This window comes from Canis lupus, chromosome 5 (genome assembly GCF_048164855.1).
Source record: "Canis lupus baileyi chromosome 5, mCanLup2.hap1, whole genome shotgun sequence".
In the NCBI taxonomy this organism is placed as follows: domain Eukaryota; kingdom Metazoa; phylum Chordata; class Mammalia; order Carnivora; family Canidae; genus Canis; species Canis lupus.
This window is the reverse complement of record NC_132842.1, coordinates 31,580,393-31,652,481: the sequence shown is the minus strand read 5'-3', so window position 1 is coordinate 31,652,481 and position 72,089 is coordinate 31,580,393. Positions and strand designations below refer to the sequence as shown.

General features: G+C 39.2%; 1 long non-coding RNA gene across 3 annotated transcripts; it reads right to left on the bottom strand.

Moving 5' to 3' along the window:
* Positions 1-15,588: 15,588 nt before the first annotated feature.
* Positions 15,589-70,271, bottom strand: LOC140633441 (uncharacterized). Of its 3 annotated transcripts, XR_012031053.1 has the most exons (4): positions 70,095-70,271; positions 34,079-34,176; positions 32,019-32,116; positions 15,589-16,278 (listed from the first exon to the last, which is right to left on the bottom strand). It is a non-coding gene; the product is annotated as an uncharacterized lncRNA (long non-coding RNA). The 3 variants fall into 3 exon arrangements; XR_012031051.1 differs by lacking the exons at positions 15,589-16,278; positions 32,019-32,116; positions 34,079-34,176 and adding an exon at positions 42,352-46,330; XR_012031052.1 differs by lacking the exons at positions 15,589-16,278; positions 32,019-32,116; positions 34,079-34,176; positions 70,095-70,271 and adding exons at positions 42,352-46,330; positions 47,624-47,697.
* Between the last annotated feature and the right edge of the window lie 1,818 nt (positions 70,272-72,089).

Sequence of the window (72,089 nt, the reverse complement as noted above, 5' to 3'; positions counted from 1 at the left end):
CTCCATTTTTCTGCCATCAGCCTTTTTCTCGGGCCTCCCCTTAGGTTTCTTCACATTTCTAGCATCGTCCAAAACCAGGTATCTTCCCTTTGAGGACTGCACCCAACCACGCTGATGAACCCCTTCACATCATGTTACCTGGAGTCCTTGGAAATCAGAGACAAGCTTCATGCCTCCTCCTAATTTTGTTTATGGTTTGAATGGTACAGTACTGGGGAGAATTAGATGTAAAGAATTTGTTTTTCACACAGCTGTGCTGGCACCTACTCACCATAGATATAGAGTGAAAATCCACATAGATTGGTTCATGAGTTTTACTCGATGAGGAGTTCACATACATGCCAGTAAAGACTCTGGTGTTAATAGTAGTTGTTATTTATATATGACAGGAATTTGTCAATGCCCTTTTACAAAGAAAGCACAATTAGAGTATGCCCTTATATCCAGCTCAAAACTGTTTACTTTGAATTAATTATTGAACACAAAGTATTTCTTGCTCTTGAATAAAATAAGAGTGCCCTCTTGGAAGGATACTTCATGGGCACTCTACAAATGGCCGGGAATGAGGACCAATGCAGGGCTTGAAACAAACCGTGAATGTTTGCACCCATGGAAAACAACACCAATTTGACTGGCTATGGAATTTTATTTATGTTTGCTTTATTTGAGTATTTTGATTCTTAGTTTTTAGGCAATCCTGGATATACTTCCACTAAACTGAGACCAGTATGAAAGAATGAACGACCCCCTGTTATCCTGTCACCCCTAAATAGCTAGCCCAGCACCTGACAGCCACTGGATAATCAATATCTGGTAATAGCATGAGTCAAACAGAATTTAAATACAACTTAAATGGTTATTTTCCCAAAAATATGATTAAGGACTCCACATTTTTTAAAAACCTCATCTTTTATTTTTTGTAGAACATGTCACATAAAATGTGTGCATGATGTGTGAATTCCATCTATTTATTTATAAGCATCAGAGTCTTGAAAAAGCTTGCTCTAGATTTCCATAAAGTCTTCAGTCAGACTTCTTTTGGCACACAACTTTAGTGTCTGCATTCAGAGGTGGTCATAAAATTTCTGTGCACACGCTCAAACAGCAGGGCTATCAGCTAATTGCTGCTTCAATCAGCCACCTGTGCCCCCAGAAGCTGAGCCGGCACAAATGGACGCTGGCAAATAAAATACGAAATTGCCAAAAGGGCCACCACAGGCAGAAGACATCTCTCCAGATCCATATCACATGGATCTTATCAAAGCATAGCGTGGAAAAAAAAAAAAAAAACATAGCGTGGAAACATGGAACAGTAATAATAATGCAACATCTAGCTCTGCAATCTAAATACACTCCACGGTAAACAGTCACATGATGTAAAACAGTACTATTGTTAACCAAATATGAAGTCACAACGAGGCAAAATTGTCAAATTGAAAATCAAATAACAATTTTAAAACAAAATTTCCTTGGATATATTACATTTATATTCAAGAAATGGGTGAATGCATTGCAAACGTGTGAAATATGAGGGAAAAGATTGACTCCTTTCACAGAAGCACCTATGCCCAGAATGTGGGACATCATGCCTTCTATTTCAAGGTATTTCTAGGTAGCTCTTTGAATGCTTTTTGTAACCAACAAGTTTCTTATCTTATATGAATTTTACAGACAATTTTAGAATAAACTTTAACCTTCTAGCAAGAGGAAACGCTTGAGATTTAAAACTCCTTCTCATCCTGACTCAAAGTATTACCATTACCCTAAAGGCACCGTGGTTTAATTTAAGCGGTCAGTTACCCACTGGCAAAATTTTTCTTTCTCCTACTCCCTAGCTCAAACTTTAGTGTCCTGAAAGAATACTTCACAGAATGGAACACCCTAAATGAGATTTTTTGACAGTTTCAGGAGTCACTTATGGCTTTGTAAAGAGTAATTTAGACCCTGAACTATTTTTGCCATATGTGCAGACCTTACAGGTTTTAACCCTTTTTAAATGAAAAAATAACTGAGTTTAAAAAAAAGGTCCAGTTGAATTTTTAGCTGTGAAAGTCATAAGAATATAAAGTCAATTATTTTATTGTTTAATTTTTTAAATTTTAATTTATTTTGTTTAAAAAGCCCAAATAGTACATATATGTGGCTGTTAAATGAATGATTGGTAATGTTCTCTTAATTTAATTTTGAAAAGCATGTTTTAGAATGTCAAGCTCTTTTTCCTCTGCAATCACAGAATTACAGCTCCCTTTGTATAGTATTTGTATTGTATTGAACCTTCTATTGTATATGGCATGTAGATCACCCCTCATGAGTTGCATATACTTCAGTCACTTTATGTAGAAATAGGACTAAAAATATTTCCATCATAGGATGTTGAGAGACTTAAACAAGGAAAAATAAATAAATAAAACAGCCAACTACTCCACATTCAAAAATTTCAATTTCTCACTCCCTTACATCTTTTAGTTATGGTTGCATATTGAGAGTCTGTGTAGATTAACTACACAGAATGGTATAATGTGGGGAAAAAAAATCAGCTTCCCTAATATCAGTAAATATCCATAGAGGGCTTCTTTTTTAACTAGCGATTGTTCCAAATATTTTACACTAAATAATCTTTTTAGCCCTCCAAGTCTCCCTTGGAGACAGATGTTAATCGTGTCCCCATTTTGCAGAAGAGACAGCGAGGTACAAGGACAGAAGAGGTCCTAAACCTACAGAGCTGGTAAGGGATAGGGCCTGGGTCTGACCCACGTGGCATACATGCAGGGACTGAACTCCTATCTGTGATACCCTACTTCCACACTATAGATAGGGAAAATAAACTCTTGTCTCTAAACATTGAAGAAAAAAAAAAGAAATCATGAGAACCGAAATCAGTGGTTTCTTCTCGGCAGTTTACCATTCCAGTACAATTTCTTCCCTACTAACCCGTGCCGCATGGCCTTACCCTTAGCATCATGCCATAGATTCTGAACGATCAAAGCATTTCAGAAATTCTGAAGCCCTACAGCAATGTAATCCCTTCTGAGAGGGATGGCCATCACTGGCCCATAAATTCTAAGCAATCCTACTGGGAAAAAATAAGAAATGATTACATTGGACATGGGGGAAATGCCTTTAGCTCAAAATCTGGGCTTTCTGTATATATACAAAGTACAGATTAAACCTCCTTTTGCTCTGTCCAAAAGAAGCACTTGCTTAGACACTCAGCTTTTCCACTTAGACAAGATGAAGAGCTAAGTGAATACAGCTGGAAGCTAAACCGTTTGCTCCAGATGGCATAGATATTTCAGACCTGTCGTTCTGAGGCAATGGCAGTGCACAGAATTTTACTCTAGGAGAAAGCAGTAGCGTGTTTGGGAGGGCGACACTCACTTCTTTGGTATATGAACAAAAGGCACGCCAAGTTAAGGAAGTATCTGTGCTCACAAAGTGGAGTACAGAAATGGGGCAGTCATCGGCCCAATCACACTGAAAAAAGTGTGCCTTTGAATCAAAGATAGGATTCTTTTGAGCCTCCCTCTTTTTTCTTTTTTGCTTTAATAATCTGTTCGATTGCTTTTTGATTGCTTATTTAAATTATCTTATGTAGAACAAGCATTATGAAAATATTTGCAAAATTGTGTGCGTGTGTTTCATTTTAGCTGCGTCCCTATACTGTTTTTTGGGTGCCGTGTGAGAGTGGAAGGATGAAATCCTCATCCTCTGGCTTCCAGGGCTCTATGTCGTTGAAGACCTGTCCCCATGCTGGCAGTGACATGGTCGCATTGCCCCCCATGTGGTTTTGATCCCATAGCTGATGTGCACATCCTGTCCAGGATACAGGAGAGCTTCCATGCAGGTGGAGAATAGATATCACGTAGGAGGTGCGTACCTCCTTCCTCCCCATCTTAACCACAGCACCCCAGTGTCCCTCCAAACTGCAACGAGAGCAGCAAAAATGCCATGGCCCCACATCACTGCTATTTCACTGACTCACATATTTGGAAACATATGATATCCTGAACACGATAACATGTTATTCCAGCTTCTTGAATCATCCTCAGCCTTAGCCGGCCACTGTCCCATCTCTGTGAACTTTTCTTTCCAAACCTGTAAATGAAGGAAGAGTAACAATTGACCGAACTTACTGTTTTAGCTGTGATGTCCTCTAACTTTCCTTCACAGAGGGTGGAGTGGCCCCTGGACTTCTGGAATTACCGGATTTGGGTTCATGCAACCCGTCCTTCCTCTGGCCCACACCCACGGCATGTCTAGGATGAAACTTCCATTCTGGTCCTTTTGCTGTCGCAGGTCTCCTGCAATTGCCCTGAATATCCCAAAGACAAAAGTGATATTTTATTACCAGGATTATTATTATTAATTCCACCAGAGTTAATATACAGTGCTATGTTAGTCTCCAGTGAACAACATAGTGATTCGACGCTCTATACATTACTCGGTGCTCATCAGAAGTGTACTCTTTATTTCTCATCACCTATTTTATCCATCCCCCAAACCACCAGTTTGTTCCCTGAAGTTAAGAGTCTGTGTTTTGGCTTCTCTCGTTTTGTTTTCTTGGTTCGTTTGTTCCATTCCTTAAATTCCACATAAGAGTGAAATCATACAGTATTTGTCTTTCTTTGACTGATTTATTTCACTTAGCGTAATAGTTCCAACCATGTTGTTGCAAAATGGCACCATTTCATTCTTTTTATGGCTGAGTAACTTTCTCTTGTATATATACCACTTCTTCTTTATCCATTCATCAGTCAATGGACCCTTGGGCTCTTTCCATAGTGTGGCTATTGTTGATAATGCTACCATAAACATAGAGATGCACATATCTTTTTTAATTAGTGCTTTTATATTCTTTGGGTAAATATTCAGTAGTGGGGTCTGGGTCATACGGTAGCTCTATCTTTAATTTCTTGAGGAAGCTCCATACTGTTTCCCAGAGTGGCTGCACCAGCCTTTGGAGCCTTTTGGCTCCACCAAAAGTGCAGGAGGGCTCCCCTTTCTCCACATCCTTGCCACCTGTTGTTTCTTGTGTTGTTGATGTTAGTCATTCTAACAGGCATAAGGTGATATCTCATCGTGGTTTGATTTGCATTTCCCTGATGATGAGTGACACTGAGCATCTTTTCATGTGTCTGATGGCCATCTCTATGTCCTCTTTGAAAAATGTCTGTTCATGTCTTATGCCCATTTTTAAAATTGGATTATTTCGGGGTATTTTTGGTGTTGAATTGTATAAGTTCTTTATATATTTTGGATACAGGCCTCTCTGTTTTAAAAGATAGATATTTATTAGGAAATAGAAGAAATGCTTCATCTGTGATGGAGGTGTGTTTCTTGCTACTGTGGATGTTAAGCAGCATCTGGGAGAGCCTCAGCAAGGAGAAGCCAACATCCACTCACTAGTCCATTCTGGCCCTTGGCTTCCCGTTTGTTTCCTTTCTGTCAGTAATAGGCATATGAGTGTTACAGTTTTCAGATGCTGGAGCCATGATTTGGCAGTGGATAATGATGAAGTTTTGGAATATAGGTGAGGTCCAGAGCCTACAACCAAGAAAGAATTCTTGAGATGGTTTTGGTGAAAAATGGTGGTTTTATTAAAGCACAGGGACAGGACCCAAGAGCAGGAAGAGCTGCTGCCCCTGGCCTGTGAGAGGTGGCTGATTATACACCCAGGATTTGGGGGAGGTAAGCAAAAGGGAGATTCCAAAAGGATTGTCATCTGCTCTTGAGGGCCTACAAGATATTGGAGGCTTTGCCATCGTCAAGATTGCTTTTCCCTCTAGCAAGGCATTAACATTAAGACAATTGGAAGCTTCCTGATGAATGTCACATATATCCCATCCTGGGGGTGGGGGGGTGGGATATCAGCTGGGCTTTGTCCTCAATTAGCCAAGCTCCCCCATCAGATCCTATGAATACACATAAGACAAAGGCCACATGTAGCTATAACTGGATTGGAAAATTCATTGAAACTAATTGCAGAACTTTGTAGATAAGCAAATTTTTTTAGGAAAATAATGCAGTATTTCTGATTGTGAATGAATGCTGTCTGCATAAATACACAAGCTAACCCTTATTAATGGCTGTGGGGTTGTTTGAGCAGCTCCCAAGGTTTGTCACATTGTAATTCAATGTGTATTTAGTGTTTATTTTTACAAATTTCCTGGCTTCCCGAATTTGGGCAAGTTACTATTCATGACCTTGAAGGTCATGACCTCGAATATTCATGACCTTGAAGATTCCAAGTTTTGTCTGTGTCCACATTTCCAAGCACATCTCTATGTGCATCTCTCAGGTGCATATAGTGCATCCTCATTAGATGTGAGCTATCTGGATCTTTCTGAGTCAGTCAATAACATGGTACCTATGTGGGAGTGTCTTCAAAGTCATCATTATCTACTCCTATCACTGTACAAATGAGGGAATGTCTTAAATGTTCCACTTTGAATTATAACTCAGTATATTTTAATATGCTTGTACTTTTCAATTCAAAATAATATCCTCTGATTTATTTCATTTTATTTTCAAGTACATAAATTCATTTGCTTCTCAAATGTTATATTCATAGGCATTTCTTTGTATTTTCCATTAGTTAACAGAATACTATGTATATTTTGAGAAAAAGCTATTTATGGGCAAAATATTGGGGTTACTACTTTTTTGCCTTATTTTAAGTTTTAAAATATATTCATATCTTTTTGATCGTATAAGACTCTTAAGGACTTAGGTAACATTTCTGCTTATTGAAAATGTTCTTAGTTTGTGTACCCTCTTTGTGATTCATTTTCTTCTTGAGCAAATTCTTTTTTTTTTCCTTGAGCAAATTCTAAATTTGTTACATTATGATCACTTTTTCTATATATAATACTAATTGCTAGCCATTAAGATCCTAGAGATGGTGAGAATTCTGGTTCAATATTTATCCTTTTTTTTTTGTTTTGTTTTAGTTTCTCCTGTGAGATATGATATTTACTATTTTCATTATGCAGGTAGAAGTTTACTTTTCAAAATAGAAGCATTTATTTCCTTTGATCAACTTCTTAATAGGCCATTGAGAACCTCGGGATATTTTTTTCTCATTCTATTCCCCTTAATAGGTATTATATCTATTAGAACCACCTCTCAGTATCTACCAGGATCTCAATTCTACAGATTCCTTTTTATGGAGCAAAAGATCAAAACTTTCTTTCCTGTGTAATGATTCCAATTCAGCAATGAATTTTATACATTATTTTCTTTGCCTACATATATTCACAATGCTAAAAAATAATAATAATAAGAGAAATAAGGACAATTTCTTGCAAAAATGTATTAATCAGTCTTTACAAATCAGTGACAACAGGGGAGGACCTCTTGTTTCTTGAAACTGCAGGGAGCTGAGGTGTTGGGCTCCCAGATAATTGCATGTCTCCTATCAAGTCTTCCCCCTTAATGCTCTATGGATGGCTGCTTGAGCTGCTCCTGGAACACCACAAATCTAAATTAGCCTGAACTACAACAGAGGTTCTGGGAGTTACATCATGAGTGTAGAGAAGAACTCAAAAATATCTCTATTTCAGGAGGCCTTATCTTAATTATTTTTCTTATCAATGTATGCATAACAATTTCAAACACACGACAAGGCTTTCAGGCAGATCAGCTTGCTTCCTCTGTCTGTGTAGCTCCTTCCACAAGATTCTAGACAACACCTGCTCCCCCACCCGTGCCGCAGGGAGATCTATTTCACTTGCATTTTATTTTTCTGTGGATGCCAGTTACCACATCTAGATCCACAAATATGACATAAAATGATCAAAACTATTCCTTTACAGCAGCAAAATACTGCAGCACATAGAATGGCTAACCTCATGGGTTGGAAAAGGGAGATGATCCAATCCACCCTTTGGCTCACTGGCGCAATACAAAACATGCAAATAGTCATGGCTATCAAGCCAAAACAAACAAATAAAAAAGATGCCAACAATAAATGCAGGTTTGTGAACTTCTTTGGGGAAGGTAATGCTATGTTAACTTGAGGAACTGAAGGACTACTGGTGATTTTCCTATCATGGTAGAGAATGAAAAGCTGTAAAGAAAGTAGTTTCCCTGAATTGATTGGTTAGATGAGTATCTATTATTTCTCTATTTAGACAACCCCATGAGTATTGGGAGGAACTCCTAACTCTCCGTGGAGACTGAAGAGAATGAATGTTCTTCTCTTTCTTCTGGTCAGTGCATTGAAAGTAAAGTAAAATATATTAAACTGAAAATTTTGTTTCATCCATGACCTTTTACACGACACAAATGAAATGACCTCTTGGCCAATCTAGTCTCCCAATTTAAAATAAAAGCAATGAGACTCTCATTCGGTCCCTTGTCTTTCAGTGAAATAAAGGGTAACCAGAGGCAGGCGGGCTCAACAGCATAGGCAGAAAGGAGCCTAGGAAGAATGATTGTCAACCAGCATGTTGATGTTAATGATAGCCCGATGAGTCTCTTGTGACCTTTTGCTTACAAGATTAGTCCAATGACACACAAATGTAGATTTAAAAAAAAATCAGAAATGTACTTTTCTCACATTAAGGGAAGGAAAAAAAAAGCACATACTTAAAAGACATCAGCAGTACCATAATATTGGATTGATTGATTGATTGATTTTAGTGCTTTTGACCCTCTTCCTCCCAGTAAGTATTGCTTTTGGATAATATGTTAAATTTGATTACCAAAAAATAACAACAAAAAACTATTAAGAAGACAAGCCATAAACTGAGGAGGTCAGAGGAGGGCGGAAATATTTGCAAAAAACACATTTGATAAAGGACCACCATCTGATATATAAAACGAATTCTTAAAACTCAACAATAAGAAAAAAAAAAAAAAACGGTTAAACACGGACAGAAGACCTGAGTAGACACCTTACCAAAGAAGACACTCAGATGGCAAATAAACACATGGAAAGATGCTCCATATCTTGTGCCATCAGGGGATTGGAAATTAAAACAACAGTGAGGTACGACTACACACCTACCAGAGTGGTGAATTCCAGACCCCTCAGGACACCAAACGCTGGCGAGGATGTAGAATGAACCACAGGAACTCTCTCGCTCATCTCTGGTGGGGAAGGCAAAATGGTGCAGCCACTTCAAAAGACAGTTTGGTGAAATTGCTGGATCATATAGTAAATCCATTTTTAATTTTTTGAGAACCATCACACTGTTTTCCCATCATTTAACACTCCTACCAACAGGACAAAGATTTTAATTCCTCTACATTCTTGGTAACACTTGCCATTTCCTGTTTTGTTTTCCATAATAACCATTCTAATGAGTGTGAGTGACTCAAGTCTACGAAAGCAAACCTCAAGCATCAGATTGTTTTTATAACTATCCTTGACTTTTGGAAGAGATTTTTTTTAATGTAGAAAGTTAATGTTAATCATTAACTTATGATTTCCAGGTATTTAAACTGTAATTCATTTATCCAATTGATATTTTGTAAAACTACCCAACTGCATATAGTAGCCATAATATTTTTATTTTTTTTTATTTTTATTTTTTAATGTTTATTTATTTATGATAGTCACACAGAGAGAGAGAGAGAGAGAGAGAGGCAGAGACACAGGCAGAGGGAGAAGCAGGCTCCATGCACCGGGAGCCCGATGTGGGATTCGATCCCGGGTCTCCAGGATCGCGCCCTGGGCCAAAGGCAGGCGCCAAACCGCTGCGCCACCCAGGGATCCCGCCATAATATTTTTAATACATTTCTATAACTTTTACAAATGGTATGCCCAATAAATTCAGCCAATTATATAGAAATTGAAACCAAGGAAATTAAAAACAGATTTTTCTTCTAAGCCTGGTTTAGGCAGTTCTGAGTCTCGTGACAATTTTGAAAGGAGATATGAGAATAAGATATTTTTTTCATTTATCTTTGGTTATAATTGAAGCAGATCATGTCTCATTACTTTCAGTTTCATGTCAGTTTTGACAATGAAGTTATGCCAAGGTCTGAGATTTTTTGGTCATCAGGGAAATCCAGTGGATATTCCTGTTTTTGTTTTTGTTTGTTTGTTTGTTTCTTGTTTTTAATTCTTTTTTCTTTTTAAGGTTTTATTCATTTATTCAGGAGAGACACAGGGAGAGAGAGACTCAGAGACATAGGTAGAGGGGGAATCAGGCTCCCTGCGGGGAGTCCCATGGGGGACTGGATCCCAGGATCCCAGGATCAGGACCTGAACCAAAGGCAGATGCTCAATCACCGAGTCATCCAGGTGTCCCCAGGGTATTACTGTTTTGAATGCTTTTAGGATTTCCATGATTTCCTTAAAAGTTTTCAATTTCAGATTGCAATTTTACCAATTCACATTTTTATTATGGGTCTGTATGTGATTTTTTTCATAGTTAGTAGACATTATGATAAAATGGAAATATTTTTACCTAAAATTAGTTTTTATGATTTTTCATTTTGGAAGCAGGAAAAAAAAAGAAGGGAAGCAAGAAATCTACCATTTCTTTCATGATTGCATCAGAGACCCTTGTAATTCAAAGGTATTTGTGAAAATAACTGTCCTGTAATCTTCAAAAGCTGCAATGTCAGGTAAGACAAAAAAAGTCTGAGGAACTAAGTCAGATTGGAAGAGACTAAAGAGGCAGGGCAGTTTAGTGCAACATATCATCTGAATTGGGTCTTCTGGCTTCTCAGAGGTTATTATTGGAACAACCAGCAAAACTTGAATGAGTCTCTAGATGAGATGGTGATAATGTATAATGTTAATTTCCTGATTCTGATGTTTGTACTTTGGTTGTGTAAGATAATGTTCTTTTTTGTAAGAATTACAGACTAAAATGTTTACCTATGATGGGACATCATGTTGGCAACTTATTTCCAAATGGCTCAGGGAAAAAAAAAAAAGAGAGAGAGAGATTCTCTGTTCTAGTCTTACAAATACCTTTACATTGAAAATTATTTCTAGGTTACAAATGATCCAGACAAGAAATTGAAGATAAAATAAAGATCTTTTATTGGACAAATAAAAAAGTATATTTTTGAAAACAGTGGAAACTTAACGTTTATCACAAACTTAATTTAAAAAGGAAAGTGATTTATTCTATTCTAAGACAACTAACCCAAAGTAATAATGGAATTTGACACTTTGATTTTCGACTTTGTATTTCATAACAGTCTGAGGATGCCCTGGGCGAGAGCTGTGTGATAAAGGACAGGCAAGATTAGACCTACATTTGGTAGGCATTTATTACATGTTGGATCATAATTGAAAAATTGACTATTCTGTTGGAAGTTCTTTAACAGGAATCTCGATAGAATATCTTGTCATTTCTGTTCCTTAAGAACATCTTGTGTGAACACTTCAACATGCAAAGCTCACATGCACCATGGAAGGGAGATATAAAAAGGAATATTAATGCTAAACCGGTGTGGGCAACAGAGGTGTGCTAGTTTGTCAGATGATAGGGGGGAATGTGGTGGCTTCAGTGGTGTCAGATCACCTAAGTGAACAATTTCCCACAGCTTGGGGACACGCATGATAAGCCCTTCCACCACAAGTGCACAATTTCCCTCTTTCCTACCACCAAATGCTAATTCACAGTCACTCTTAAGGAAAATTATTTGATAAAGATGTTGCTTAGCTCATCAGAAATATGTTACTCGATTTTTTAAAGCTATTAGTGCTTTGAATGAACAGAGGGAAATATTTCCTGCATGAACCCCATGAGCCTCTTCCAGCTTCCCCTGTCCTGTGAGTATACTTACATCACATTTCGAATCGCTTTTAGTTTTGATGTTTTCGTCTCTGATAAATTTACTTCCTGGAACATTTGTCATCGTGCTGTTCATTATGACATACGTGAATTTTTTGGGAGGATAATTTACAATGTGGACTGACTTACTGATCATTCTAATGGTAATCTGCACTCATGAATCTATGATAATTCTTTATGTCACAAAACCCTTTTGTGATACACTTACACATTTTTAAGCACATTTATTTATTCTCAGAATGAAGCACTTGGAGAAGAAACAAGGAAATTTGAATAGCAGATGCTCTGAGTTATTTCGAAGACCCATCTGAAATGAAAGGTCTTGGCAAAAGACATCCTCTGTGGGTCTGTTTCATGAGTACGTCTCTGCCACTGTCTTCTTCTGTTTCACTCATCCACATGATAGAGATCAAGGCTGCCAAAAGCTTCAAACATGGTAATGATCCAGCCTATGGTAAAGAAATTAGATAGGTCTCTTGGTCCCAACTCTGATTCCTTGGAAATGAACTTGTGGGTAGCCTAGTCCATATTAGGTGGATCCTGTTTCAGGTGATTGTAGCCTAAACACAAGACCATTATAGATGCTGGGAGTCACTCATGTGACCTTGTAGATCTGAGGAAGTGTCAGTTCTTAGTAAGAGGCTGGGGGAGGGAAGCAGGCTAATAATCCAACAGTCACTCACTATAATTATAATGGAAAACAACATTAATAGTTATGAAAACATAGCTGATTAATTAAAACATCTTTTTTAATAGCATATTCAAATTTTTATTTGTATTAAACATAGATCCTTATGGGGGCATAACATCCCCAAGTTTACATTTCTTCAGAGCTAAAGTTAATTGCAAATTCAAGTATGATCTCAAAATTCTGCAAGAAAATAAATATTGGATTTGGGGACCCAGAATTTCATACCATAAAACTCAGTCAGCTCCTTCTTTCCATTGCTCTCGGCAGAAAGCAGGATCCCGATCCAACTTTCCCAATAGACGTCTGTGTTGTGGGTAAGAGGAAAGGTAGTCATGTAGGGGGGACACATGGGAAATAACTGATGTCAGTATTGGTCTGGGTTTGACAAGCAGTGCTAGAGCTCTGAGTTTCTTAAAATCGCAGTATGTACGCTCATAACAGCATCTGTAATTCATTCCAGAGTGCAGTCGCCCCCCTCCTGAAGCTAGTCTGGCACTATTTCTTAAAGAGCTTTGTACACGGATGATTTGTTCAGTTGTGGGTGATGTCTTTGATGCTCACACCTTTGCTTTCAACAAGACAATACATCTCAAGAATCTGTAGGAGATACACCATAGGACAGAGTAGATTCTTTCTACATCTCAGGCATAGGGCATTCTGGGTTGAATCCCGTCATACCTACATAGGGTGCAACATCTGTGTGAGTATAGCTATGACATCTCTGCCAATGGTATTTCTGGGCAGAAAAGGGACATGGGATCCTAGGCACTGGCACCACTGCATTGGCTCCTGTGGACTTTGTCCTCTTGGGCTCTGAAATCCTACTGAACCTGCAGCATTTCCTTTTATTTGTTTGTGCTCTGTGAAGTGGGGTGGGGGTAGGGGGACTAGTGAAACCAAGATAACAAAATAAGAAAAGAAAACATTTCCTTAAAATCATGTGAGCTCTAGTTGTTAAAACCAACCCTCTATATTTATTCTCATTTATATAATTTTAATTTGCTTATTTTCACATTGCAGTAGATATTGCATTATATTGGTATTTCAGTTAAAATTGTTTTTGTCTTAATCCAGTGTTAAGAAGCAATATTGGACTTCTGGAAATGTCATATTATTTTCCAGGGCTTGATAAAAAGCTGTTAAATAAGAAGGAAATGGAAAAAAAAACCCCACAACATTGCAGATTATAGTACTTTCAGATATTGAAATAAATGTGAAATACATAAATAAATAAATCTCCAAAATCATAAAATTACAGAATCATCTATCTTGATCCTTTTGACCTTAAGTCTTTCATTTTGAGCTGTATCTTCAAAGCAGGAGCTGCTTCTGGAAGATTCTCCACAGAAGAAACTTCTAAAATCCTGGCAAAACTGGGCTTGCAAAGCCATCAGCAGAACATACCCTACATTATATAGCTTTTGTGATTTCTATTCCAAGATAAATCTATTTTTCCTTTTTACTTCCAAAGTAAAGATAAATTAATAGCGTTTTACAACATCCATAGATAGACTTTCTGAAACTAAGAGGACTCTAGCTAAACTTTAATTTCTATAATTATGTTCTTATACTCCTTTTATGCCATTTTTATGTACTGTTACTATTGTGCATTTCAAGTATATCTTAAAGACTTCAAATGAGAACAATTTTATTTGATTTTGAAAAATTTTCTATTTAAATTCAATTTAGTTAACACACACTGTATTATTAGTTTTAGAGGTAGAATTTAGTGATTCATCAGTTGCATGAAACACCCGCTGCTCATTACATCAGGTGCAGTTGACAACAGTCAAATTACGTTGTGATGTCTTAAATACATTGGGACTTTCAAAATATTTCCAAATAGCTAAGTAGTTTCCAGATTAATAGTAAAATTAAGTAATAAGAAGTGTATAGAAAAATATGGTTTGGAGAATGAACTGCAATTTGCTCCAGAACTCTTTGGCTGTATCCTGCAGGTTTCCTCTTCAGAGGCAGGAGGAGGTGATCATTTAAGGTTTGGAGGATGATCCAGAAGGTCCTCTGAGCTATGGGAGGTGAGGGTACCTTGGCCCGGCTTTCACAGCCCGACAGCCTGACTCAAGTTCCAGCTCCAAAATAAATCCATCTTAAGCAAGTGACTGGGCCTCTCTACCTCTGTCTCCTTTTCTATAAAGTGGAGGCTGTAATAGTCCTGGCTTTGCTGTGTCATTTCAAAGATACAGTGAAGCAGTATTTAGAAACCACAGTGTTAGACACAAATGCCTGTGAAATATTACCTGTTGTAATTGCTGGTGTAGGGAAGACGTTAGGGTTCAAAGCCGATGGCCAAGAAAGAACTCTTGGGACGTCTTTGGTGCAAAAGGGTGATTTTATTAAAGCCTGGGGCCAGGACCTGTGGGCAGGAGCAGGAAGAGCAGCCCTGGGGTCTGGGGGAGAGGCCCATTATATACTCTCAAGTTGGGAGGGTGTGAGGGAGAGGGTCAGCCTCTCAAGTATTTTGGAAACAAGGTTTGGGAAAGGCCAGTTATTATGCATTAGTAAAAACTCAGTCCTGAGACCCTTCAGATTGCTTGGGGGATGATTGCCAGCATATATCTTGGGGGGAGAGATAAAAGAAGTTTCCAAAGGAATTTTTATATGTTAAAGCAGACTCCCAGAATGGGGGGTGGGGGGGGAATCGGGCTAAGATTGCCTCTTGCCCTGAGCAGAGTATTAACATTGAGGCAGCTGAGTCCCTAGAGGAAGGTCACCCTGCCTGTTCCAAGGAAATTTAATAATGTTTCCTGTGTCTTTGCTTCCCACAACAGTTGCTAACACCCCTGATCAAATGGATGCAGCTTCATAAAAAATGACCTGAAATTGTCCAAGCAAGCCCTGAAAAACATAAGGAGTCAGCTTCTGACAAAAGAATTCAAGGAGCTTTCCATAATATTCTCCCAAATTTTTTACTGAGTCAGGAAACAAGTGAGAAGGATAAAGGCGAGATAAATGCGTGGATCACTCTTCCAATCTCAAAGGAAAAACAAAGCAGGACTAATCATACTTTGTCGTTTCTCAAACCCTGGAAGGTCCATTTGGCTAAAATAATTAAGGTCAGTAAGTTAAAGTGTCCTAGACCTTGCAATGACTTTACTTTCATAAATCTGCTCCTTCTTTTTATTTTATTTTTTTTATATTTTATTTATTTATTCATGAGAGACACAGAGAGAGAGGCAGAGACCCAGGCAGAGGGAGAAGCAGGCTCCCTGCGGGGAGCCCCATGTGAGACTCAATCCCAGGACCCTGGGTTCACGCCCTGAGCCAAAGGCAGCCGCTCAACCCCCCCAGGTGCCCCTCTGCTCCTTCTTCATCTGTCTTTCCATAACGTTTCTGAGTTTCCCTTTAACAAAACTATTTTCAATCTTGATGGAGAGGAGATCTTTTCCTGAATTTAGGACAGGATACATAATCCCTTGATACGTCAGATCCCATCCACCTCCATCAAGGCATCTGCAAAACAGGGTTTCTCACCAAGACCTGCTGTGAAGGCCCAGGGGGAAAGGGTGGGCTGGGAAGCCCATGTGAATTTGCTTCTGGTTCATTCCTTGGTGATTTGGCCTTGGCCTTGGCAGGCCTTCCGGGACTAAGTGACCAATTCCTATTCGGTAGGTGCCTGGGGCTCCAGGCCCCCTTGAATTCCTACATCTGAATGAAAGCAATGCTGGTTGCAAGTCCCAGAGGTGAACTGCGTTTCATCCTTTGATCGGGCTATTTCAGTTCCCCGCAGCCCTGCCACCTGCAGAGACAAAACGGTTCAGCCGAATCCTCATTCATTCGAACCCCAGCACAGACACTGGTGTCTCCCTGTTAAAATAAGCAAATTCTTATCAGTCAGCATCTGTTTCCCTTCCCCCCTCCACCCAAGAGCCTGTTTACCAGATTTTTCATTGAGAGACTTCCCCATGGAGTATAATTCACTTCGTTTTTGCTCATTCATAAGATTTTTTTTTTTTTACATCTCCCAGCTGCAACTATTTTAGGCAATTTTCTGAGGACTTATAATTGAATGCGACTCATTTGAATAAGGTGGTGCTGCAGCTCAAAGCAGTCAGAGCTCTTTGGAAATACAGTAAATTTACACAATATATATTTTTCGGTGGAAGAAGTATGTGATTCATTGATGAAGAAGCTTGTCAGTAACGTCTGTGCCACGTCTATTCGAAAATGACGTGGATCGTTTTTTAATATGCAAATGTCTGGAAAGGACTATTTTTTCTTTTTTTTCCTCCCCCCCTTCCCAGAAGTTGCCAGCGTGAGGAACATAATCTAGACAAAGTAAACTCATCAGTTTCATACAACACAAAATCAAATTGCTATTGCCAGGCGTTCCCATGGCAACTGCCTTCCTAAGCAAACTTCACTACAAAATATACAGCTGTTATTTTATCTCGTTGCTAAGTTCCCTTGACAAAACCACACTATAATAACCACTCACATATATGTGGTTAAAGGGGATAAAGCTCCCATGGGCCTCACATGGCTTATTTTTAAATGATAACTTAGGAATTCACCCCTCCATCTTCAGCACCGTATGGGGTTTTTCTCTTCTTTGCTTTGAAATTGTGCCATATTAGGAAAAATCTATGCAAGTCTTTAACATACATTACTGTTAGTGGTGCAGTAGAATTTTGGGGGTTGTTTTTTTTTTTCATTATCTAACAGTGAACAATATGTTAAACTACCCAGATTTCTCTTCTGATATGTCCTATCTCCACAGTAAATATATTTTCTATCATTGTTTTTTTCCAATTTTTTTTTTTTTTTAGCATACCCATGACTGGACCGCTCTTTGGGTCCCAATTACCCCTGTGCGAGTTGTAAAGAGAGTTGGTGCTGCCTGTCTCTAGACAGAAACCAGTAGGAAAATTGAACTCATTTGATCAAACTGCCAAGAGCTGGGAGAGACTGCTTTACCTGACTGTATGTCCAACCCTAACATATTTTATCACCAGTGAAAACTATAAATAAACCAGAAGAAAAATAGGTCCAAGCCCTAAAGGAAAGTCAGATTCCCATGAAATATTCACAGTGAGGATCCATTCTCTCACTAGTGAGGGGACCCAGAACAGAGAGGGAGCAAGTTACATCTTCAGGAGGACAAGGGGGTCAATGCAAATCACTGTCCCAAAACAATAAAGTTGGGCTTAGTTCACAGATACACTGCTGCATTTCTTCATTACCTCCCTGTAAAATAGTGGATTTTTTTTTTAGTTTAATTTCACTGAATTTGACAAGGAAACTGGTTGTCAGTGACCCTTACAGAAAGTTACAGCTTTCAGAAAGATTCATTCTTGGCAGTGTTTAAATGTAATATTTTATTTGCAAATGAAAGTTAAAAACAGCTTATTCTTACAGTGTTTTTCATAGAAGTCAAGCACAAAGAAAATCCTGGTTATCATTCATTGCCCTCATCAAGAGTGGGCATCGTGCCGGCCAACCCACTTCCACCCCAAAGATGGACAGGGCGAGCGTGAGCAGGGTTTTCCCTCAGTAGGCTGCAGCTGGATCCATAAGACATCTTCATTTATAAATTTAAAAAGAACCCTATTGACTTGATTTTTCTTAAAAGAAAAAAAGCCCATAAACATTAGTTTCATCATTGTCTCACATGGATTAAGATGACATCATAGTTTATATGGAGGACAAACCGACCTTCAAATTCACATCCACTTGGGTGTTTTTTCCAGATTCTTCTTGTTAAATCCTTTGATAGTCTTTCCTGCATGTTAGTGACATCAGTGCTTTGGCAGAAAGAACCCCTCATCTCTATGAGGGTCAGAATCCTATCAGGAAGCAAAAGAGGAAGCTAAAGAAGGTCAGAGGGATCAAAGGTTCTCTGAGGCGGCAGTGATTATGGGTGTACATAGTTATAGATATTTTTTGTCATCCTGGGATAGTTTTCATTTCACTGTATATGGATTTTTTTTTCCCCTTGGAACTCTTACTTGTTTTCTCCGAACTTGTGGAAAGAGCCTTACTAATAAAATCAATTTTAAGGACACTTGGGTGGCTCAATGGGTGAAGCACCTGCCTTCAGCTCAGGTCATGATCCCAAAGTCCTGGGATCGAGTCCTACATCGGGCTTCCCGCTCAGCGGGGAGCCTGCTTCTCCCTCAGCCTCTGCTGATCCCCCCCTTGTGCTCTGTCACACTCTCAAGTAAATAAATCAAATCTTTTAAAAAATAGATAAAATAAAATCAATTTTACTCACAAATTGGAAACAATATGTGTCTTGTGGGACACATCAAGCTCCCAACCCCAATGCCTTGGCTGTGCCCCATCGCCAACCTTGCCAGCACCTGCAGAGCCGTGAGCCTGTTGGGCAGCCCTCCGAACCATGCCCTGTCTCACCCAGCACCTGCACCTCAGCCCTCTCTCCCCATGTTTCTTTTCTTCTCTTTTCTTTTCATGTATAGAGTTTTCCATTTTTGGTATTCAGTTAAACAAAATACATCTTCTGTAAATGAACCCAGCACAAGGCCAACAGCAAAGAAGGAATAAAAGCATGAAAAACAGAAAGTCCAGGGTTGTGCCTTATTAGGCATCTTGGTCAGGGATGTGCCCTTCTTTACTAAGGGAAATGGGGCTTTTTGTCCTTAGACATCTGTACAGGTCCCTGTTCCTAAGCCCCAGAGTTGAATATGGAACCAAGAAACCAGCTCTGAAATGTTGAAGCATCTTTGCATATCCTTTTGGCTCATGAACTTGGAGTGCATGGGGACTCCCCTGAAGGAAGCTTTACCTCCTCTTCCCAGGAAATGATTTACTATCCCTGGGCCCCCAGGTCCTGCTTGTGAGAGGTGCCCAGTTGACTGTTCCTTCTGGTTGGTGGTGGTCGCAGTATCTTGTGCAGAGGTTAAGAGCAGGCCTGGGATAGAAAATGGGGCAGGAGACAGGCCAGTTGCTGAGAGGGTGGAATGAAGTAGTGGCTTTGTTGGATTAAAGTGGGCCTTGTTGGATTAAAGATATGCATGAAGAAAAAGTGTCGGTATAAATGTGCACCCAAGTCGTGATGGTGAGAAAAGGAAGCCTCCACTTCATCCCATGAAGTTCACTCAGGCTTAATGTGCAAAGCCAGTGGTGGCTTTGCTGCTGGGCCGAAGTCCGCCTGGTGGCTCTGCTCTCAGACCTGCCCAGGAGGGCTGCACAGCTCATCTCCACCTGCCCACCTGCCTTGAGGCAACCACAGCCTCATAATAACAATATTGTTATGTATATTTATACATATAATATGGAGGGTATATTTATATACCCTCTATAATATGAATATGTGTCTACCTACATCCCATTTACGTACTGATTTGTACCTACCTTTATTTATATATACCTTATATATGACTATGTAACTAGAAACCCAGCTGGCTTTTTTTCTTTTTTGGAAGGGAGGTGTGGTTTATTCACCATAGGAAAGTGCTTTATTGATGAGCTATCTCCGGAAACCAGAAAGACTATATACCCACTTCCCGCTACCCCCTGTCTCTCCGGGGTCTCACATTGCTCCAGCTGGAGAAGGGGTATAATTGCTTCTTGAGGTTCTAGTGCCCAAGTCTTTCCCCTTATTATGTAGGTTTACTTAGAAACTCATTAGCAATATTGTTGTTGTCGATTTTCAGAAATGCTGTAGCTACTTAATAACAGTTATTGGTGAAGAGGTATGGGGGGAGATATCTATATATATCTATATTTATATCTATATTCCCTCTGACCTTTTATATATATATTCATCATGGTTTGTATCAGTTAGAAAAGTCTCTGCCATGCTGCAATAACAAATAGCCCCAAACATTTGGGAAAGGGAAGGTTACTTTTCCCCTTCCTCATCTAAATTCTCCTGCAAGTCCAGATGATGCTAATTTGTTCATGACAAAATGTAAGCCTCATCTTTAACCCACTTTCTTTCCTCTATCCTTAATATGGAAGTCAATAGTCAAATCTGTTCGAATCTGAATCCTTCACTGTCTCTTAGCTCTATTGACTGGTTTCTATCCACCCCACTGCTAGCACTATTTCAGATCAACATCATATGCCAACCATATTGTCCCCCCATAGTGGCACCTGCTTCTAATCTTTCCACAGCTCTTCCTGCCATCCACACCCACAGTACATGTCCAGTGAATTTACATACGCACCACTGGCCTAGGATGGTGTCTTATGGTACTTACTCATGAGGTGTGCAGATTCTGAGCAAGCTGGCTACCCCAGCATTCCTTTTTACTCATTTCCATCCTTCTCCATGGGACTGATGACTTTCTGTTTGTCCACAGTATTTTGCTTTCTCAGGCCTCCATAAAGACTGTATCTTCTCTGTAGTATTATTTGTTGTTCGTTAATATGATTAACTCCTAATCATTTAGCTATCTTGGAGTTCACTTCCTCCAGAAATCCTGTCCTAACTCCCTGAACACTGATCCTTATTACAGCATTTATAAGGCTGGAGTTAAAAGTCTGCTACTGCATCTGTATTCCCCAAGGCCAGGATAGAGCAGGGACTCTGTCTTGTTTGCCACCAGATTGCTCTGCCTGGCACAGTACGTTAGCCTTAGTAGACAGTCAATAAATGTTCATTGATTTTAAAAGAATGGGATATCCTAATCCTAACTCAGTTAAAATGTGATATAGAAGAAACTATTTTGCCTTCATGAAATACCCTATCTTGGTGAGCAAAACCACTTTAATATCTATTGAGTACTGCAAGAAAAATGTAAAAGGTATATTTTAGAATTATATCTATTCATCTCTATTAATCCAAAAATGCAACCACTTTCTAGAAATTAAGAATTTGCATACTTATAAGAGGATATTTCAGAATATTTCATAATTCTGTGTCTACCACAATTTTAGTATTATCAATTTAATCTATAATTCAGGTATTTATTTTCCAAATGACTGTATCATATAATTTTCAAAATGGTAAACTGGCTTAGGGTTTTCTTAGGTTTTTGTATGTCCTTCGTTACTGTCAATAGCAATGCAATCTTTTATTCATTCATTTATTCATATATTCATCCAATATTCAGTAGGAACTGTGGGAAATATGAATGAGAATAATGTATGGTCCTTCCCTAAAATTATAATTTAGTTGTGGAGGTAGTCAGGTATCAGCAAAATATAAACAGAGAGGATAATACTCTTGTAAAGTAATAAACACAGTACTGGAGAATGTCAGAGGAGAGATTTCGAAAATGTTCACAAAAGATGACATCTCAACTGCAGTGTGATGACCAAATCTTTCTTTCCATAAATAGAAAGAGAAGATGGTGTTTTGTGGGTGAGGGTATAGGGTGAGTCAAAGCAAGGTGGTCCCAACATCCGGGAAGAAGAGTGGAGTCCAGTGTGACAGAATGATAAGATGTGATGTTATGGGGGAAATGAGGGGAAACTAAAGAGCTGTTTCCAAATGATGAACTGACATCAACACCAATGAATCATTTGTCTTTATCATCTCTTCAATGGAAATCCACTGAAGGCTTTTGAAGCATGAAAATGTCCTGAAATTTAAAAACATAAATGCAACATGAAGCTGAATGAGAGAGCCTGAATTGGAGGCCTCAGCTGTGAGACTCAGGGACACGAAGGATGATGAAATGACCAAGTGTGGGAGGGGCAATGAAGCTGCCAAGGGGAGTATAGAATATGGCAACAACAACAACGATGAAAACCACTTGGGTCTGAAATCCACAAAGATTTGTGCTCATGGAGCTGGAATAGAGAATGAGGGGATCAGAAATATAAAAAATAACTTTAATTTTGATATTCCTGAACTGTTCTTCCTAGACATAGTACATACTCCTAGCAAAAGCATAGTCACTGAAATAAAATGAGACATTGCCCCATGCTCCACCAAACATATTTTCACAGACCATGGTGGGTATGCATACCACGCCCCCAGAAACAGTTGAGTATTGTTTTCTTGTACTGAAATTTACATTTTATGCCTAATAGTTTTTTTATGTGTGTATATGCTATTTCCCCAAAATAATTTATCTCTTTCCAAAGAAAATAAGTGTTCTAGTTGGTAATGATCACTTGGAAGCTTGATGCCATAAGTTATGTATTTTATTTTTAAAATATTTATTTATTTATTTATTTGTTCGTTTGTTTGTTTGTTTATTTTAGAGAGAGACTGTGTGAGAAAGGAGAGGGACAGAGGGAGAGGGAGAAAGAAAATCTCAAGCAGACTCCCCACTGACTGTGGAGCCCAATGCAGGGCTAAATCTCAAGACCCCAAGATCATGACCTGAGTTGAAATCAAGAGTCAGACGCTCAACTAACTGAGCCACTCAGCACCTCTCAAGTTAAGTTTTAAGCAGTATATTAGTGAGTTCAGAATCAGAAATTGAGCTTTGTCATATAGGCAAAAGAAACATGTGGAGATTTTCATGAGATAGTCAGATATTTGGGTCTAGATTCATAGAATGAATATGGTTCAGAATATAAGTCACCAGTTACTATAAATTTATGTATTGCATAATGTCTCATAGATAGGTCATCATTAAATGCTTTGACTGCCAATAACATTAATAAAAACTTGAGGTAGTAGAGATCGTCTAAAATCTTGTGGTTCTCCAAGTCAGTTTTAAGCATTGATATTTTATTGATTCCAGAAAAAACTTCATGTAAAATCTCTGTTCGATGCTACAGTACTCAAGATGTAGACATTTACAGCCTTAGAATAGTACCCTGGAGAGAAATTTGCCAAGAACTAATAATCAAGATGTTATACACTCAGCCAACTGTGATCTTTATTAGACAGTGGGATCATGAACTATATTTCCTATTTCAGGACCTACAATAAAGATTCTTTTCAAACTTGTAATAAGAAATTATTCTGTTCACTCCATAGAATGATAGGAGAAAATTTATGTTTGAAAAATATTTCATATTCTGTGTATTTAGAAGCACATCTAAATCGTCATTTAAGGCACTGGCAATGTGCAGTGTAATAAAAAATAATAAATTCACGTGAGCCACACTGTTACTTTATCCCAGAGGGAAATACACTAAATATAAAAGAGGTAATAGAGCATACATGCTATTCTTACAATTAGTGAAATCAGTTGAAGAGCAAATTAACAGGACTTTTTTTGACATTATAGACATATTCCTATATGTTTTAAATATATTTTTTAAAGATGATAAGGGCAGGAAATCACTTTGATGCAGTTGGTTATGGATACAAAAAAAGAGATCCTCAAAGCAATGTAGGAAATAAAATGAGATGGACATTTGGAATGAATTGAGAAACGTAGAGACAATCTGGTTTCTAAAAGTGAATTAACTTAGTGATAAATGTAGCCTTATGGGAAATACATATTTATGTCTATTTAGAGAGAGACTTGCACACGGAAAAACTAAACCCTTGGCACACCGCCTCATGACTACACAGCCAAGGACATTAAAGCATTTATCCGCCTCTGTTTCCCAGTCCACAACCTTCACTGTGTAGAAGTAGGAAAGTAAACGCCTGCATCCCTCAGAAGCTACTCCTACCTTCACTACTGTGCAAAGCTAGTTGCGCCCGGTCCTCCTGTGAGGACCCAACTAGGGTTGGTCTAGGACCTGTATCAGGTTAAATTTAGCCTGACTTTCTTGAGAAGCAGGAAGCCTTGAACATGCATTAGGATGACGGAGGTATACTGTTTAAATGTGGTGTCGTCTCTGTTGAGTTTGCCAGTGCCTACCTGAGTGCCATCCAGAGCCCACTGTTCTTTTTCTTTTTTTCCTCTGAACTTAATTCCCAAGGCATATATTTATAGTAGCTTGCCAATATGTTCAGGTTTGGCGATGAGGATGTGTTGAGAGTATTATTATAGTTATAAAATAAAACAGAAACAGAAGCGGTGAATCCTTATTAGCAAGTGGCTCCTCCACGGGTAAGTAAGGTTGGCAGAAGGTCCAAAGCAGTCCTTGTCGTGACAAGTAATCAAACACATACAACACATGTACTTGATGAAATAAATACTTTCGGAATATTAAAATAAACCACAAAAGAAAGTGAAGAAGCAGAGAGAAATGCAGATGCCTGAGGCCCATCCTGTAGTCTTAGCACTCCTCACCCAGTGCATCCATCCAAATGCTTGCAAGCCCTGCAGAGAGCCCTCCCTTCTGCTTGGTCCTCCTGAACCTGAACCCTGCTCCGTTCACAACCTCCCTGCTCCTCCTCAGCTCCCATACTGGTACCAATCTATGAGCTTTCTAATTAGAAAACTAAAGTCTTTCTCCACCACTTTTTAAAAACATGACTCTTTACCATTGAACACACTTTACTGGATCCTCTTCTTCTGTAGAAGACCCATTTTGTGTCTCAGGGGGGTTTTCATAATCTGGTTCCTGGAATTCTTGCCACTCCCAGATGGAGACCCCATCCTCCAGGCTCGTTGGACTAATTTCATTTCATGGAATCTACCACAGTCTCACATCCCTGTTTTCCCCCCACTGAGTGTTTAGTCTCCTTCTTCATCCTGCTAACTCCAAAGTCAGGACGCAATTCATGAGTCACCTCCTTCAGGAAGTCATCCCTGGCCCACCGCCCATGCTTTGCCTGTGTCCCTGTGTCGTGGGCACATTCAAAGAGTATTTTGTGCAGTTAGTCCATTTGGATACCTCTTTTCACTGACTTGATGTACATGTGAATCAAATTTATCCAAATCAGCAATGCTGTCCACGATTGATAAAATTAGATAGGTTTCACATGTAGACCACAAAACGCAGTTCCACTGTATGACGACTACTATTTGAACTTGATTCATGATCTAGTTTTTAAGCCTTTGGATCCATCTCAAAATTGCGTTATGGATTTAGAAATACTTTGTTGTCATGTTTTTACTGTTATAAATGATTTAATTCGGTATGTAGAAATTACTTTTCTTTGAAGGACTATATCTGAGTGAAATATATGAGTACTGTTCCAGTGTAACAAGTCCGAGGGAGTGTGTTTAAACAATATAAAATTAAGTAATGGGGGGGTTAATTTGGAAAAAGATTACATGAAAGATGAAAAAGAAGTAGATCAAAGCAGATTTCAAGGATACATAAACAAAAGAACACAAAGAAAATTGGCCAAATGATCAACAGGATTATACAAGAAATAGGAAAAAGACTAAAGGAACTAGAAAAAAAAAAAACCCAGACATACAAGATATTTGGTATGAGGAAAAAAACTGAAATAAAAGCAAATTGGATGACAAAACAAAAAATAGAAAGCATTGTTAATGCAATAGCGACAAAATCCTGTTCTCTCCTGCAGGATAATATATAAAATATTCAGAAAATAGTTTCTGACAGTAATAGAAATAGAACAAAGTTTTGTTCTGGCTTACTTTTAGTGAAAGTCTAAATGTAACATGACAAGGTTTCTTCTACTAATCATTTTCTAGACTATCTAGCATCCATGGTGAGGGACAGATCACAATTTGCTCAAACTATTGTTGATTTTAAATGTCTTGTAATGTCTATTTTTCCCCAAAATATCTAAATGTCTTTTAATATTCCTATGATAGGAGCCGTGCATGACCCAATTTCATGCCCACAATTGCATATATTTTTGACAGTTTTATTAATTGATAAATCTCTAGGGACAAGAAGAAAATGGGGCACAGATTAGGTGCTTAATTAATACATTTTTATTAAGTGAATTTTATTTTATAGCCATACTCATTTCATCTTTGGCATTAACTGTAGTAAAGGCAACTCCCAGGAAGACAGAAAAGAAAGTAATGAAACCACACTTCTTTATACTTCTTTAGTTAAAAGAAACGAGATGGTTAGATCATTCTATTTCTGTAGCGATAAAACAAAAACACCACTATAAGCTAGCTCCGACTTTCCTATTATGAGTCACTTTAATGACAGGGCCTTCCACCTTGAAGTAGTTGGTTAGTACCAATCGCTTCAAAAAGTCAGTCTGTCCTTCTTTAGGGTGAGTGAAGCTGTGTGGGGGGTCTTACTGCTGCCTCGGGTACTGGTACCGTCTCTCGCAACACCTGTCATCAAGCTATGCTGCTCTTCTTTTTTTTTTTTTTTTCTTTTTATAAATTTATTTTTTATTGGTGTTCGATTTGCCAACATATGGAATAACACCCAGTGCTCATCCCATCAAGTGCCCCCTCAGTGCCCGTCACCCAGTCACCCCCACCCCTTGCCCACCTCCCCTTCTACCACCCCTTGTTTGTTTCCCAGAGTTAGGAGTCTTTCATGTTCTGTCTCCCTTTCTGATATTTCCCACTTATTTTTTCTCCTTTCCCCTTTATGGCCATACCATCCTGAATGCGCCCCATCTCATCTGCTGCTCTTCATTCTTAAACACAGATCCTGTTTTCCCATGAAAGTGCAGGTGGTTTGGTTATTTAGCCTATGTTTGTTTGTTTGTTTATTTATTTATTTATTTATTTATTTATTTATTTATTTATGTGTAGTCTTGCTCAGTCTAACTTAGATGTGTTTTAATTTTTTGCTTTGGATGCATGTAACAGATAGACACTCACACTAGCCCAACTAAAACACGGGTTTAATGCAAGAATGCCTCAAGGCCACAAAATCTAGTCTCATTCAGGCATCTCTCCACAGAGACAAATACAACTCCTGAGCCCCATTTCCAATTTCCAATTCTCAAAAAATTAAATGTGAATGTAAATATAAATATGCTTAATGGGTCCTGTGATCTACTTCATCTTTGTGCCTGTCGTCCTAGAATTCTGGGTGGTCTGCTCACTGACTGCTGTTGAGCTGGATGCCCACTCCTATTCTGATAACTGTACCTGGGCTGAATTTGTTCCTGATACGTAGAATGTGGCAGTAAAACAAGCCAGGCATTGCACGAGCAGGTCTGCCCTAGAAAGCAGGGTGAGGACACTTCACTCTGGTGCATATTGAATACTAGAGATGCTCTTGCTAATACTGAGCACATGATGATGACACATACTCCTTTATTTATCCACTTACTCCGCAAATACTTGTCGAATTCCACTCTCAACAGGCATCAGATTAGGCATTAGGGATGCATAACTGATTAAAAACAGGCAAGTAACCTAATTCCCTAACTCCTCAGCGCTGGGTAGGGACAGATATTTATTAATGAAAATACAAACAGGATAAGTGCAGACGATGATAAGTTGTATAAGGAAATAAACAGAATAACATTATAAAGCAAGGGTCAGCAATTTTTTTTCCATGTGGAAAATATGTTAGGCATTGCAAGATATACTGTCATTGTTAAAATTGCTCAACTTTGCCATTTTAGGATGAAAGCAGCCACAGGCAGTGGGTATAGCTGTATTCAAAAAAAAATATATGTATATATATAATTTTTTTTAAGAAAAAATCAGGTGGTGGGCTTGATTTAGTCTGAGAGCCATAATATGCTGAGCCAGTCACAGAGAATAACAATGGTGGTGGCCGGGTGAGCATATTGCTGGAGATGGTGTAATGAGAAGTCTCTGAAGAAGTGCTGTTTGAACTAGTGTGCAAAGGATGAGAAGGAGCCCGTGACAGCTGGAACATCAGGCATTGCTCCCGGGAAGGAGCAGTAAGTGCAAAGGCCCCAAGGGGAAGGACTAGAAGACCGAGATGGCTGGAGTTTAATGAGAAATGGAGTAGGTATTGTAATTAAGTTTCCAGAGGCAGACAGATGTCAGCTTATGTAGCTCATCAAATTGAAGACAAATGTGAATAACTGGGAGAATCAGAACCAGGTCAGCAAGACCTGATGGGCAGCCTTAGTGGGGCACTGCTGTGAATCAGTCAACTATCTCTCCCTCCCTGTCCTTGCATGGGATTCAGATTCCTGGGGAAAGAATCGGATGGCCATTGACCATACATGTTGATTGAGTCTATAAGACTACACAAAACGGAGGAAAGGACACTTCCCAGAGCAAAAATTCCCAGAGATTCCATGTGTGATCAAAGGAGAGAAGGATGTAACACAGACACGCAAGAACCTTTGTTTCACGTGGCAGCTCCTAGATCCTCAGATCATGCCTTTTAATGAATCCTGCAATCTGGAAACTTTGAAGAGTTGCCCAGGTAGGTTGAGACCAGCATTTAGATTCCAAGAGGGAACAAATGAGTAAAAATGTTATTTATTGATGAGTTTGCAAAAACTCTCACCTCTAGGTTAAGCAACCTTTTGTTTTAATAAAGAAGCAAGAGTCTTAAAAATGTAGATGTCATTAATTATTTGTATAATGCATGCTTGAATAACTTATTTAATATTTCTTTGGGAGCTTTTACACCAGTTTAAATGACATTGTATAAATGACGGTTTTGTCTTAAAAATAGGACCTCTGTTAGCCAATTTGAAATTTTGTGGCATTTTTATTGTATGCATTTTCATCAGATAATCCAAATTGATAATGAAAGCAAATAAAGATTCATGATTTGTCAGTTAACTCAAGTGTCTTAAAACACCCTCCTGTCCATCCCTTCTGACCTGTAGCATGAAGTGAGTGGATGCCTTCTCCACAGAAGATAAAATTCATTTGTCACAATCAATCAAAAAAAGAAAAAAGATATCTGGAATAGTTGAATAGATTTAAGACTGCTGGAACTAGATGGCATACCCGACAATCTAGCTGGGTTATTGATCATGATGTATTTTACCTGGAAAGCTTATGAACCACAATGCAGATTTTAATAATCAAGAATCTGTGCTAGAAGGAAATTATTCAGTATCTCACCAAATGTAAGATTATCACACATCTATATAAATTATTGAATATCTCCAGGAACAGAGGTTTTAACAAATTGTGTTCAAGGATACCATATAGGTATCCTCATGGTAAATAAAAGCATTTAATCTAAATGAAAAAAAATTTAAAATTTTTGTGCTTTTTTTTTTTTTTGTAAACCACATTTTTTTTAAAGTGACAAAATGATCCTGATCAAGGATCTCTTTTCTGATTTATCTTTATTTGTGTTAGACACATTTAATATTTTTATCATTTATGTCTTCTTTTATATGTATATGCTTTTTAGGACATTAAAATAGGATAACCTTGTTATTTTGAAATATTTTACTACTTTTGTATATTGCATCAGATTGTTTTAAATATACCATATATAATGTTTCTTTCTCACATTAATATATATTCATCTAAATTTTTGTATTAAATAAAAACACTGTATTTGTGCATTTATCTCATGCAGTTTAGAAATGAACCCTGAATTTTGATGAATCTCATAGTATTGCATATTTACCTATGAGTCACTTGGGTATTGCCAAAAAATGCCATTGAACAAGCCATCCCTGAATTTCATTGCTTACAACAGCCCCATATTGTCACATATCGCCGCCCCATGAGCTGATGCTCAGAAGACATGCAAGGCTCAGCTGGACGGATCCGCTGATCTTGGCTGGGCTCTGCGGTGCTCCTGTCAGTTCGGAATGAGGCAGCTGGTCAACCCTGGGCTCCTCTGAGTTGTTTCAGCCCCGTGCCAAGTATCTCATCCTCTCCCTGGAATCAGCAAGCTGGCCCCATAATACTCTTCCTCTTCTCATGGTCATGACAGAGATGCGAGAACAAGTCTATGTGTTTCTACCCCAACCCACCATTCTCTGCCCTCTTCCCTTGTTCTTCTTCTCCCTTCCATCTCCTTGATCCCTCTGTCTCTGTATCTCTCTCTTTCACTGTCTCTGCCTCTCTCTTCTCTCAACAAGTAGAATACCAATATTTTATTCTTCTGCTAAGTTGACAAATTTAAATAAAGAGTATACAGTCTTTGGCCTAAGGATTTAAGTAACTTTTTTTTAAACCCTCCTTCAAAGGTTTACAGGGGTAACACTTAGACTTACTGTGTGGTTTACAGTTTGGGCTCTGCTCCTGTTCCTTCAGAAATAATTGCTTGAATGAATCTTAGTTCACACCAGCCAGTGAAGCAGGTGTCTGAAAGGATATGAGTTGCCCACGTGTGCTTCCACACGTGGAAGGGTTATGCCAACCCTGACCCACCAGAGTGAGCTACCTGTTGTCTCCATTTTAATTTTATTTCTGGTGGATGCTAACTATAGCCAATGTATATGAGCCAAATTGCTCATCCTTCAAAAACCTGACTGGCACCCCACAGTCCTGTTCTCTTCCCAAGACCTTCCTCACAGAGCCAAGTGTATACAGTCCTGTTCAGTAGTCTCTATCTTTCACTTACACTTTGTGCATTAAGATTTTAACAAGTGTGGCCTATTATCCATTTTCACTGTTGGATGTTTTACGTAATTTAAGAAAATATATACAGGTGGCCATGTTTTTAAAAAAAGATTCCCCATTTTTAAAGATTTTACTGATAAACTATTACCTGACTAGAAGAATTAATAAGAAATTAGTGTTCATGGGCTGATTTTCTTCCATCAATTATCTTGACAGGTTGAAGTTCATCTGAAGTGAATCCAATGAAGTGTTGCTATCAAACTACTAAACATGAGGACAACTGCTTTCACAGAAACTTCTTTCAGAAGCTGTTATGTTGGGATGCATGAGTGGCTCAGTTGGTTAAGCATCTTCTTTTGGCTCAGGTCATGATCTCAGGGTCCTGGGATCAAACCCCAGGGAGTTCAGCAGGGAGTCTGCTTCTCCCCCTCCCTCTGCCCTTTCCCACCACTCATGTTCTCTCTGTCTCTGTCTCTCTCTCTCTCTCAAATAACTAAATACAATCTTGAAGAAGAAGAAGAAGAAGAAGAAGAAGAAGAAGAAGAAGAAGAAGAAGAAGAAGAAGAAGCTATTGTGTTGGTGATCCTGTGGTGAGGTCACCCATTGTTCAGTATCCCCAGCCACCCCTAAAATCACAAAAGCAGAGTTGAGTGGCTCAATATTTTTAAGAGACTGCGGTCTACTGTGGAACATCAGTGCTTGAATACTGATTAATTCAGTCCAGTAGAAATACAGCAAGGGACCCTTTTGGCATGTAATCACTCCATTACACCTTTTCTAGCACCAGTGCTGATAGATACGTGACATTTTCAACCCAAATGGAAGTTTTTAAATTCATTGTTTAAAAAGTTATTGTTTATGTCTCAGTTCAGACATTAGATTTGCACTGCAAGTGAAAGATGTATAATCCTGCTAAATGGAATAAATTGGAACTGGTGTTGATTGATATCTATTAATCCATGTAATCCTGTTATAATTCCGTGTAGTGCATGTACGCCTGTTTTGTGTGTATGTGCCTAAGATTGGAATTATTTGTATAAAATCACATGCTAATAGGAAGCAGCAATAGGTTTTCAATCAAATCTGCCTGACTCAGGAGTCTGTGTTCTTTCTATTACACACTGGTACTGCAGTGATGTTTGCTTTTCAATTCTTTTTATGATTAATCTGAGAAAACCTCATAGAATATGAATTTTCAATGGCAAGATTTATGAGCTTCAACACTCTTATCTCAGCCTAAATTTTCTGGTTTTGCCCCCTGTTCTCTTCTAGAACCATCTGTCACAGTCAAGCTACTCACCCTTTCTAGACCCCATCCTCTGACCTACAGACCTCTGTGTGGCATTTCTTTTTTGTTGCCACCTTCTGATCTGCTGGGCAGTGGGAATTCCGTCCCCCACATCTCACCTAATCAACATCTTCTCTGATCTTCGTCTTCAGTAAAGATTCACTCCATTTATCCATGTCTTCCTCTTTCTTCGTGCTATTGACAGAACATTGCTCACCTAGCAGACAGTGACCGGTTCTGAAAGATATTTCTGAAATTTCTCTTAGCTCATACTATAGCTCCTTCATGTAAAAAGAAACGTGTGACAGAAGGACTAAAGAGTTACTTGCATTCCCACTTCAGACCTTACAGTTCAATTGAGCAGTGTCATCCTATCCTACATTATAACACTGGAATTATAGTACAGTACAGTTATACTACATTACTGTTGTGAGAAACAAATATACTTAAATGTAGTATAATATATAATACTAGACTAACACACTATAATGGGGTTATATTTTCATTTCAACCACTCTTGTGGGCCCTTTCTACTTACTAAGTACAGTAAGTGCTTTTTGTGCATTACAGATTCAGTCATCATGGCGACACTATGATAAGTGTTATTATCCCATTAACTAGAATTGCCACTGACAGAGCTCCCAAGTGAAGGAGCAGGAATGTCTGATTCTAAAGTTTAAATTCAACTCCACTGAGCTTTCCTGCCTTCTGGAAAAGCCAATAGGTTCAGAGATGTTAAATACCAAACAGCCAATAGCGTTGGTAGCAATTTACTCCCAGATGCTTCCAAGCCATTGTTTGTTTTATTTTATCAAAGTTGCCTTCCCCTTACATATGTAGTTGTAAGTCATTCAGAATTGAAGATGTTGGCTTGAATTATTGTCAAAGGAGTAGAAATTCTTCCCTTTCCAACTTAGCTATTGGTATCTTCAACAATTAAAATGGTTTGGGCTACATTGAAAACCTGCCTGTATAGCTCACTTACATGCTTGTATATACCCTAATGTCATCCATAGCACCAGTCTTAGAGAAGCCAGATCATAGGAAATGCAGAGTCCAGACATTGGAAACCCATATTTGCCTTTAGGCTGAAAAGAACAGAGCTGGGCTATCAACAATTACTATTTTAACAGCTTACTTCCTGTTTGGAACTGCAGTATAAAATAGTGTCTACTTGTTCTGAATTTGATGCCAGTTTTCAATCTTAGTTTTGGGAAGTTGCTTTGATAGAAGACTCAAGCATTCCAGTTATATAAAGTAGAACCTATAATTTTTCTAATAAAACAACTCCAAATGAATCACAGCCCTTGTAGCGATCTTGCAGCCATGACACATTGGCCATAACTCAGAACGTAGCTCAGGGCTCTCACACATCTTTAAGGTTAACTGTTTCTTCAAATACCTGCTCCAAAAAAAGTGAGGGCTGTGAAAGGATCAGGATGGGTATACTCATTTAGGCAAGTAAGTAAAGTTTTTATACAGCATTGATCGCTGCTGGTAATTAATTATTAATATGTGTATTAACCATGTGGGTAAACCTCTGTCTTACTTTGCTAACAAGTGATAAATGTCTTAGATCTAATGTAGGTGTGAAAAGTAGATTGCTGTTGTGTCCATTACAACTTCCCTACTCCCTGTTTTCTCAAAGCAATCTCTTCAGAGTATTTTTGAAATTATTTTTTATGTATTTCTTTATAATTTTGTTTGCCAAGAAGTTTTTAAATTGTACCAGCTTCTTATAGTATTTTAGATCTCAATAAAGAACTGTCTCTGTTAGGAATGCTTTGTTTCTAAGAGCAGCTCCCAGGAGGCCGAGAGGGTGTGACGGCCACTGTTGCTCTGGAACTCGACAACATGGTACCCAGCATCTTTATGAAAACCTTAGTTTCCCTCTGTATCACTGCTTTCCTTTCACTTTCACCCTTCATCTCTCTGTTCAGGGCAGAGAGAAGGTGGGTGAGATATGCCAGCCTCGTCTTTATGTCAGCAAAACCAAACAGCCAGGGCTTTTCCCAGCAGACTTCTATTCTCTTAAGATCAGAATCAAGTTTCTCAACCATCCCTAGCTAAAATGTTTAGAAACAGTTTGCATAGGCATGATGGAAAAGATTATTTAATTCATTCAAATATGTATTTAGGATCCACCACGTGCCAGCCACAAGGCTACCTGCTAACTTACCTAGATGCTCCTTGGAAGCTTTCTTCAGTTTATTGGTCACTGAAAGTCATACTTCTCTGAGTCCCAGTAGTGAAGTGGAGGGCTTGCAGATGGAGCTACTATGGAGGTTAAAGTAGGAGAATGAATTATTCATGGTCATACATTAGTGTCTGGGAGGACAATGAGAGTGTTAACTGGAGGATTTGAGATGTGGTTTTAAGTACAAAGCAGAAATACAGGATATACACTAAGTTAATAACCTGGTGACCTAAGATCTGTGTCCAATTTTCCTACTCAAAAGGAAAACCACAAAATCAGCAATTTCAGGTACAGATTTCAGACTTTATCTTAATTACTCTGACTCTCTAATGGACCTCATTGTTATTATATATTGCTTAAATATTTATAAAGTAATATAGAAAACTCAAGCTAATGAAGCTACCAGAAATGTTATTAAACTATATTATGGGTGAATGCCTGTGTCCCCTCAAAATTCACATATTGAAGCCCTAACCCTCAATGTGATGGTGTTAGGAGGTGAAGCTTTTGGGAGGTGATGAGGTCATGAGGGTGGGGCCCTCAAGATAGCATTAGTGCAGACACCTTGATCTTGGACTTCTACCTTCAGAACTATAAGAAATAAAGTTCTGTTTCACGCCCTCCATCTATGGTATTCTGTTAATGACAGCTTCGGCAGGCTGATACAGGCTCAGTTAGATGCTCTCTAAGAGGACATGTAACAACCATTATGATTTATTCTGGAGGTGTTTTTGTTCTTCTTGTCAAGTGTTTAAAAAGCAAGTGCATAGGACTTTACTATAATCATACAAAAGTGAAACATCTGTTAGCTTGGGCTCTACCATCAGGCCTAACGAGAGAGAAGCTACTAGTTGAGGAAAACAACCGTGATGGCTGGGGCATGCTGTACAGATACACCATTGAGGTAAAAGTATGTTGATCCATTAGTGTGCCCTGACTTAAATAGTGAAAGATGATAGGAGTTTCAGGGAAAGTCTGGAATAAATTAGGAAGGGAAAATACATTTTTTAAATAGTTTTATTTCATATGTTAATTGCAGACTTATCTTTGAAAAAGATTCATTTATCATTCATTTAATCAATATTTATTAAGAACCAGTTATGCACTGTTGCAATGCCTGGATAGATCACAAAATAAAATACAAATCTAGCTAAGGGAGACAGATGATAAATAATAAATATGGAAGTAAGTAAATTATGTAGTATGTTAGAAGTTAAAGAAAAAATGGTAAAGCATGATAAGGAGATTAATATTCTTTGGTAGTGATGGTGTTGAAAAGAATGTTCTTACTGAGAAGATGAAATTTGAGCAGGACCTTGAAAGGCAAGGAACCCGCCAACTAAATATCCCGGAGGAGAGGCCCAGGATAAAGTACGGTTAAGCACATACGGTATATGTGTTAGTCCAACAAATTTATGTCATGTACCGTCTGGTAAGAAACCCATTAGAAATCTATAGAAAGCATAACAGTGGCAAAATTTAATTTTTGGAAATGTTAACTTGATTAGGAAAATAGATCTGAGAGTTAGTTAACATCTAACTAATAGATAATAAATAGATAATAAATAGGTCTGAGATCTGCAAGTTGAATGCAAAATGACGTCTAAGAAATATGCTGCAAGCATTTTAATTTCTGCTGCACTCAGGTTCTATACATGTAAGAGAAATCAGTGTATCGACAACACTTGTGACCAATGATTCTTCTTCTTCTCTATTTTGTCTTTTGGGATGTACACCATAGACATCACTGGCATTAAGACATTTATGTGAGGCAGGATTATGGAATTTTGGAGAAGAATCAGGTTCAGGAGTTACACTTACTTTACAAGGACAGATTTGTTACTTGCTCTCATGAAGAATAGTCTAGTGGAGAAGACTAACATTATGCACAGAGTTCCTGTTCAGGCTGTATAATTACAAAGTGAGATAAAGGAAAGACCAATGATTATGTGACACGGTATGGTGGTGAAGAAAACTCACCAAGACAGGAAAGTCCTCTATGGGTGTACCTGTGCCCTAAAATCTGAAGGGCAGGTGGGGAAGAGCTAGCTACGGTTTCAGGATGGCACCTGCAGAGGACAGAATGGCCCACAGTGGAAGTGAGCATGATGTGCTCAGGATGTGCCCTAAGAAGGCCAGTGCTGCAAGAGTGCCATAGTGAGGGAAGCAGAGATGCCAGGTAAGGCTAAAGAGCAAGCAGGGGACAGAAGTTAGGAATTTTGCCTCATTTTTCTCTAAAAGCAATGAAGAGCCATGAAAGGTGGCAAGCCGTGGAGAGGAATATCTTGAACAAATCTGCCTTTGGAACAGATGTTCTGAATGTAAGTGAGGGAAGTTTTGAAAAGGGTCCTGGATCAGGGATGGGGAAAGCAGAGCTGAAGACTCAAACTCAGGTAGCAGTGGAAGAAATGGAGAGAAGTCGACAGATTTGAGAGCTGTATAGGAGAAATAAATCAGGAGAGCTTTCATTCATGTGATAAACAAGGGGACAAGGGGGAAAAAAACAGCTTAGGATGGTTCCGGGTTTCTAGCCTGTGGAAAAGGATAAAGGGCAGTGCTGTTATCAGGGATTTCCCATAGCAGATGGTAGTGGCCTTGACCAACTGGATTCTAAGACCCTCTGAAATGTGGATGGTTTACTAGGTGGTAAAGACGGTTAGCGTGTATGGATGTGTCTAAGAAACCTTGGGAACACACTCTGAGAGCAACTGCATGAGCCACAGTGTGAAAGCTCATGAGGCAAAGATCAGAGAAAGTCGCAGAGAATGGATGGGTTTTGTTGGACTCACCCCATAGGTGCTGCACTAAGTATTATTATCTTCTTTCCACTGTAGACCTCGCCTTAAACACTCTAGAGGGGACCAACTTCCTAGGACACAAAGTGAAACTTTAAAAAAAAATCCAGACTCTCAGGGTCTGGAAGATTTAGTGGGATGGACATGTACCTTTTGTAAGCATGTGTCTAAAAACAAGTGGAAACCACACTGTTGATTTTCTCTATATTATCAGATACTTGGGCCAGTGATCTCTAGCTTTTTTTCATTAGGATAGAGAAAGGGCTTTTAAAAGTCCCATTAATCTTCCATTGAGGTAGGACACAACCCAAATAAGCTCACTGGTTAGGCATTGGCAGGCGCAAGGACTACAGAAAGCCACATACACTGATGCTGCTCAATCAGGGTCTCGGGAACAGAGAAGAGAGCTTGTCTCTACTGTGAAGTATAAAACCGTCGCTGCAGTCAGCACAAAACAGCTCTGGTGGGAAAGCTCCTTCCCTTTCTCTTCTTGAAAAATATTTTGGGAAGCCTCGATGTACTGCCCAAGTATAAATTGCATTCTGAAAATGAGACAGGACAAATCAGATGATTTGCCAAAATAGCTTACTGCTGATACAGATCTTATGGGATGAAGCGCCTCTGCACCCCGGAGCTCAGTTGAGGGCAATCAGGAGTGACGGAGAAGGTGCTCCCAGGCACAATGTGAGAGGCTGCACTTCTGACCCTCAGAAGGCAGCAAAGGAATCAATTTCTGATTCGTAAGATGAGGAAACATGACAATCAAGAGTTTAAGCTGGGGTGACAAGCATTACCTCATCCGTGATGACCATGAGCCTGCAATTCTCCAAATAAGATGCTGAACGTATGTGAAAGAAATGACCAGGATCCAGTAGTAGAAAACTGGCCCAGAGCCCCGGATTGAACAGTGATTCTCAGAAGAGGCCAAATGAGGAGAAATAGACCAAATATCCATATTCTTGATGTTTCTGGAATGCCACCAGGAGATGTCATCCACAGAGAGTGCCCGGGCGTAATCTGTCTGCAGAGGCAGATAAATCCTCCCTCCTTCCCACCATCTTTAAAGGAAGAACTGGACAATGGCATTTCCAAGCAACTGCAGTGCTCAGCTTTGAGTTGGATTATGTCAACCCTGTGACTGTAGGTAAGGCCGATCCTAATTTCGGGTGACCTTGAGGAGTCAACCCATACTGGGAGTCAGTGTCCCAGGTATGACATTATTTAAGTCACTCAACAATGCACCTGGACAACCTCCTACTGCTATGTGACTTTGAGTTTGTCTGTTTTAGATTTGTTTTCTCAAGAAACAAAGTCTTAAATTTGTTTACAGGATTTTATCAGGATTTTATACTTTCAGGAATTAATGTGTGTGAAGAAATCAATGCAGAAGATTTGAGTAGAGAGAAAAACTGAACTGCAGGGTAATGTCAGCAAGATCCTGGCCAGTCCCATCCATGTTCTGGAGCTCAAAACACCCCTGAGTGTCCCTCAAAGGGGTAAGGGCCTTCCCAGGAAGGGCCTGAGCAGGGAACACTCAGCAGGCAGCACTCCTTAGGCTGGGGAGTACCAACCTCAGACCAGACACACCATTGCGCCCAGAGAACCAGGCCACACCTGTCAACATAAGGGTTCCTCTGCAGGGAAGTGACGTCCCATCACCATCATCCTGGGAAGAGGTTAATCAGGGAGAGACTGGGAGCTGCTTTTAAGGATGTTGTGTTGGTGGAGGGATTTCAATTTATAGCAACGTCACCCATGTGGAGCTGTACTCGGGAGGTTATAAAATGACACAGGTATCTCCTGCAAAGCATGACTACAGTCTGTGTTGTCTGATTCTGATTTCAGCAATCAGACACAATTATTCTAGCACAAGAAATAGGCCGCTATGCAACAATTACATGATTAGAGGAATCGCAGTGTTGGTTGTAGTACCGTGGCATTAGTTTGTGTGGGCGCCCAGGAGCCCCAGGGTCCAGAGTTAGATGGCTGAGCCCTGCCCTCAGGACATGAGTGACCCCAGACCCCTCCACAGCCCGTCCCCTGAGCTTGTTATCTGAGATAGTAAGAGAAGCACTAACAAACAACACCGTCCTGTAGAAATAGGATGGCAGCCACATACAGAAGTTCAAACTTTCTAGAAGCCATGCTAAAAACCAGAATAAAAAAAAAAAAAAAAAGTCAAATGAAATTCAGTGTATTTGGCTTCCTTAACTCAGTATGTATCATCATTTGATAAGTAATGAAAATAAAAGTTATCAATATATTTTACTTTTTCTTCATACCATATTTTCCAAATCCAGTGTGTGTTTTATACTGCTCCCACATTTCAATCTGAACTAGCCACATTTCCACTTCCCCGTTGCCACACATGGCTAGGCACTACCGTCGTACAGATTAAGCATCATACCTGGTGCTTAAGAATTAGCTGATAGTATTTTTAATTTATTTTATGTTAGCTAGTATGTCCTTGCCCAAGTTGAAGTTTTAATAATTTTTACACCCTAAACTTGCAGTATAAATACCAAATATTCTAAAATTTTCTGTCACCTTCTCTTCTGTGTAGACACACACATGCGTGCACGCACACATATTTTATATAAAAGGGATTTTTATTTGTTTATTTGTTAGTATTTTCTTGAAGAGAGAATGAAATGGACTATATTTACATAAACTAATTTGTCTGAATATCAATGTGGAATTTCCATCACAGCTTTTATGGTGGGTTAACAACTTAAAATTTGAGAGTTCAGAAAAAAATAGCATTTCCACTACAGGAGGTTTTAGGTCCTCATTTTGAGGCAACGAAGCTATTGCCTAATGATAAAATTTCAGTGGATAAATTTAGCATTTAGATGTTAGTTTGAAAGTGTTTTATCCTAGAGGAATTAAAATGTGGTATGTTACTTTTGAATGAAAATATTCAAATAGGTTGTGCTTTTATTCCTTACGCATACAGAGAAAATAATTTTTCTCACTGCAGGAGGTATATTTGTCATTGTTTTTTTTTTATTTTTTATTTGTCATTGTTTAGAAGATCTGTAGCCACTGGTATTAGTTAGGTAAGTAAACACAGAGCTTTTTCTTTTTTTTCTTTTCACTGCTTCTTTTTACCAGTCAGGACCTGTCCAACCTAAATCCAAAGGCCTAGCAGAATGTCCAGGAGCATTTCATTTATCCTGATCTGAAGACTGCTCAGCCTGATATGTGCAAATTTGGTTGAATAGCATCTTGTGAAATAAGAAAAGTAAGGTAGCATCAACAGTCGTGTGCTACGGCACACCTGAGCAGCGCAAAGTTTCACTGGGGCCCTGACTTGCTTGTCATTTCTGTCTGTATCGTTGGGCTCTTACTACAGTTTTGGATCTGCCATTGAATTAAGATCACTGGATACTAATGGCTCAGTCAAACTAGCTTGTTTAGTAATGAATGTTGGCACAGTGGGTGCAGAGCTGGAACTCAAACCCTCATCATCTCTCTCTTCGTGTGGTGCTGGTCTCTCCATCCTCCGGTTCCTCCTAACACATCTTGAGCTGGGGTTGCACTAGATGAAGGAAGTGTGGTGGACCTCAGGCCGCACGTACATACATGTGTGCGTGTGTGTGCATGTGTGCGTGTGTGTGTGTGTGGGGGGGGGGTGTCTGGGGACAGGGATGGCGTGGGGGTGCTTTTGGGCTGCTGTAACAAAGCACCCCAGCCTGGAGGCTGGAAGTCTGAGATCAGGGTGCCTGCATCCTCAGGTCCTGGTGATGCCTCTCTTCAGAGGTGCGGACAGCTGTGTTCCCTGTGGGTCCTCCCATGGCAGGAGCGACAGGGGGTTCTCTGGGGTCTCTTTTATAGGGGCACTAATCCCATTCATGAGGGCCGCCCTCGTGACTTCATCACTTCCCAAAGGCCCTACTTCCTAACAATATAACTTTGGGGATGAATTTTCAACACAGGAATTTGGGGGGATACATTCAGCCCATAGCAGGATGGGAGCAAGAACTGTCAGGGAGGGATAAGGCATGCTTCAAAATAAAAGGAACAGTATATGTTAAGAAATGGTAAGAGAGCTGCCTCCTTAAGCTGTGGGAGACTCTTGGGTTTAGAATTATTCTGGTTTCTCTGTGTGGCTTTGAACTGTTTTGATCGAAAATATTACTGGCTCCAAAAAGTAATATAAAAACTTGGCATTTTCATAATCTTTTGGTTCTGTTAAATTTACCTAGGTATTTTCAAATGATTCAACTTACTAAAACAGCATTAATGCATATATTTTTATATATCGAAATGAACTCAAGTGCAATAGAAATGGTCTCCCACCATAACAGCCGCACCTTGACTTATGTTTGAGCATCTTTATCTCTAAACTGGGAATAAAAGCTCTTGCCTGCTTAACCAACCATGTGATGGTGGGAATTAAAAGTCTCATATGTGACAGGATGGTAGGTTCTTTTTGCAGGGAATTCATGAAATTTAACTGCAACCACAAGACCCATCACCTTGAGCAAGGAAAAAAAAAAAAACAAAGCAGCTTCCCAATGAATCTAGCATGCCCCTCTATTAGGGTATTTATGTAGCCTTTGGATTCCTAATTGTGTGTGCAAGACATGCAAAGACCTGACGGGGTTTAGGGAAAAGCAGTGAAGATGATGAAGGAGCTGTTTGCATTGATTTATGAAGACATTTTAAATGAATGCAATATGAATAACTCTCCTAAGTGACGACCAGGGAAAGACATCATAAATGTCTACAAATATCTGTTGGGTGTGAACACTGCAAAGAGAGATAGATGAGGTACAGAAGGATATGATAAGGAATAATGAGACACAATTGGGGGAGTCTATATGAAAAAAAAATGTAGTCATTTTGTTCTCCTGGAAAGGGTCCATCAGTGAAAAAGCTCGATACCATGATTAGAAGCACTCAGACTCTAGAGTCAAGGCTGTGGAAATATATTGCTACAAATGGGTGCCAGTGAGCTGCGCAGGCAGGCAGCAGGGTTGCAGGGAGCAGAGCCGGGGCCCTCAAAGAGCAGCCCTATCTGTGTCCTGTGTTCTTGTCTTGTGTCGAAAATAGGCAGGGACTCAGAACTTCTCTGTCTTGATTCTGTGCCAGCCCCATTGTTCACCTGCGTCTACTTCTGTATTCCTTGGAAGAAGTGTGGAGAAGGGTCTGCTAGATTAGCAGCTTTGTATAAAGGGCTGTGTCTAGCGCGCTCACTTCTCTCACCCAAGGGCATGAGGCACAATATTGAAAGGTCTACGTGTGTCAGCACACAGTGTACTAACATTATGGTCTTTATTTTCCCAATCCATGACCTCTTCCATCCTCCTTCCCACTCTGAGATCTGAGATCATAAGACAGAGAGCCAACCAGGGAAGAAGGGCGAGCCCTGGCATGGGGCCCTCCTGGGTCCCACTAAGTTAAGACTCTATTCACAAATGGGAAGTCAGATGGCTAATAATTAATGAGCCCAGCTGAGGCAAATAACAATTACATTTTAATAAGGCCTTAAAATTAGCATTTTAACCATTATTGCCTGGGAAGCGAAACATTAGATTAGTTATGCTTGCAGGAAGTAATCAGCTAAGAATCACTCCACTCATTTTTAAGTAATAAAATTATTACTCCGCTCATTTCTATTGAGACTTTCAACGGAGGCTCTCAGGCTGAGCCCATGGCACAGCCGAAAAAAAGGATACACGTTGCTGACTTAGAAACTGTAGTCGTCAACGTGTAGCCTCAAGTTCATTTCTAAAATAAATGCGTGAGGATTTCAAAAGAAGCTGGACGAGTGTGTATTTGAATGACTGCAGGAAGGGCGGGTGCAGGCCTCCACAGGAACCCATTCAACATTTTGGGCCAGGAATGTGTGCAGATTCCAAACGAAGACACAATCATTCTTTGTCACATTTAGCCATCAGGCATAATCGCCAGAAAAATGTTTTGAGCAAGTAAATAGATAAAATACATCACTGGTCAAATGGTTTATATGAGCTAGGACTAAATGGGAGGTTCCCCAGTCAGTAAGATAATCATCTGCATGTTGCACAGTTGCTGGATTTTATCTTTTTTATATTTACCATTTTTATTCCTGGCACCATGTTTCTATTATTTTGTCCTGCTGGTGGGATAGTGGAACACACACTGGCCAACACTTTCCTTTAGGAGTGAGCTCTTTACTGGTTGCACATAAGCTGTTAAACTGGACAGGGGACCATTGGACAGAGGTGGCTCCCATGCTGCGGTGGCCAAGGAAAGCAAACCCGTACCTAGGCTTGCACATGCCCCAAGGTTACGCAGTCAAGACACCCAGGTCCCCATCACAGGCCACCAATGAGGCTTTCAGCGACAGCCAATCGATAACCTCCTTGCTCTGCTGCACACTTTCTGCCTGTCTCTCTCTGGCTCCTGCCTACAACATCCTACTTGGCATCCCCCCCCGATTAAAATCAATCTTTGCTCCAAGAAACTTTAAAAAATTGTTTCAGTGTGCCTCCGCTTGTCTTTTAGCAGCCACAAGAAGAGGTTGGGTGAAATGTCCTTTTTCAAATTAAAAAGAAAAGATATTTTAGAATTTGTGATGAAAACAGGAAAACCTAAGAAATCACTCGCATGGAGCCAATCCTAGGGACAAAGGCTTTAGGACATTGAAAGGAAACAGATTCTAACATGTACAGCATGAAATAAAAATGGAACACCATTTAGCTGTTTTTTTCCATGAACCCATAATTGATCTTCAGTGATTCTCATAATGGTCGAAGCTATTGGTTACCAATTGCTCTAAAGTCCGTATGACACCAATTTTGACCTTTTAAGTCAGGAAACATTTCCCTCGCATGCCAGAAGAATCCTAATTTCATTTGAAGTCTTGGAGCAGCATATGCGCTAATGCAGAAACTATCCTTTAATTTCCCATGACAATCTAATTAAAATGAATGACCTACAATTAAATTGAACCATATCTACCTTCCAGTGAGTGACGTGAAATCCTGCTCAGAGCTCTTGAACTTTAATTCAATATCTGGCTATATTTAGGCCCATGGTGCGACTCTCATTCTGCATTCTGCGTACGTGTCTAAGTTTATGACGTTAAACAAAAGAGCGCCTGTTTCTATAGTAATAAGAGGGAAGAATTAATTTCTTAATGCCTTGAAAATTAGTGTTCTGATATTTGTGAACTCTTATCTTTGTCCCTCAGTAGATGGATAATCGACCGGTTTGATACTTCAGGTTATAAAATTTTCCCAACATACATTGTTTATGGTAACGTTTCAAAGTACAGTGATCATCCAAGAAAATGCCAGTTGTTATTGCAAAAGGAGATGACGTGCACAAACACAATGCTTTTCCCCCCAAAAGTCTTTATTTTCCTGTTATCTTGTTTCTTTCTTTTCTGTTCTCTTCGCTTCCGTAACATTTGCCGAAAATCAAAGCACGTACAGTTCATCAATGCACATGTGGAAACATTTGCAGTTTACTAAAAGATTAACACATGGGTCTTTGGCTTTCAGGTCTTATTAATAATGAATAATCTGTTCCGTCTTACAAGGTGTTTTTTTGTTTTGTTTTGTTTTGTTTTTTTTTTTGTATTAACTTTGCCAGAGTCCTTTGGAGGGGAGAAGAAAAGGAAATGGATTTCAGTTTCTGTAAAACACGGTTTATAAATGAGCATAAACATTTGTCAGCAATTTTATTATCAGGAAGAATTTTCTGTACGAAGACATCTCAGCATGTCAAGGAGAACGCTTCCTTGGTTCAGGCTCTGCCCTTACAAGAGGCGTCGGGTTTGCTTGAGGCATTTTGAGACTGATTTCAGATGTTTGCAGGGTGACCATTTATGCCCAACAGTCATAAAATAGGAGCACCTGGGTGGCACGGTCGGTGGAGCATCTATCTGACACTTGGTTTCTGCTCCAGTTGTGATCTCATGGCCGTGAGATCGAGGCCCACGTTGGGCTCCACGCTGGAGAGTTTCTCTCTCCCTCTTCCTCTGCCCCACCTGCTCATGCTCTCTTTCTCTCTTTCTGTCTCTGAAATAAATACACAAATCTTTAAAAAAAAAATGTCATTGAAAAAACAGTCATAAAATAGAAAAGCCATCCCTTAGTGTTGCAAGTGGAAGGTTTTGCATCCAGTCCCATGACGGTTATGAGGATAAGGTCTCAGCGATCAGAGAGGGGCCGTGCATGGAACGGCATCAGGGGAGGACCCCATGTGCCTGAGGGAAGAGCCCTCCGAGGGTCTAGGTGGGGCTGCCCAGGACCAAGGGCAGGCAGGGGCAGGTCTGCTGCAGGCTCCTAGTGCTCCATGTCGGCAGAGGTGCCTTGTTTCTCTGTAGTAAACGTGACATGAATGACACACATTTATAGACAGCTCCTTTCTGCTTCCAGCATATCCCATATCCTGAGAAACCGTGAACTGGGGAGCCACAGAGAGGCCAGGCAGTTCAGATGTTTCTTCAGAGAACAAGGTGAATGAGTGCTGTCTGCGTTCATCTCTTTGTTTGCCCCAGGAATTCCATTTTGCTTTTCAAAGGATCCTTGGCTGCTCCTTGGATTTTGGAAAAGGTTCACATGAGAACCCTAACTCCGCAGAGTGGCTGCTTACCTCAAATCAAATGTCCCAACACCCCTGGAGCTTTGGTTCAATGGGTTCTCTTTGTCAAGGGTCGTTGAATGCCTTCTCCTATGAATCCAGGACCCAAGGCCAAGTCAGTGAGAGAGTGGCTGCCGTGGAGCATGGGGAGCTGAGGCTTTGGTGGCTTTGGTGCCTGAGTCTAAGGGCCCCAGAGCCACTTGCTCGGGCCAGCTGACCACCTGGTTGCAGATCCATGCAAAGGAGATCGCAGAGGGGCTAAAGCAAGACCATATAAGGCATACAAGGCAGTTATGAGCCTTGCTGGTGTAACACAGAAGTAACTGGAAAGAACAAGACCATCTTCCTGGATAAAAGACTTTTTTTTTTTTTCCTTTTTTTTTTCTTTCCAAATCTGTGCCGGCCACATGGAGTCGCTTTCACTGCGGCCCTGGATCTCTGGAGTGACTGCCCTTCATCTCTCAAGAGTCTTCCTGTCTCCTCTCTCCACATTTTCTAATCTAAGTGCCATTTTTTTCGGTTGGTTTTAACTCCCCAGACAACAGCAATAATGCATGTTCCTTCCGTATTCACTTCAGCAGTCACAGCTCTGGGGACCAGAATAGGGGCTAATGAGGCCTCTCTAAAGCCACTGACCCCCAGAGAAGGAGGGAAAACAAAGATGGTCTTGTCCCCCTTCCTGCCTGGGAACAAACTGAGGTCACAGCTCCACTTTCTTGTAGAAAAGGAGAAATCTTTTCTCGGCATCAATCCTCACCACACTATGTCAACTCAGGCGGAAATGCTGAGCAAGCGCAGGCCTTGTGTGATGTGTGTCACTCATTTGGAAACGGGTAAAAGAGAGAAATCTGGGAGTTGCCTGTCAGAAAACAGCACAAAAAGGAAAAAAAATGGGAAACATTGAATGGATCCTAAAGTATTAGTAATAAGGGTAATGGTGATGACAAATGGATAATATTAAAATAGTGTCTCTACTAAGCTTCCGCGCAGCCTCGCAGTGGAAGTTAAATATCGACAGTGTGAATTATGGGAGTAAACAGCTCATATGCCACGTCTGTCTGCTGAAACTTTAAAGGAAGCAACAGCTTCTATGAGGGCCGTGTGTTTAGATTCCACAGAGAATGAGATCAAGTGGTATTTGTCCTTCTGTGACAGGCATATTGCACTCGGCATAGTGTCCTCCAGGTTCGTCCATGTTCTCGCAAATGGCAGGATTTCCTTCTTTTTAAAGTGTGATGTGTGTATATATGTATATATAAAACACACAAGAATGGTGGTTGCTGGGGGTGGGAGATGTTGGTCAAAGGCCATGAAGTTTCTGTTATCAAATGAAGTCACTCCAGAGGTCAAGTGTACAGAGCAATGACTGTGGGTAACAAGACTGTGTTGTGCCCTTGAAATTCGCCAAGAGGATAGATCTGAAGTGTTCTCACCACAAAAAAGAAAATGCTAACTGTGTGAGGTGATAAATATATTACTTAGCTTGATCATAGAAATCATTTCACAACGCATATGTGTATGAAACAGAACATTTTACACCTTAAAGATACAGTTTTTGTCCGTTATACCTAACGAGGCTGGGGCAAAAGAAATGCTAGCAGCATCCGGGTATTGAGGCCAAGGTGCCAGCGTGGCCTTGGCAGAGAAAGGAGCAAGGAGCAAGACTATCCCGGGAGGTAGTCACGTTACAAAGAATCCTTACACAAAGCCAGAGAGCTCACCAGCTCTGGAGAGCTGGGACATTTCAGCCCCAGGAACAGGGAGGCTCACCAGCGGTTGTGCATGGGTTTGCACACCGTCTCAGAGTCAGGGTCCTGTGGGCCAGCACCAGAGCAGAGCATGAGCTCCCCAGCACCTGTGGGCATGATAGGATTCTGAAGTGGCTGAGGCCACGTGGCAATGAGGGGGATCTGTGACCCAGGTGACAGACAAGGTTGGCACAAGTGTGAGGTAGATGGGCAGCTTGAGGGTAGTACTTGACCCATCTAGAGAAAGACTGTACACAGCAGTGAGCAGTTACCACAAAGACAACTGTTGAGGTAGACAAGTTAGGATGTCTCATTCCCTTTGCCCTTCTGGGTTCTCTGACTGGGATGGCCATGAACTAGACTGACAGAGACTAACAGGAGGAAAACAAAGAGGAGTTTCTTACCACGTGCATCGCGCGTGCACACGGGAGCACTCAGGGAGGAGTAATCCAAAGGGTTGTTTAGAACTTGGGGTTTATAGAGCATCTTGGGAAAGAACAATAAATACGTAGAGAGATGACAAGACAAAGGAAAAGAATTTTGCGTTCCTAGGGTGGCATGTTATAGAGAGGCGAGTCTCTGGGGAGCTAGTGGGAGATGAAGCCTAGTTACTGAGGTTGGCTGCGTAGACTCCTCTGCGCCATCTCTGGACTGATCAGGATATAAAGATGTCTCCAGTGCAACTTCTGTCCTTCCTGGTAGAGAAGGGGACAGGGAGACATCTTTACAGATCTACAGGGGAGGATAGAGAGATTTTCTTCTATCCGTTTCTTCTCAATCTATTTGGCTTCAAATCATCCTCCTGCCAAAGTGACATCTTTTGGAGCGATAGACTCTGCTACCCTACAGTGGGAAATAAGTCCCACTAGAGATTAAGGGGTAAAGAGTTCAGGGACCTAGTGCACAGGAGCATTCTGTGATACCACTTTTAAAAAATTTAATTTAATTTAATTTATTTTTTTATTTGAGCACAGTTGACACACAATGTTACATTAGCTTCAGGTGTGACATCTTCTTGAGAGTAAAGAATACGTTTATATCTTGCATCTCCTGACACAAAGAAGGAAGCACACACGGCTCTCAGTACATGGTTCTTTGGTTTTGGAGCCAGTGAGATCTGAACCCAGAAATACTACTCCACCCCCTTATTCGGTGCCTGGGAGGGCTGCTATTTTTGAGAAGGGCCTGGAACAGAGACAACTTTGAAGCAGGCTTAACATGAGTGAAAGGGACCCCCCCCAGCTTGAGCCATAGGAAACAGCAGATCCTGTTGTGCTGGAGGTATCTGCGGTCATAAGAATGCTGTATAGACCCCGGCTAAGCCTCTGTCAGAGGGTTACAGTATAGACCTCCATGGTCTTGGAGCCTCACCTGCTTGCTAAGATGGAGAACCTGTGATTTCTGGATAGAGTAGAGGAAGTGGCATGAGAAGTGATGTTGGAAGTCCTGTCCTGGGGTGATGGGGGTAACAGCTGCAGCCGTGTCCTTACTCAGCCACCTGACACTGCAGCGTGTCTGTCTGTGTTTATGGCTATGGAGATTCTAACCCTCCAGAAAACCCCACGGACTATCCAATATTTGTACAACAAATTCCTTCACAACTGAGACCATCACAGTTGGTATCTGTTGCAAAGAATCAAAACATTGAGCAGTGGTAATGATTACCCCGACTCTGTTGCCATGGAAGCTTTCTGGGGTTACAGGCCCACCAGTTGCTCCAGGATTGGGTCAAAGTTTGCTAGTGTGTTCAAAATCATCTTGTGCGCTGCCCTCACTTTCCACGCTAATGGTGAGCCTCCGAGGGAGATTACCTCTTGCTCAAGTTTGCACGAGTGTGCAGGTTCTTAGTAAAAGAACTCTTATCCCCCAATGGTGAAGCCAGGGCCCCCTCACTTTGGGGCTGTTTCTTTACCTCTGCAAACACACATACTGCAATGACTTTCTCTTGTTCATTTTATTAACCTTCTGGGACCAAGTTGGATATTATCCAAACGGAGCTCATTCCCCTGTATGTCTGAAAAATAATGGCGTTGTGTGTTTCTTGGTGGCTATCGAACTCTATAGATTACTTGTACAATATGATGAAGGACTTTAAAAATTTTGCAGTAATGATAATTGGGTCAAGGATATATCAAGGAGTTAATCAGAGGGGTTTATTAATTAGCATATCTCCAGTGAAGCCATTGCAACTGATTAATAACTTGGTAGTGTGGAAGGGAATGTGAAGTTTAAAAATCAATGACCCAATCGACAGCACTGTGTCTTCCGGATCAATTGCACTGAAGCTTTTTTAGAGAAATCTCAGATTATTAATCATCAGCCCAACAGCCCTTTGTTTAAGTTGACCAAGGTAATGTATACCCAGGGGAAAACAGCTAGACTCTCCCTAGGAAACGTCCTATGAATTTATTTATGTTAGAGAATACGTCTTCCTGTTCAAATTGAAATAGCTGCACTGTTTAATTTTAGTTTTAAATGGCTACAGCAATTAGTCCACTAAAAGAACTAATTGCTTGCAAATTTTCATATTTAAACACAAAGCCAATTTTTTTTAAATGACAGTACCGAACAGCATTTCAAAGTCTAGGGAAACAATGATTTTTAAAGTATTGAGTTATGCATAATTTCATAAGATCTTTCACTAATTATAAAACAGTAAAGCAATGGTTTCAAAAAATTCAAGAAAAGAGTAAAAGTCATTATTACTTTTTAAATTATTTATTTTTGTAAGAGGATATTATCAAGAGGGTGATTATAACCACTGCCAGTGTTAAACAACATACTCCTATTTAAAAACATCACTCTTGGCATCAGACATAATGCAATCTACTCCTAGGGATTATCATTATTTTCAGAGCTGCAAGATGATAAACTTGTTTCTTTCTTCTCATTTAATCCCACTTTACAACCACCTCTCCTTCTTTTGAGACTACCTCAGGTGATTAGTTCACAGAAATAGAGTGGATGACCATCCACAATACTTGCTTTCACAGGTTTGCCAAAATTTTAGAGCTCTCAGAATTAAAACGAGCCTTTTTGGGTGGAAAGCTGTTCTTAGAAGACCCTCCCTTCTCCTTAATCTTATTTCAGAGCTTATGACCAAGAACTTTGGAGCCAGCCAGACTGGATCAGAGGTAACCTTGGGTAAATTACATGTTCTTTTCAGCATCAGGGTCCTCATCCATAAAATGATGGAACACCGTAATCCATCTCATCTAGTTATTGTCAGGATTGAATAAGATAAGCATATAGTGTAATTACTCAATAAAAATGTGCTCAGTTTTTGTATTAATATTTTATGATCATGAATAAAATGATCATACATTACAGAAATTAGACACAGGAAAAGTATTTTGTGAACCCCTACTCTGTGGTAATGGCAAAGCAAGATAATAAAGAAAAGAACTGCTAACAAGAAATAATTAGGATGGGCCTCTAGACTCAGCAAGTATGCAGTGCTCACTCACTGCTGAGATTTCAGGGTCTCTACTCAGAGATAAAGAGTATTAGGAAGTGAAGTGGGCAAACAAACACTTTATCTACTCCACCATTTTGTCAGACTGCTTATAGAGAGTTTAATTCTGTAGCTATTTTTAAATTTTTGGTGACCTTAGAGCAGATTAAATAAAAGGTTGAGGCAAGATTAAATAAAAGGTTGAGACAACCTTTTATTTATAGCCAAAACGTGGAAGTAACCTAGTGTCCATCTATAGGGATATAGATATGCAAAATATGAGGTAAATAGAGAGAATATTAATCTCCTATCAGATACATGAATTGCAAGTGTTTTTTATCCCCCCATTCTGTGGGTTATCTTGTTATTCTGTTGATTTTGTCTCTTGATGAATAAATTAGAAAATTTTTCATGGAGTTCAATTTGTCTCTTTTTCTCTTGTGGGGTCATATCCAAGAAAGTCCAGCCAGATCTAAAGTCATGAAGTTTTTGCCCTATGTTTGGCATTGTCTTACAAAGCTAAATAGAGTCTTACCATATGTATGATCTTGTAATAACATTTCTTGATATTTTCTTAATTGAGCTGAAAACATATGCCCATACAAACCTGCACAACAAATGCTTATAGCAGCTTTATTCACAACTGATGAAAGCTAGAAGCAACGAAATCCAGGGTCATGAAACTTTTGCCCCATGTTTTCTTCTATGGGTTTTACAGTTTTAGCTCTTAGGTTTAGGTCTCTGATGCCTTTTAAGTTAATTTTTGTAGTTGGTGTAGGATAAGGATCCAACTTCATTATTTCATATGTGGATATTTAGTTTTCCCAGAACCACTTAATACAAAGATTACACTTTTCCCCTTAAGTGATATTTGCATCCTTGTTAAAAATCATCTGACCAAAAAAAAAAAAAAAAAAAAATCATCTGACCATAGATGTGAGGGTTTATTTCTGGGATCCCTGTTCTGTTAGATTGGCCTGTGTATCTGCCTTTATACCAGGATTACACTGTTTTGATTCCTGTAGTAATAAAAAATCAAATTACTGGAGTAATTTTTGAAGTCAGAAAGTATGAGTCCTCCAACTTTTTTCTTCTTTTCTTATGTTTTAATATTTATTTATCTATTTTAGAGAGACAGAGAGAAAGTGAGCAAGAACAGGGGGAAGAGCCTAAGCAAAGAATTCTAAGCATGCTCTACACCAAGCACAGAGCCCAACTTGGGACTCAATCTCACAACCCCAAGATCATGATCTGAGCTGAAATCAACCAACTGAACCACTCAGGCACTCCTGTTTGTTTGTTTGTTTGTTTTGTTTTTAAGATTGTTTTGGCTACTTGGGATCCTTTGTGATTCCCTATGAATTTTGGAATGGGTTTTTCTATTTCTGCAAAGAAATGTCATGAGATTCTGATGGGGATTGCATTGAATCCACAGATTGTCTTAGGTAGTATTGGCATCTTGACGATATAGAGTCTTCTAGTCCATGATGGGTATGTTTCTCTTTATTTCTGTCTTCCTTAATGTGGTCTCCTTATAGTTTGCATTGTAGTTTGCATTCCTTCCTCAGTGGTCTCCTTATAGTTTGCATTGTAGTCTTCTAGCTCCTTGGCTAACTCCTAAGTATCTTATTCTTTTTGATGCTATAATAACTAGAATTGTCTCATAATTTCTCTATTAGATTGTTCATTGTCAGTGCATGGAAATGCAACTGAATTGTGTGTTGAGTTTATATCCTGTACTTTTGAATTCACTTATCAGTTCCTAAAGATGTTGGTGGAGTCTTCAGGGTTTTCTACAGATGCGATCACAATCTGTGAACAGAGACAATTTTACTTCTTGCTTCTAATTTGGATATCTTTAATTTCCTTTTCTTGTTCTGGCCAGAACCCCCGAACTATGTTGAAAAGAAGAGAGAAAAACTTGTTTCCTTGTCTTGTTCCTGACCTTGGAGGAAAAGTTTCTAATCTTTCACCATTGAGTACAGCATTTGTTGTGGGTTTTTCATATATCCAGAGAAAGGCCTCTCAAACAGATAAGAATTTATGAAAATGGAAAAATACCTAATACATCTAGAGACTAGAGAGCAGTGAACCAATTGAGAAATATGATATTTTGAAAAGGAAGAATGTAGCTGGGCGTGGGAATTTAAAGATAGTTAAGATGAAAATGTCAGATAATAAAGGACAGTTGTATCTCGTACTGCACAGGGTGGCTGCTATCCTGACCTGTGGGCCCATGGTTTTCAAACTTCTACATGCAAATTAAGGCAAAATTTTTCATGCATTATCATTTGAGGTTTCAAAACAAACATTACTTTGGATAAGGAGAAATCAGCAAAGTTTTTAAAGGAGAGAAAGGTGTGAAATTCTGTAGGCCAAAATATACTAGTGCTAATATGATTGTAAGCTATAAGAGAAAGTCCAAAACTTTGTCTCTAATAGAACACAAATAAAAATTAGTTAGATGGCCTGGGGGCAGGAAATAGAAACTTCAAGCAAACCAGATTATGTTATAAGAGCAACTTTTAATCAACCATACACACTTACATAAGATTAACATGGTGCCAATGGTTAAAACTAGGAGAGAGTTCCAATAGAAATTGTCTGGCTGGGGCACCTGAGTGGCTCAGTGGCTGAGCATCTGCCTTTGGCTCAGATCATGATCCTAGGGTTCTGGGATCGAGTCCCACATCAGGCTTCTCGCAGGGAATCTGCTTCTCCCTCTGCCTGTGTTTCTGCTTCTCTGTCTGTGTTTCTCATGAATAAATAAATAAAATCTTAAGCAAGAAAAAGAAAGAAAAAGAAATTATTTGGGTTCCCAGAGTTCTGTATTCTGAATTCTTGAGGTATCTGGTTACCTGAAGAAAACTGGATGAAAGCACAGAATGTCAGCCAACCTAATGTCTTCATCTCAGAAACATGAGAATTAGCTTTGCAAGTTTTAAAAATCTATATCACTCTATGGTTTTGTGCAAATCAATTTTCCAGAGGTTTTTTCGCCTCCTCTAAATCAGAGATCCCAGAGTATAAAATAAGGATTTTCATTTCAGAAGAACAAATTGATTTTGGAGAACATGTCGATGAAAGAACTCTCCACCAAATTTAGGAATCACCTAAGGGAGCATACAACCAGCATATAGATATTGTAATTGCTCTATAAGCTTATCTACCCAGAAATTTTATTAACCACCTCTAAGCAAACATACTCAGTGTACTGTGCATTTCCTCCTATACTTAAATTTACCAAACTCTTTATATTAGAACGAAAAGTGATGGTATTATCTGTATTAACCTCCCAAGGTTGACTTGAAGCTGTCCTCAAGATTTTCATCTCCCAAGCCTCATCCCATCAAAGTGACCATTACTTCCTTTGATTCTGTAAGCAAGATAGTGCTGGGTTTACTCTCTCCTCTCCAAGCCAAATGTACTATTTTAATAGTCATTTATTTTAGTCAGAACCATTTGTTGGGGACTGAGTACATTCCCCAGCAGCCACTTATCACATTTCTGCCACAATTAACTTCCTTTAAAAGTCATGGATGCCCTTGTTAGGAAAGCTGTGTTATTTGGAACGTAACAAGAGTGTGGCCAGGAGGGTGAAGCAACTTGAAATGGGAACATGCAAGGAAGGATAAATAAACTGAAGTTTTTAGCCTGGAGAAGAGAGAACTGGGAAACAGAGGGATAAGAAACTGGAGAAGGAGAATATGTGGTAGTCGTCACCAAGCATTTTAAAAAAGTCATATGAAAGAGTTATCAATCTGTGTGTCCAAAGGAGCAAATCTGGAACTAATTGGGAGGCAGTAGCAAAAAGGATTTTGATTTTATGCCAGGGACGCTATCGATCAGAGCTAGCAAAAGGGAAAAGGGGATCAGAGAACCTTGGCAGGGGAAGTATTTAGAGGCTGGATAATCATCCAGGGAAGTTATTTTGAAAGGAATTCCAGCAGCTGAAGAGTGTTGGACTAGAAGACCTTTACGGCCTATTTGATGGAGATCTCTATGATTCCCTACCTTCTGTTTTCTCTACACACTTGCTGTTCTTCCATGATGGATATATTTGTGTTTTTCCCAAGCACGTTAAGAAAAGGATGAGTTCTGTGAGCCAATAACACTAAGGAACATTAATATTCTCTTTGGCAATAGATTTATGTCGAATAAAAGTGCCTTGATGCTAATGGAGAGAATATGTGCTTTCCAGTCTGGTACATACAGAGAGCTCATTAGTTCTAAATTTAGATGTAAGCTTTAGTGTTGGAGGGGCTCCAAGTTTGACTAATACATCTGAACATGTCCTTGTTAGAAAAAAAAAATGATGGAGAATTCTATTTTTCTACTTTGTGTATGTGTGGGTGGAGAGGAAAAAACACATGCTCTTTTATATCAGCTAATTCCATCTGCTCACAATTATTCAGTAGGTGTGCCAATCTAATGATACTAAATACACAGAAGGTATGCAACCGATGCTTTTAGTTTGATAGAATAGTTCTTACTTAGCAGAGGTGAATCAGTTTGCAAATTCTTAGAGTTGATTTAAATCAACTGCTGTACTTTTTTCCACAGCAAGCTCCCCCAAAATGAGGCAGTGGCTAATGACAAGATGTCATTTTATTTCAACAAAGTTTTATTAAGCGCCTACCAGGTTTAAAGATAAGTGGGCAAAGGTAAGCAGGTTGCTGCCTTCAAATTTCAACTCTCGAGGAACTCAGTCTTGACAGAGATGACTTCAATAAGTAACAGACATGTCACTACCCGGCTCAAAAAAACCTATTATTTAGGATAAATTCTCATACCACTCTTAAAAAATAACTACAGTGGTGCCTGGGTCACTCAGTCGGTTAAGCATCTGCCTTCAACTCAGATCACGATCTCGAGATCCTGGAATCAAGCCCTGAGTCAGGCTCCCTGTTCAGCAGGATACCTGCTTCTCCTCTCCCTCTGCCACTTCCCCTGCTTGTGTTCTCTCATTCACTTGCTCTCTCTCAAATAAGTAAATAAAATCTTAAATAGTTCAAAATTCTCTAAACTACATTGCCTGTAAGCATTCAATAAATTTAAAGAAAATAGTTCAATGCATAGTCTATTTTCCCAAATATCCCTTCTCCATTAATATCAGAATAAATTATAAAAATGATTTGTCACAAATGTTGTATAATTTTATTAATTATAAATACTGTTAAATATGAATTTTAAATAGTTTAAAATATTTAGTTACAGTTTTTACTTAGGGGGTGTCTGGGTGAATCAGTGGTTAAGTATCTGCCTTTTGCTCAGGGCCTGATCCCAGGGTCCTGGGATCGAGTCCTGCATCGGACTCCCTACAGGGAACCTGCTTCTCCCTCTGCCTATGTCTTGGCCTCTCTCTGTGTGTCTCTCATGAATAAATAAATAAAATCTATAAATAAATAAATAATTAAATAAATAAATAAATAAATAAATAAATAAATTTTATTTTGAAAAAGGAAGTTACTTATAGGGAATCCTATAACCTCAACAGAGTTCTCATCATAATCTACCTGCAGGTTCTCCCTTCATTGTTAATTATCAACTAGTAGAAAATGACACTGTCAGACTTATCACAGGAAACGTGGCAAAGTGAGAGGTAAACCACATTTCCACCTGGAGAACCAGCTGGAGTGCCCTCAGATCAGGAGTAGTTGGCAAAATGATGTACAGCTGACATTTAATTACAATCTAAATAACAGCTGATATTACACTGGGCTATCACTATCAAATATTCACTCTGTTTCCTTCCTCCTAATATTTCCTTAATGACTCCACTGGAAGTGGGTTGCCCTCATATTAGAACCTAATTTACAAGCCTACATTGACAAATACTTTTTCACATTATGCCTCACTCAAAAAGGCACTAGTGGTTGTGTTTTAGTCATTGCTAATATATTAAGAAGAAATGGTCATGGTGGTGATTAGAGACCAACATAGTAAAGCAGGAATAGAAATAACACCTAGAGATGGGTATAAAGAAAAATAAACTTATGTATAGTACTTTTTCCTCAAAAAAAAAAAATCCACTTGGGAGTTCAACAACATCATCAATTAACAAGATAAAATTAATACCGAAGGAATACTTCACCAAACAACAGCAAAATCCATACTCTTCTCAAGCTCATATGGGATGTTCAGCAAGACAGGCCACATTCGGGGTCAGAAATGTACCTTCACAACTTCAAACAAATAGAACTCATGCAATGTCTGCTCTTAGACCACAACACAATTAAACCAGAAATCAGTAATAGAAAGGTATCTGGAAAAAAATCCAAAATACATGCAGATTAAACAACACACTTCTCAGTAACACATGGGTCAAAGAAAAAAATGACAGGAGAAATAAAAAGTATTTTGAACTAAATAGGAATTAAAACACAATGTATTAAAAATGTGTGGAAAGCAATGAATGACTGAAGGAAAAATTAGCACATTGAATGCACATATTAGAAATGAAGAGAGATATAAAATCAGTAACCTAAGTTTATGTTTAAGAAACCGGAAAAAGAAGAGCTAATTAAATCCACAGTGAGCAAAAGAAAGAAATAATATGCATTAGAGCAGAAATCAATGAAATTGAGAGATAATGAATAAAACCAAAACCAGGTTCTTTGAAAATACAATAAAACTGATAAGGATCTAACCAGGTTAACTAAGAAAAAAAGAGAGGACACAAATCACTGTTGTCATAAATGGAAAAGGAGACATCACTGTGGGTCCCATGGACAATAAAAGGATGATAAAGAAATATTATGAACAACTCTTTGACCACAGATTGGATGACCCAGATGAAATGGACCAATTCCTTGAAAGACACATTCTCCCAAAACTCAAAGTAGAAATAGGTAATCTTATCTATTAAATTGATAGTAATACAAGTATATAATAGATTAAATATCAGTTAAAGAAGTTGAATCAGTAATTAATAAATCACCCAAAACAGAAAGCTCTGAGCCCAGATGGGCTTACTGGTGAATTCTACCAAAAATTTAGGGGAAAAATATACCAATTATCTACAGTCTCTATCAGAGGATAGACACAGAGATAATAAACCAAACTCATTAACACAATCAGACAAAGATATTAAAGAAAACTCTAGATGAATATCTCCCATGAACTGAAAACCCTCAACAAAAGGTTATCAAATTCAATCCAACAATGTGTAAAAAGAATTATATACTATGACCACATGGGATTTATTCATATATGCAATTCTGGTTCCACATTCAAAAATCAATTATAAGAATGAACAAAATCCAGAACACTGACAACACCCAGTGCTGGCAAGGTGGAGCAGGAATGCGGAGGATGGTAAGAATGTGGAGCAACAGGACCTCTTATTCATCGCTGGTGGGAATGCAAAGTGCTGTGGCCACTTTGGGAGACAGCTTGGCGGGTTCTGACTATAGTGCTCTTACCCTATAATCTACACAAAAGAGCTGAAAACCTATATCCACACAAAACCCACACGTAGAAGTTTATAGCAGGTTTCTTCATAATTGCCAAAACTTAAAGCAGCAGAAATGTCCTTCAGTAGATGGGTGGGTAAATTAACAAACAATGGAATATTATTCAACTCTAAAAAGAAATGAGCTATCAAGCACTGAAAAGACTTGGAGGAACCTTAAAGGCCTATTATTAAGTGATAGATGCTGATCTGGAAGGGGTACGAACTGCATGATTCCAAGTCCATAACAGGCTGGACAGGTAAAACTGTGGAGCAAAAAAATCAGTGGTTGGCAGGGAGGGGTTGGGGGGAAGAGAGTGACGAGTGGGCAGACACAGAGGGTTTTTAGCTCAGTGGAAATATTCTGTATGATATCATAAGTCCGTGTCATTGTACATTAGTCCAACTCCCTACGATGTGTCACCCAAGAATGAACCTTCATGTAAACTGTGGACTCCGGGTGATGTTGACTTGTCACTGTAGGTTCATCAGTTGTAACAAAAATGCCACTCTGCTGGGGGTGTTGACAGTGGGGGAGGCTGTGCAAGTGTGGGGCAAGGGGGCACAGGAAATCTCTGTACATTACCTTCAGTTTTGCTGTGAACCTAGAACTGCTCTAATAAAATCATAATTTAAAAAACAAACCAGGGGATCCCTGGGTGGCTCAGCGGTTTAGCGCCTGCCTTTGGCCCAGGGTGCAATCCTGGAGTCCCGGGATTGAGTCCCGCATCAAGCTCCCGGCATGGAGCCTGCTTCTCCCTCCTCCTGTGTCTCTGCCTCTCTCTCTCTCTATGTCTATCATAAATAAATAAATAAATCTTTTTAAAAAATAAATAAATAAAAAATAAAAAAATAATAAATAATAAAAAACAAACCAAAATACACCCAGCTGTATATCCACCATGAAGCTTTGTCAAATCTTAGCATTAACAACATTTGCATTGTCTAGGATGTTAAGTAATAAATGGGTGGATGTTGAATATGGGGAAAAATCCACCTGGAATTTTGATAGGACACCATAGAACTGATGATATAATATGTGCAATCATCAATGAACAATACTTAGTAACTAATAATAATACCAACTAATCACAGGATGTCTCTCCGTCTTGAAGTTCCTTCAAAAAATACAATTTTTTTTTCTCCAGAGAGATCTTTGTCTTCTTTCTTCAGTCAGTGCTTTGAAATGCTCTATTTTCTTAGTACTAATGGAACTATCTTATTCAGTATGATATTTTCTACATTTTTATTGCTGGTGTAGGTAATACCATATATTTGGAGTTTTATTGTTAGGTGACATTGACAAACTCTCTTTTTTATTCTAATTTTTGAGTCTCTGGCTTTTGTATGTGGATGACCATATCCCATACAATTAGTGGCCTTCCTGGGGCACCTGGGGGGCTCAGTGGTTGAGTGTCTGCCTTCAGCTCAGGGCGTGATCCCAGGGTCCTGGAATCGAGTCGCACATTGGGCTCCCTGCCTGGAGCCTGCTTCTCCCTCGGCCTGTGTGTCTGCCTCCCTCTGTGTGTCTGTCATGAATAAATAAATAAAATCTTTAAAAAAAACCATAGTGGCCATTCTAATTCTTCATTTCTACCACAGAAGCTGAGATAATGAGCAGTTCTGACTTGTTTCTAATCATAAAACAGATGAGTCAGAAGCTTTCAGAATACATAATATTTACAATGCCCTGTCAAGACCAAATTGAGGGACATTTTACAAAAATAACTATCTTATATGTGTCAAGAAGCATGACGGTTGAGATTTTACTCTACTCTCAAGCTGAAATGTTAGCTGGCTGCAATTTCATGAATCTAAGAGTTTTTTAAGATGGTCCTTCTGACGCAATGTTTTAAAGACCTTGTGTGGCTGAGATAATAAGTATTGTGCCCTTATTTTACAAAACAATTTGGGTTGCTATAAAATTACAGATTCAAAGCTTTTCCTTTTCCTTCCATGTTTTAAAATATTACTTATTTTCTTGGATCCAGTTTTGTCTGTCTGATTTTCTTTTCTTTTTTTTTTTTTTTTTTTTTTACCTTTGTCGGTGGTCATTTTTTTTTTTTTTTAATCTCTGAAGCATTTAAATGATTTTCAGAGAATATTTTCTTCAATTTTCTTTTAATGTGTTCTCAGGCAGATTTTTTTTCAGTTCTCTTTATATTTATTTATTTGTTTGTTTTAATTTATTTTTTATTGGAGTTCAATTTGCCAACATATAGCATAACACCCAGTGCTCATCCCATCTCAGTTCTCTTTAGCATTCTATCGGCTATTTAAATTAGGTAACTTTTACCTTTTTGAAACAGTGGTTTTCAAAATATGGTCTCCAGAAGGATTCAACTTTGCTAGAAAGGCAAATTCTTGTGCCCAACACCAGACCTACCAAATCAGAAGCTGGTGGTTGCTGTGGCAGGTAATTCTGACACCTTGTCAATTCGTAACCCACTATTTGAAAAGACAAGAAGTCTGTCATCCTGTTTTCTTCAAATATTTCCTTTCTTCCTTTTTCTCCCCCCAGCCTTACTGAGAGATAAATGACAAAGTTGTGTATATTTAAGGTGTAGAACGTGATGATCTGAGATGTGTGTGTATGTTTTATACACATATTGTGAAACGATTACCACAAGCCAACCAGTTAACACAGCCCTAAGAGAGAAGGACATGCCGCCATTTGCAACAGCATGGATGGATCTGGAGGCCACTGTGTTAAGTGAATAAATCAGTCACAGAAAGACAAATGCTATGTGATCTCCCTCACACATGGAATCTAAAAAAGGGGAAGTCCCAGGAGGAAAGAGTAGAGTGGTGACTATCAGGAGCTGGAGGCGGGGCGGGGTGGGGGGGGGCTGTAGAGAGAGATTCAGAGATGTTGGCAAAGGGCTCAGGCCTCCAGCTGTAACACGCACACATCCCAGACCTAGTGTGCAGCAAGGGGACTCCAGCTCACGGGAATGTACTGCATGTGAGAGGAGAGCTTAGCGGTCCTTCTTTCCTGTAGCTTTTCCTTTTTTACCAGACTCCCGTTCCCAGATGTTGACATTCCTAGGAATGTTTCCCTTTCTGCTACTTTATCCAAGGCTCCCTCAATGGCGTGCTTCTCGTCATCACTCTACAGCTTTATCGATCTTGCTTTTCTCCCCAGGGCTTGCTTCTTTTATTCCAACTCCCGTACATTGTGCTTAATAGTTCTGTTTCAAATTTGGTAAGTTCTTATTTCTTTTTCAGACTAAAACTACCCATTTTTGTCTTTGTAAGGGTTTTTTATCATAAATTCCTCATCTTTTACAGCCTTTCAGGCTTCTAGGTGTATGTTGAGTCACCTGTTGTCACCTTTGTCATGGTTGTAATCTCCAGATTTTAGCCATGGGCCTGTGAGCCCATTTTCTCTGGGGCTTTTACCATCATGGATGGTAAAGTATTTGAGGGAGAAGCAAAGGCAGGCCCCAATCTGTGTGCCTCCAGGTGAGGTCCATTGGAATGGAGAGAATGCGGCCAGAGCAGTATGTGCCAAAGAACACAGAGCCACTGCTGATAACTTATCTCTGTTATGGTGTACCCGTCTAGCTAGTGTTTTATTTTTAAACTTTTAAGGGGATGCAGAATTGAAAGGCAAATATTTTTAGTTTATGTTCCTTCAGGTGTTTGCCTCTGGAAGGAGGCGTTCTTCAGGAGTGCATGTCCAAAGGCAGCTGGTCAACCTGTTTTCATCAACATTTTACCCTAGGATGACTCTTTTTTTCCAATTTCGGTAATACCTGGACAGTAATAATCCTCTCAATGAAAGACTCAGGGCAAGTAAGAGCAGATTCTTTTTTCTCTTGCAATTTGTATGGTATGTGCAAACAACAGATCTAACACCTTGTTCCTTGCAACCCATACACACAACAGTTTATGCCAGGCCTTGTTGTCCCTCAGAATATGTTTTTCACTCTGTGTGTATGTGTGTGTGTATTGCCCAGACCATGTTTTCCTTTAGCTATGTAGCTTCTTCAAGCTCGATGCAAAGAAAAGAACCAGTCTAACAGCCTGTGCTAATTCCCCATTTTGTCCTAGTGTTATCTTCTTGAAATATAGATTCAATTATTTTACTTTCCTTTCTAAAAAACACTCAAATACCACCCTTCCGCAGTGGAATATAGGGATTGTCATAGCCTGGGCCCAACCAACTCTTAAGCTTCAAATCCTGGTACCCTCCTCATTTGCCATGTAACCTGGTTAACCTACACTTTCTTGCATTCCCTGATATGCCAATCTGTTTTATCTTCATGTCTTTTCTAGTGTTGTTTGTTTTTTATAATATTCCCTTCTGTCTCACTCTCTCTTTGGTAAAATCATATTCCATATTTAAGACTAAAGTCAAAATTTTCACTAAAAGAAATATCACCTCTTGGGGTGGTGAGGGGCATCCCCAAAATGTGCCTATCTGGTGTGTGGATTATTTTGAGCTGAAGATCATCAAAGCCCAAAAACTCGGAAGAGCTTTTACCTCCTCCTTAACTGCTTCTAAGAATTTAGACAGGGAGCCTGGTTCCAGAAAAGCGATATCACCAGAAATGTCTACAAAGAGTGTGAACTAGGTGTGGTAATCTGGGGGCAGTGGGGGCAGGGGGTGGAGTTCAAATTCCTCTCTCTGACCCACTATCTCTGCAAGTCATGAGAAACATCTGTTTACCAAGCATCTACTCTTCCCTTTTTCTGTGAATTGTCTTCCTTCCCTTTGAAGCCACAGACCCCTACCTCCCTGCCCTTATATGCCCAGAATGGCATATAAGCCTCAACTGCCTGACTTGCCCATGGGTCTATTTTTATGATGCTCCCATATATATCAAATTAAATTGTTTTTTCTCCTGTTAATCTGTCTTATGTCAATTTAATTACTAGATCAGCCAAAGAACCTAGAAAGATAGAAGAAAAATTTTTCTACCTCTACAGTATAATTATCCTTTTCTTTCTTTACGTGGTCAGGATGTGGAAAGAATACAATATCTATCTTTCTTGTTTAGTTTTGTAGATATTGTTAAAACTGAACTATACACTTAGCCTTGTTAATGCTTAAGCACTAAGTAGATTCAGTTCCTAATTCTTAAGTACTAGTCTGTAATCTTGTATTTGTTGCTCTAGCTTGAACCTAGACCAACATATTCAACATGTTTTTGTTTTTGTTTTTTTAAGATTTTATTTATTTATTCATGAGAGACACACAGAGAGAGAGGCAGAAACACAGGCAGAGAGAGAAGCAGGCTCCATGCAGGGACCTTGATGCGGGACTTGATCCTGGGACTCCACGCTGGGCCAAAGGGAGGAGCTAAGCCACTGAGCCACCCAGGGATCCCTCAACATGTTTCTTGAAGTGGACAGACAAAACTAGGCAAATGTTGGATGACTCCACATAGCTCATTTAAGTAAAAAGAACCATTAAAAAATTTTTTTTGAAGTAGGCCCCTTGAGTGTCAAGTTTTCTTCATCACTTATATCAGTTATAATTCCAAATAAATCCACTCTGCTATGAACCTCTGCTAAGGCTAGATTTAGCCACTGTCATCTCTTAACCTGCGCTACATAAAATAGCTGCTAAATGATGTGCTCGCTAAGAGTCTGCTTCTTTACAATTCATCTTTCACATGACAGATGACGTGAGCTCTCCAAAAGAAAATTTTCTATTTTTCTGTGGCCTCCAATATGTCAAGAATAGAATTTTTGAGGACCCTGAATGACTTGAATCTGGACAGACTGGTTTACTATCAGTTTCTCAAAACTCTAAGCAATTTTCTGCTTTAAGGCATTTGTACTTCCTGTTCCTTCTATCTGGAATGTTCCGATGCCCAGCTTCTCATCATAGGTCAAGTTCCAGCTCACTTGTTTGCTTTTCCAAGAGTCTCCTCTGGAAACAATATTGTATCTGGAGTTTGTCCTTCAGGACACTTTGTACTAATTTCACAGCCCACTGAGTTCATTGCATTGTGTTGCATTGCATCCATGTTATGTGACGGCCATCCTGCTTCCTTGTGAATGTGTTTAGGCTTGTCTTTGAAGTCTGGAATAGATAATTCATGAAAGCAGGGAAGAGCTCCTCTGACTTCTTTATAATTCTAAACCCAGTGACAGCCACAGTAAACAGCACATGTATATAGTCCTAAAGTCTAATCAACTTGTCTCTTGCCGAATAAATATGTGAACTTAGTTGTTCAGAACTTTTATAAAACTAACTTCCCACCACTCTTTAAATATATTTGTTGAAGACCCAGTTTTACCTTTTATGTTGTCTACTTTATTTTCTGAAACAGAAAAAAAAATCCAATATTTTGGGTCTTTATCAAGCTGAGTAGTGCAGAGCTAGTAATGAAATATTATGACCATCCTAGGTAGTGATTTGTCAACAGGTGCTTCACACATTCTCTGATATGTGGAAAATGTTATGCGAATAAACATGAACAGCATTATAAACTATTAAATTATACTTTTTCAGCATAGTATAGAATTCTTGACCGATGATCATTTCAAATTTTATTTGTTCAGAACAACAACTGTGGGCTTTTAGAAACCTTTGTGTCCTCTCACAAAGTTCTCTTTTGATTAACAACTTTCTTGTTTACTGTTGCTTGTCACACTCTCTAGCCCTTTATTTGCTATTACTTCATTTGCTGTCCAGTGATGCAACTCTGTCTGGAGTATGTCACAGGCAAAACAGAAACATGTCCATAGCACTCGGCTTTCTTCCTTGGATTATGTAAGACCAAAACCCACCAGGCACACTGCCAGCTTTTGCACGTAGGTTGAAATGCTGTAGGAAACCCATGGCTGACAATTTTTGTTGTTTCTTCCAAGTTTTATGTCTTTCTAGGCAAGGACTGAGAAGCCAGAGAAATGCAGGACATTGGGAAGAGGCCCCGTTTTCATGTGGCTGTTGTGGCGCAGTGAGGCCCAGGGTCTGTGGCAGAGAAAGGTGTCTTGCCTTAGGAATTCAATAGCATGTTTAACATTTATAACTTGGGAGTTACTTTTTCTTTAACACACAAAATTCTTTATTGATGCACTTTGGACATAGAGAAGGCTGTTCATTTATCTTCAATAAGTCTGTGATTTATTGAGAGGAATAAAATACTTATTAATCATTTGAGTTCAGGATATGAAATAATTTTTCAAGTTGTCCAGATGAGCCTGTCCAGTAAAATTCTATCATCAATTGTAGGAGTTGGTAGAAACTTGGCCTTGAATGTCAATCTGTCTTCAGACACAGTTTTAATTTCAGCCTCTCCCAGTGCATCGGTGACTTGACAGTGAGTTATGAATTCTCACTCTCTCAGCTGGACAAGTTGCTCGCAGATTTTCTGATAACATGACTGTATTCTGGAGGAATATTCTTAGATAAATGTGGATTTTTTAATGAAAATAAAAATCTCTCTTCTTCTGTACTACATGAAGATTGTGAGTGTAGAATGAGTTGTGAGACATATAAAATGGTAACTGTATTCACCGTGCAATTCCATCTTTTGAAAATCCTGCACTGTATACTGAAAATCAATTTTCATCAGTGAAGAAGAAAAGCTGGATAATGAAGTAATATCATTCTACTAACAATTCCCATGGGCCAGAGGCAAACTCCATTGTCATTGTACTTCCCAAAGTGACAGTTTAAATGGCAAGAATACATTTAAATACACAAGTTGACATACACAGAATAGAAAATCAATTAATTGCACTGTCCAACACTGATGAGAACACAGGAAAATAAAATAAAATGGCAGGATTTATTTCAAAGGATGAATTTAAGGTAAATATCCTTTAATACACATTCTAATAGAAATCAATGATAGAAAAGATTTAAAAAACAGATCAATTGATCGTGAATAAAGTGAGGAAAACTTATGAGGCTCTGGCAGTAGATGCCTCAGGTAACTTTTAAGGCAACAGAATTTGAAGTCCTCATTGTGTCTGTATACCCTGCCTAGGTTTATATATTCCCATAACAGGCATTTAGTGTTGTTTTAGGGATAAAGTTAGGCTATGTATGCAGAATGTGGCACAGCATCTCTTGCATGGCAGGTGCTCAAGGTAAGTGAGCTATTATAGTTACTAGTAATTATGAGTTATTATGTATGCTATTCAAGTAACTACGTATGAACTTATCCTTTCTGAATGTAATTTCTGTCTCCAAATCAGTGGATCTCAGTGGAGGGTTTTGTGGGGGTTTTTTTTGTTCTCCAATACCATTTTTGACAGTATCTGGAGATGTTTTCGGTTCTTATAATGGGCAGGGGTCTGTTACAGACATTTGATGGCAGAGGTCTGGGATGCTGCTAAATGCCCTACAGTGCATAGGACCATGCCGACCACAAAGAATCTTCCAGCCCAAAGTGTCAGTAGTGCGAGGTTGGAGAATCTTGCTCTTACCCTGTGTGATTTCTATAGATGTAGAACTAAGAAAGCAATCATCATAAAAACCATCACACACCACTTCAGTTCTTGTCTGACCCTCATCAATGCTCCAGGCAGACTGGGTGAGAGGGTGTAGTAAGCGAGTGCTGAGAGAAGCAACTGGAAGAGAAGCTAATGAATAAACAAGTCGACTTTTCAAGAAAATTTGTTTAGTATCTCTTCTTCCAAATTCCCATGTTGAGGGAATGGGCTGAAAGTGAACTAAAACCATCAAAAAGCAAAAATCCAACCATAATAATAAGGATCCACACAAATATGATATCCCAGTACTGGCCAGGAGGGTCTACGAGAATATAGAACACACAGAAATGTACACACATAATTGGGAAATACACAAATAGAAATACAAACGAGACCACAAAGGTAATTATGTTCTAACACCTGCTGCTGACCTGTACTGTCCATTCAGGCTGCTATAACAAAACATCACAGACCAGGTGATTAAACAATAATCACTCCTCACAGTTCTGGAAGCTGGAAATCCCAAGATCAAAGTGCCAGCTGGTTCCATATTTGTTAAGAACCCACTTCCTGGTCTGCAGAAGACACTTTTCTTGCTGTGTCCTCACATGGTAGAGATAGATCATCTCTCTCACGTTCATTCTTACAAGAGTACAAGGGTCCCACCCTCATGATCTCATCACCCCCTAAAGGCCCTACCTCCTACGGGGCTAAGGCTTCAACATATGAATTCAGGGGGACACACTCACTTTATATCATGCACCGTAATCAATGCCATAATGAAGAGAAAGTGGAAATCATACCAGAATCCCTACTTTTTTTTTTTTTTTAAAGAATTTATCTATTTATTCATGAGAGACACAAAAAGAGAGGCAGAGACAGAACCAGAGGCCTGATGTAGGACTCGATCCCAGGACCCTGAAATCACACCCTGAGATGAAGGCAGATGCTCAACTACTGAGCGACCTAGGCTAGAATCCCTCTTTATATTCTTGTTTATATAATTATTTGTTACCATATTGTAAATTTGCTCACTGAGTACTGAATAATTCTCAGACTTCCTGCCTGAGTAAACAAACTCACACAAAAATTGCTAGATATCCTTCTCTGCTATGTGGGTATCTGGCAATTATGGCTTTGCCCCCCGGCACTAGTAGAAACATGCTGGAAAAGACACTCTTTAGAGAATGTTAAGTTTGCAAGGTCTGTGTCAAGGTCTTTCCAGGATGTGTATACAGAGAGCTCTCTTGGCTGGATCACTCACACTCATTTATAAAGCTAAGTATTATTAGCTGCAAATGAAAAATATCTTTAATGAATGCTGATCATGAAGTAGGAGATAAGAACCAAGAGGAAAACTTAAATGAGAAACAACTTTGAAAGATTTATAAAATGTTATGCACCTTGCCATCGTGTAGGCCAATGTCATCATCTTATAGATAAGTGAGGCTCAGAAAATTAAACCCATCCAAGTTGACACAGTTAATAAGGGGTGGATTTCAGTTTAGATTTGCCCAGTCAAAGCCATATTCTTTATTCCTGGGCCATGCTTCTTTCTCCAAGCACACAGAGATACTTCCTGGAATATAACCTAGGTCAGAGGCTAGAGGGAAGGGAATCAGAGGGACTCTTCTGAAGGCATCTCGATTGTAAAGAGCAAAGTGTGGTCATCTCAAAGGGTTGTAGTCATAGAACAACAGGGATCAAAACTGGAACAGACGTAGTGCTGAGAGCAGTCCCTAAGGTGCAGAGACCATTGGTGATGGTCTCCATCAGAGAGCAGGTGGGGGAACAGATACAACATCTTGTATGATAGGAGAACTCGCGTGGGTTTTATGGATTTGGAGTTTTTGCCCAATTCCACTGTAACTCGACATAATAAAATATTGCATAGACCATTAACATGCTCGGATGAAATAGTAAATTAAGGACATCTTAAAAATTTAAACATTGGAGGTGGACTTTAAAGATTCTTTTAAGTTTTGGACATACCCATATCTATATTTTTAGTCTTGCCTTTTTTCCACAAAGTGATTTGTGGTGGAATAAGCACCTACACAGTAGCGTGTCTTTTCAACAATGCTCTGGTGGATTAGCACACAGACCTGGGTGGTGTTGTCAGAGCTGATAAGATGCTCTGAAGACACAGCAGTGATTAAAGAAATGCTGACGGTGACAGAAACAAGAGTTGGCTAGAAGCTCTCCAATTTTTCTCTTTATAGGGAGGTCAAAAAGTCTATCATGCATGATTAAAATTTTAATTAAATACGTTTAAATTCTGGTTTAAAATGTAGTTTCACTATCTATCGAACACTTTGAATTCTCCAAGAAGATAATAAATCTCAGTTGCCATAGGAATTTCACTCCTTGAAATGTGATTAAAAGTGGGTTTTTGTTATCTAGCAGAACTCATTATAGGGATTGGCTGTCAATAATGGTAGGGAGATTTCTTGTTAAGAAGGAAGGAAATTAGTATTTGTTAAGTCACTACAAATGCCAACCACTGTTACTTGTTTTTCAGGCATGATCTCGTTTACCTTTTTTTTTTTTTTTTTTCAGTTAGTGAACATATAGTACAATATTAGTTTCTTGAGTAGAATTCAGTGATTCTTCACTTACATACACAGGGCTCATCACAAGTGCCCTTCCTAGTGCACATCCCACATCTAGCCTATCCCCCACCCAGCTCCCTCCACCAACCCTCAGTTTGTTCTATATCCTTAAGAGTCCCTTATGGCTTGTTTCCCTCTCTCCTTTTTCCTTTTCTCTACATTCATCTGTTTTGTTTCTTAAATTCCATGTAAGAGTGAGATCATATGGTATTTGTTTTTCTCTGATTGACTTATTTTACTTAGCATAATACACTCTAGCTCCATTCACATCGTTGCAAATGGCAACACTTCACTCTTTTTGATGGCTAAATAATACTCGATTGGGCATACATACCACATCTTTACTCATTCATCAGTCAATGGACGTTTGGGCTCTCTCCCTAGTTTGGCTATCGTTGATAATGCTGTTATAAATATTGGAGTGCATGTGCCCCTTCGAATCAATATTGTTGTATCCTTTGATAAATACCTATTAGTTCAATTGCTGGGTCATAAGGTAGTTCTATTTTTACTTTTGAGGAATCTCCATACTGTTCTCCAGAGTGGCTGCACCAGTTTGTATTCCCGCCAACAGTGCACAAAGGTTTCATTTACCTTTTTTTTTTTTTGCCAAAATTGCAGGTGATCATTAGCACCCCCACTTTATATATGAAGAAATCGAAACACGGAGATAAAATAAATTATTTTGTAAGTGATCACAAAGCTAAGAAAGTGGAAAGAACCAAGTCTGTGGCTATAAAGGCTTTGAAGTTTACACTACAACTCAGTTGCTCTCCAGTAAGACTGATAGGAATGGATGACTTATTTTCTAAAATGGAACTATCAAAATCTAAACATACTACATAAGGTTGGAAGGATTCCATGGAGTTATACAATCTTTAGGAAAAATTAAAATTTATTTTCAAAGTATTAAACAACTTTGCTTCAGAGGCTATATAATTTTGTTTTAGACTTACCGGAAAATATGACATTGTGGGTTGACCGTGTCTGTGCACAAGTGATTTGGCCTCAGTTGAAGGGAGTTTCAAGAGAAAGGAATCCTGGAAATGCAGTGTCTGTCTCTTCGGTCCAGTGGTATTGTAGTTTCTTTGCCCTACAGCTTCATACTGTGACATCATCCTAATCAGAAATGGAAGAGTGTCCTGCCAAATTTAGAATGTACTTGAACTTTGTGATTTCATACATTAGAAATAAATGCCAATCTTTAGAAGTCAGTTTGTAAACTATAAAATAAAAGAACATGACTTCCTTTTTCCAAGAAAAGTGCCTCCCAGCAGCTTCTTGGACATCACATTTCCTCCATAAAACTAGACTTGGATGAGCTAAGTGTGAGTCAATTAGAAACATATGTACCAAATTGTCCCTGGATCTAACGGCTACAAAGGAAATACTCAAGTGCTTTCCTGATAAATATAGAATCTGGAGATTTAGGTACACCTCAAACAGAGTTAAAAATGAATAACTGAACACCTAATGGGGGAGAAGTTACGTTTGTTCACCAATTCTAATGCTTGGTACTCACATATTTTTCTTAAAAACAAGTCTAAATATAAGTTAAAATAAAACATTCCTTTGTGACAGCAAAGCCACCCCAGAATGAAAAAGAAAAACAAAACAAAACAATGTGAACATGGGGAACAAAATCATACTTTTCATGTAGGCACTTCTATTTAGGCTTATCCAAAAGGTGAGGTGTGCTGGATTAATTTTTATATTAATATTAAAAGTGACAATCAAGATTTTATGTGTCTTTGAGAAACTGAAAAAAAATCGATTTACCCTTGATGAATAGTTATGATATAACACTTTAGAAATATAATAAGCATCTTATAATGCTGTTGCATTTCAGTATCAACACTTTATCAACCCATCAACAAATCTCCCAAGGAATTTGCCTTCTTGATTTATTTCCATGTTATTGGGAACTCATATTAATTGTTTTCATTTGTATTTGAGACCTGGCATAATTCCAAAACCTTTATCCTGGATTATTTTCAGAGTATTTGGAGGGACAACAGCTATAATTGTATTGCTTTTATTTTTATGTATAACTTTATCCATAACCAATAGATCTGAAAAAAATCTTATACCTCAGTTCTCACTCATATGAGTCAGTACCTTCAAATGTGTGTGTGATAGCATCTTTGATGGACCCTGGGTGTGTTCACCTCGGAAGGCATCATCTCAGAAGGATGCAACCAGCCTGGTGTGTTTTGTCAGCCATCCCAGGATTGAGAAGTTTGGGTAAAAAGCAGCGAAATCATGAGTACGTGAAGGATTAGAAACCTATCTCAGCTCTTATAAAAGCACAAATTTCCCTTTTATTTTTTAAGTCCCCAAATGATAAAGGAAAGGATGGTTCTTGAACTGAATATACAGGCATTCACAGATTGTTTTTCTAGCTAGTGCTGTTTTCTTCTCAAGTCAGGCACTGATATTTTCTTTTGCTTTCAACGGGACCTTTCTTGAAGTAGGGGGAGGGGAATTCGAGAGCTGGGACTTCCGCATGTTACTGTGCACCTTGGCTTTATTGAGATGGGATTGAATTACCATGACATTTCAGGAGGAAAAAGCAAGCTGTTCTGAATTGTGTGTCTCACTCGTAATCTATTTCTAAACCATGTACTATGACAATATTCCTGTTCACACAGAACCAGTGATTTACCCTCTGGTGGGTTCTACCCTTACAGCTGCTTGGCAATAAATACAGTCAGAGCAGAGAGAGAGAGTATAATTAAAAATTAACAGCACCCAATTGGCTCCACACTGCTTTCATTTTGGCATGCTTGTCTGATGAGGTACTCTTCAGATCTTTTTAATTGCGATATAAAATAAGGTCTCTGGTGATCAAAAGCCCTAAATAAGAGAGGGGAGGGGTGTCGTCCACCTTGATTGTCCTCAAACCTTCCTTCCTGGGTTTCTGCTCCTCAAACTTATTGTAGCTTCATGGC